The sequence below is a fragment of the Mustela erminea genome, chromosome 19, assembly GCF_009829155.1.
Source record: "Mustela erminea isolate mMusErm1 chromosome 19, mMusErm1.Pri, whole genome shotgun sequence".
NCBI classification, from domain to species: domain Eukaryota; kingdom Metazoa; phylum Chordata; class Mammalia; order Carnivora; family Mustelidae; genus Mustela; species Mustela erminea.
In genome coordinates, this window is record NC_045632.1 from 4,060,111 (window position 1) to 4,130,964 (window position 70,854).

Genomic DNA, 70,854 nt, shown 5'->3' on the forward strand with positions numbered 1-70,854 from the left:
CTTCAAGCAGGAAAAGCAAATGAAACCAAATCACACCCAAGCTATAGTCAAAGCAGTATCCCAGGGTTCTCAACCCTGTGCCCTCTGTGCACAGATTCTACACTTTTCCACAAGGCACGTAGACCCAGGGATGTCAGCTTTTGTAAACTTTTATGTCGACTTGAAAATGGGGCTTTTCTTGTGAAAGTCATTTTTCCTTTTTGTTAATAACTGTAGTTGCTTTCTAGCATATCACTATGCCAGGGATGGTAAGGAAAAAGGAAGAAACTGGTCCACAATGACATAATGAGAAGCACTGAACTTGACAACATTCAAATAGCGGAATTTTATTTATTAAAATTATGAAAAAAATACAAATAGGAAAAATATTTGCAATACATTATCATCAAGAAGGAGGTAAGGATAAATGGGTTAAAGATAAAAATGGGGCCCCTGTCTGGCTCTGGGCGGTAGAGCATGTGACTCTTGACCTCAGGGTCCTGAGTTCAAGCCCCACATGGGAGTAAAGCTTACTTAAAAAAAAAAAATGGGATTAAAAAAAACAAACCCCTTGTGAATATTCCTAAAGTCCGAGGACGTGTGAGATGTGTGAGACGTGTGAGGCGTAACTTCTAGATCAGCAGTACATGAATATTAAAACCATAGTGAAGGCTCAAACCAGCTGACTGGCAAGCATTGAAAGGTCCAACATCCTAAATGTTTCTGAAGGCCCCCAACCAGAGGAGAGCTGGGTGAACTCGGCTGGTGAAGGATGGTAGAAAGCTCTCGAAGCGTTGGTGAAGCAAACAGAGGAGGCAAGCAGAGGCTCCACCACGTGACCCCTGGGATCCCACACAGATGCCCACATGCGCCCTATATAATGCTGGCGGGACACTCACAGAGGGGGTGGGTTTGCTGTGAACATGAGAGGCCACCTCTGAGGGCAGGGGCGGGACAAAGGGAGGTGTGTTCCTGACCGTGACCCCTGTCCCCACTCACATGAGGCCATCTGCAGGCCGATCAAACCATTGTCCCCTCTGACCCTGTGGGAACTGCGGGACTCTGTGGGGACAGATTCCCCTATAAATCCAGTAACCTCCTGAGGTCCAAGTCACCGTCCTCGGCAGATCCGGACATCAAGGGGAAAGAGGGTTCCTCCAGAGGGTCTTGAGGCAAGAGGAGTGCTGTGAAATTGAGGGCCAGCACGGGACGTGGCGAGAAGTCCGAGAAGGAGTTCTGAGGCCAGGTCGGGTCCAGGGCTGGGACAAGGGCCTGGGCAGCCGGGACATGGTCCTGGGAGCCCAGCTCTGGGTCCCACCAGTTTTGGCGGAGGCTGTAGACACAGATGCTTCCTGGGAACATGGGTCTCCCAGGAGCCAGGACTGGGGCAGGATCAGGGGCAGGAACGGGGGGGGGGGGACAGGGAACAGAGGAGGGAAGGCAAAAGGGACTGGGAAGGGGTCAGGCACAGGGATAGAATCAGAGGCAGGAGTTCCAGGGCTCTGGGGTGCAGAGCGGGCTCCCCGACCTCGCCCTATGGGCAGTCCCTGAAACCTGGCGTGCCTGGCCAGATGGTTCTTGAACCACACCTGGAGGGAGGGACAGGGGGACAAGGAAGAGGTGAGAAGGGGCTTGCCTCTGTCCCAGGGGTGGGGCTACTCGGAGGACAAAAGCCCCATCTCATCAAGGAAATGCAGATCAAAACCACAATGAGATCCCACCTCACACCAGTCCGAAGGGCTCAAATGAACAAGTCAGGAAATGACAGATGCTGGGGAGGATGCAGAGAAAGGGGAACCCTCCTATACTGTTGGTGGGAATGCCACCTGGTGCAGCCACTCTGGAAAACAGTATGGAGGTTCCTCAGAAAGTTGAAAATAGAGCTACCCCACGACCCAGCAATCACACTACTGGGGATCTACCCAAAGATACAAACGTAGCCATCTGAAGGGGCACCTGCCCCCCCCCAATGTTTAAAGTAGCAATGTCCATAATAGCTAAACTATGGAAAGACCCCAGATGTCCATCGACAGATGAATGGATAAAGAAGACATGGTAGAGATCTACAGTGGAATACTGTGCAGCCATCAAAAAGGAAATCTTGCCATTTGCAGTGACCTGGATGGAACTAGTCAATCAGAGAAAGAGAAGTATCATATAATTTCACTCCTATGTGAAATTTAATTAACAAAACAGAGGAGCATGGGGAAGGGAGGAAAAAAAATAAAACAAGAGGAAATTAGAGAAGGAGACAAGCCGACGGTTGCTGGAGGGAGGTGGGGTGATGCAGTAACTGGGGGACCGGCATTAAGAAGGCATGTGATGTGATGAGCGCTGGGTGTTATAGAAGACTGCTGACTTCTACCTCGGAAACCAGTAATACCTTATATATTAATTGAATTTAAATAAATAAAAAAAAAGCTGGCCTCATACCACTGTCCTATGGCCCCAGGTCCAAATCGAGCCGCCTGGGATGTGGAGTGCAGGAAGCTACAGGGGCAGGGCGTGGGCACCCCCGCACCCCAGGGGCAGGACCTCACCGAGGCCCTGAACGCTGGTGCCTGGAGGCCCAGCCCCGCGGCTTCAGTCCGGGCGGGATCACGTTGGCGGGTTTGGACAGCACAGGGCTTGAGCTGAACTCGGGGTCCGGCCCCGCTTCTACACGGGGGCCCCTTTTTAGCTGCGTGGGAGCCTCTGGCCTCGGTCTGCTCAGCGGGCGCGGGGGAGGGCCCAGCCCCCACGAACTGCCACCTTCCCAGTAGATCTCGTGAACACTGAGGACCCAGGGGCGCGGGGGTCCTACCCGAATTTGCTGTTCGTCCAGGTGGAGCCTGGCGGCCAGGGAGAGGCGCTCCTCGCGGCTGGGGTAACGGTTCCTCGCGAAATGTTTCCTCAGCTCCCGCAGCTGCGCCTTGAGGTACACCGTGCGCTTCTTCCGGGGCCTCGGGAGCCTTTGGGGTGCTGGGGGCCCTGAGCAAAGGACCCAGGGTCAGACAAGCCCCGAAGAGAGCCCCCAGCCCGCCGCCCCTCCCCCGCCGCCGCCCCTCCCCCGCCGCCGCCTGGGCCAAGCCCGGTGAGCAGGTGGGAGGCTCCGGCCCGGGGTGGGAGCACAGCTGCGGGTGGGCGGCGGCGCGTGGACCAGACGCCCTGCGGGCTCAGGCCCAGGCTCTCCCGCTGCCGGCCTAAGTCCCTGAGCATGTCCGGGCCTCGGTGTTCCCGTCCTTGAAACGGGCCCGATTACAGGTCCCGTCTTGGGATTCCGGGGCCCGCAGCCACGGAAGGCGGGCAGGGTGGGCGTCCCAGGCTCAGGCGGGCTCCCACCCCCACCTGCCCCCCAGCTCCTCCCTCGAAGGGCCAGAGCCTCGCTCACACTTGTGAGGAGGCGACTGCGCCCTCTGCTCAGCCCACCCCCAAGAACTTAAGTCCAGCCCCAGCCCCACAGAAGTCCCCACAGCACAGTGTGGGACCCCCTTCCCGGACGGGGGGGCCTCCCCAGCCTCAGCCCCGGCTCTGGCCCCTCAGGCCGGCCCAGGCGCACCTGCGGGAGGGCCTGGCGCCATCATCCTCCGCTCTCCTCGCTCCCCAGAGGCCTGTGTGCGAGGTTCTGCCCCCAGGACCCGGGGCTTAAATCCCACCGGCCAGCAGTGCCCACCCACACCCCTCCTGAGGGTCCCGGAACTCTCCCTTACTCAGCCCCCTCGGCCCCGCCCCTGCCGGACTCGCAGGGAGTGAGTGATCCTTTCCACCCTGTGGGTGGGGGCGGGGCTGGGGGCTGGGACCTCCGAGAACCCCCAGCCTGGGTTCCACCCTCGGGGGCTCTCGCCCAGGGGAACCCCACGTTGCCCATCATGTGGGGTCCCCGTCGCAGGAAAGGGCCCCTCCAGCCAGCGCCCTGGGGTCATCCCATCCCTGCCCAGTCCTGGGAGCCCCAGTCACCGGCTTCCCTGTCCAATCTCCATCCTGTCCTGCCTGCTTGGTCCAGCAGCCTCTCTCCTTGCCCCTCAACACCACTCTCGCTTTCTGTTTCCTTCTCTAAATGGCCCCCTCTAAGAGTCCTGAACAGAGAGGAGCGCAAACACGCTGGCCCCGATGCTGGTTTGGATCTGTGCTGGTTTTCCTATGGGATGGAGGCCGCCCGGGGTGCAGGTGGACCCCCCCCTTCCTCTTAGTGAATGAGTGAACGGGCTGCTCCGTGTGCGGACTCGGGAGCTCGAGGGGAGACCAGCCCCTCGATCGACACAGACCCACATCTCGGCACCAGACGGGCTCCTCCCTGGCGCTGGGTCTGCTCAGGACTGGAGTCCGGGGAGAACACAGCTTACAAGACTCAGGGCTGGGGGAGGGCTGTTATTGTCATGAGCGGGAGATGAGGGGTAGGTAGGATGGGGGACCAGACACAAAATGAGGGAAAACAAAACGTTCTTATTGGAGGTTTGCCTGAGTGTCTCACGGGGCATTCTACCGTAAGCGGACATTCGTGCCCCTTCCTTTCTGGCAAGATTCTGGCTTAATTGGACATCTTTTTGTCCTCGGGCAGATAGGAACCCACGGGTCACCAAGTCAATGGCTCTGCTGTCCACAGGGGGCATCTAGCAATTTCCTTGGTGTAGAAGATGTGACCCGAGGCCAACTTCTCTTTCATTTTTAAAAGAAATGAAGGAGAGGTGCCTGGGTGGCTCAGTGGGTTAAGCCCCTGCCTTTGACTCAGGTCATGATCTCAGGGTTCTGGGATCCAACCCTGCATCGGGCTCTCTGCTCGGAAGGGAGCCTGCTTTCCCCACTTCTCTCTGCCTGCCTCTCTGCCTACTTGTGATCTCTCTTTGTCAAATAAATAAATAAATAAATAAATAAATAAATAAATAAAATCTTTAAAAAAATTAATAAAAGAAATGAAGGATGCCTGAGTGGCTCAGTCGGTTAAGCATCTGCCTTTGGCTCAGATCATGATCCCAGGATCCCAGGATGGAGTCCCTGCTCAGCAGGGAGAGTGCTTCTTCCTCTCCTGCTCCCCGGGGTTGTGCTCTCTCTCTCTCTCAATCTCTCTCTGTCAAATAAATAAATAAAATATTTTTAAAAATTTAAACAAGAAAATGAAATAACATTTTGCTGGTAGATTGGCACAGGCGGAGAAGAAGGATCACGCCTGTGTTGGTGGATAGGGGAATGGGGAATCTGACCTTCTCATGGTTTTGGACTGTATCACACAAAAGATCGAGTTCAAAATTAAATAAAGCATATGAACATCGTTACTGTAGGTGTAGCTCATCATTATTGTAGGTCTGGCTCCCCTGGGCTAGAGACCCCTGAGGGTGGGACCAAGGCTGTCTTGCCACTGAGGTCCCAGCCCCCAGGCCCCCTTATCACAGTGGGGAAAGGACTAATCACTCACGGTGACTCCTCCAGGGGCCGGGTGATGTGGGTGAGAGAGTGGGGGTCAACAGCGATCCCCTGCTTAGCGTTCCTTGGTGGAAAGTACCATAATCTCTTCCTCATCAGACAGGTGAAACACTTCACAAATACTCTGGGAACACAGTGGTCGTCAGGGACATAATGTCCCTGCCCTCCTAGGTTTCACTGTGTAGCAATGCATTTGTCCAACAGAGGCGTCAATGGAGGGACAAGCTCAGTTAGGCTGTGCAAATACACATGAAATACAGGAAAGTCATGGCAGCACCATTCAGAAGAGCAAAAGGGTAGAATCAAACCGAGGTGTCCGTCAACTGGTGACAGGACACAATGTGTATGTTCATACAGTGGAATATTCTTTAACTCCAGCCGTACAAGGGAGTGCTCATGTACCTTGCAGATGTCACCTGAAGGGAAAGAAGCCAGACACAAGAGATCACCTATGTACGATTCTATTTACATAAAATGTGCACGATAGAGAAATCCACGGACACGGCAGCTGGATTTGTGGTGACCAGGAGCCACAGCAGGGGAAAATGGGGACTACTTTGAGTGGTTACGGGGTTTCGATTTGAGGCGATGTCATGGTCTGTGGTTGATCGTGGTCATGGACATACAGTAAGAAAAAAGACAAAACATTGAATTGTACACCTTAAATAGGACGATTTTGTAGTATGTGGATATAGATCAATAAAAAATACATTAATGCAGTGTTTGTTATGTTGTGCGTGGGATTGTTGAAGATCCAAGGGACGGGTTACATCTAGAGCTGGGGGAGGGGAGACGGATGGGAACGTGGCTTTCTGTTGCCATTGGTGGGGTCGAGGTTGGTAACCGAGAATTTTTGGAGATTTTTGAGTTGGTGCCAGTGAGGATCTGATAAAAGAATCGAATGAGCACAGTGCCCTCTGACTCAGCGGTCTTATCATAAGAGGTTTATCCTGGGAGCTGTTTGTCTACTGTGAATAGGCACCAACACACCTATTTGAAATTTTAGGGAATGTAGTTCATTACAGGAGCTCATGTTCACCAAGAAGATGATTAAATACTATTTGGCCATCCCAGACTGTAGAAAGCTCATTAACAGCAAAAAAGGAATCAGTGATAGAACTTTTAGTAACTGTTGATGATTTGTAATGTATCTTTTATTTTGTTTTGAGTGGCGGAGGTCTGTCTTTGCAAAATAAGTGTGTCCTGAACACAGGGTCCTGGTTGGGTTTTTGCTTTTTTTGCTGTTGTTGCTGGTGTTTTTTTTTTTTTTTTAATTTTTGTTTTTGTTTTTGCCAAACAACATCTAGAATCAGATTTAGAATCTGATTCTAGAATTAGAAAGGTACAAAGTGAATGACTATTGTGTTAAATGATTGAACGAGCTGCAGTTTCCGATACCCAATAATGTCTCGGAGACACTGTTCACTTCTGAGACTTACGGATTTAATAAGCACACTCAAAAGATAAGTATACACATACACATACATATATAATATACTTAACAACAGCAGCAAAATGCCCATAATCCTTGGGTAATTACCAGGGATTAAGGAGGATGTGCATTTTCTCTCTTTTCTACCACTTATTATTAGGATTAATTATTTGTTTGATTTGCAAGCAGGAAAACAAGGACAGTTTCTGGCTTTGGGTGCTGCATGGAGCACGTGAGTGCTGGGCTGTTGGTTCTTCCGACCTGACTCCTTCCAGGGCTGGATGGAAACCAGCTGGGGGAGCAGGAGTTCCTCATTGGGCTTCCCAGATTCAGCTGGATGGGGAAGTTGTCCGTAGCCCAGAATCTACCCGCGCAAACAGAGAGGGAGGTGTGAAGGGAGTGAGTGCAAATCTGTGCTAAGAAGAAATAATTAATCCATTGATTTTTTTTTATTCAATCAGAATGGGAACAATGGCTCTCTCCCCATCAGTCAATTCCTTATCTCCTCTGCACCCCCTCCCAGGCAAGCCCTGATTTGGGTCCTCTAAGTCAGGTTGGCTCCTTTCTGCTTTCAGCCCAGGAGATGCTCACAGACCGCCAGACTGCTCCCTGCACTCCGTGCGACTGAGGCATCATTTCCCAAGTGAGAGGGGGCCCCAGGCAGGGTGGTCAAAGACAAGCAAGCAGAACTTTGAAGGCAACCTTGGAGAGATGGACAGATGGGGGCGGGGGAGTTGGCCTCTGCCTTCTAGAACCTTCTGGGCTTTCTGTGATTGCCATTTCTCCCCGTGTCTCTGGACTTTGCTCTCTCCGCTTCCTCCTTCATTTTTTTGAAGCACACCCCCCCCCCTTCATGCATTCTGTATTGGTGACTCTGCCTACTCGCTAAAATTTCTTTGTCCCCCCCAAAATGAATGCTCCCTGCCCACCCCCCCCACCGCCCCGGGGCCCTTCACAGGCACATGCAGAGTGGTGAAAAATTCGAGCAATCGACTTCATGCTGTTTCCAGCAGCCATTTCATTTCAGCTCTTACACTGTAAACAAGTGTCCTTTGGGGGAATATTGAAAGCTTTTAATATGTTTTAGTATTTTTGTGCTTTTAAAAATTGTGGTTATATAGGGGTGACTGGGTGGCTCAGTGGGTTAAAGCCTCTGCCTTCAGCTCAGGTCGTGATCCAGGGGTCTTGGGATCGAGCCCCCCCATCGGGCTCTCTACTAGGCAGGGAGCCTGCTTCCTCCCTTCTCCCTCTGCCTGCCTCTCTGCCTACTTGTGATCTCTGTCAAATAAATAAATAAAATCTTTTTTCTTTTTTTTTTTTAAGATTTTTATTTATTTATTTGACAGAGAGAGATCACAAGTAGTCAGAGAGAGAGGAAGGGAAGCAGGCTCCCTGCTGAGCAGAGACCCCCCGATGTGGGACTTGATCCCAGGACCCTGAGATCATGACCTGAGCCGAAGGCAGCGGCTTAACCCACTGAGCCACCCAGGCGCCCAAATAAATAAAATCCTTTAAAAAAATTGTGGTTATTTATATATATATAAAATACGTGATATTTGTCATTTTAACCATTCGTAAGTATACAATTTAGTGGCATTAAGTACAATCACAATATTAAAGTGGTTACAATATTGTGTAACCATCACCACTGCCCATACTTAAAAGACTTTTTCATCCTCCCCGGGGCAGAAACAAGAACTCCTCCTTCTGCCCTCCCTCCGCCCCTGGTAATGTCCAATCCATTATCCGTCCCTATGAATTTGACTAAGTAAATCATGTAAGTAGAATCGTGTGATATTTGTCCTTCTGTGTCTGGCTTATTCACTAAGCAAAATGTCCTTATTTTTAAAAATTTAAGATTTTATTTTTAAGTAATCTTTACACCCAACATGGGGGTCGAACTCACGACCCTGAGATCAAAAGCCACATCTGAGGTGCCTGGGTGGCTCAGTTGGTTGGGAGTCTGACTCTTGATCTTAGCTTGGGTCCTAATCTCAGGGTCGTGAGTTCAAGCCCCATGTTGGGTTCCTTAAAAAAAAAAAAAAAAAAAAAAAAAAAAAGTCAACTTGTATCTGAGCTTTACAGGGAGGAGCTGTGATAAGGGTCCGCATCTATTCAGGTGCGGGAAGAGTTTCAAAAATTCCCAGCCAAGTGCTAGGTATGTGGGAAGAGAAACGTAGTGCTGGTTCCCTGACCAGACAGCCGTCTGTCCCCACAAGTTCTTGATGTCTTGCCCTTCCCTGTTCAGAAGGTTCCAGAAAGAATGTGGTTCGTGAGTTCCTGGGGCAGGGGGTGTCTCTACAGAATGGTGTCATTGGGAAGAGGACCAGAACCTTCATCAGATGCTTAAAGGAACTGACTGTCCTGGGGGGCGACTTGCTGCTCTGCTCTGAAAACCCTTCCGTAGTCTAAGCGCTGTCCGTGCTGCTGTATGTGGAAGGACGGAGGGGATGCGGCGGCTGAGGGCGGTCAACTTCTGTCTCCTAAAACACACATGCCAGGAATTAATAATTCTGGCAGAGAAAATAGGGTCTCTATGGGCAGGCGAGATCTGGAAATGTAGACAGTAGCCTTAGGTTCCACGCTGACCATGAAGGTGAGAGCCAAAGATGGAGAAAACACTTTCCAGGCATGGGGAGCTCCGTGTGCGAGAGGTCTCAGACTTCGTGGGGTTTCAGAGAAGCAGAAGGAGTTTTCATTCTATCTGGACAGGCTGTCCGGCCTCCCCCCACGGCCTGTCACGTGTCCCCCCTTCCCTCCCCCAAATCTGATCTAATTCTCTCTCTGCTCTGCTGAGACCTGCCCTGCCTAAGAGGATTGGAGCATTTGCTAAATGGGGACCTGGACAGGGTCAGAGAGCCTGCTGCTGGGGAGACCCAGGGACCAGGATGGCCACAGGGGGGCGGCAGAGGAGATGGGGAGCCGGGAGGTGGACAGAGCAGGGAGAGGAGAAGAGAGAGAGGCACCTGTGGTGTTTAGGAAACTGTATTAAAAGGGTTAGGAGGAGGCCAACATTGTTGATTTTAAACATTTATCATGAACCGGTTTCCTGATCTCCTCCTATCCACTCTCCCTTCTCTGTCCTTTTGGAAGTAACAGGGGGTTCTGGGGGTATAGGTATGGAGGTCTGGGGGCATCGGACCGGGGCCCTCAGAGATGACCTGGGAATGTTCTGGAAGGCTCTGACCCGTCAGGAGTCTACGTAGAGCCCTGAGTGAGGTCTGCTTCTGACACGGGGCATCACGCAGCTTTGCGGTGTCCAAGGAAATCATCAAAAAAAAATTTTAACATAGAATTTTAAATATATTTTATTTTTTAGAAAAATACATTTTAAGTAAATTGAAAAGCATTTAAAATATTTTTTAAAATTCCTCAGTTTTAATGCCTAATACAGTAAGTTATGTCAGAGCAACTGACATAACCAGTATCTTTGGTAACTTTCGGGAGCCGGACAGGATCCAGAGGTATGTCCATCCTCCGTGAAAACCCCATTCAGACCCAGGTATGGGTTTTTGTTTTTGTTTTTAAAGATTTTATTTATTTGACACACAGAGAGAGAAAGCACAAGTAGGCAGAGAGGCAGGCAGAGAGAGAGGGGGAAGTAGGCTCCCCGCTGAGGAGAGAGTCCAACGTGGAGCCCAGGACCCCGAGATCATGACCAGAGCTGAAGGCAGACGTTTAACCCTCTGATCCATCCAGGCGCCCCAGGCACAGCTTTGATGGCAAACCGGCAAAGACCCAGATATTGTGTCTCTTCATTGTTAGCTGAGTATCTGTGGGCCAGGCACTCCTCTCTCTCAGTCTCCGTGTTCCTTCCAGGAAGGCTGGCGTTGAGAACCCTCACCTCCAGAGCCGTCCATGCCTCCAGCAGGGTCACCACCCCGATGGGTCCAGCCGTCATATCGAAACCTACCCCTGAGCTTGGTCAACATCCCCTCTGTAAAGTATGGGGACAACTCACCCCATTTCCCTGGGTTCAGGGGTCTCTGGGATTTGGAACTTCCAGGGCTAACCCAGGACAGTCCCAAGAAAACTGAGTTGGTTGGTCACGTTACCCCTACATCCCTCAAGAACCCCATCTTTGAGAACCCTGTGTGTCCCTGTGGTCCAGTTGCTACAGGGCTTGTGTCCCTAGACCTGGTGTGTTCTGTGCATTCATACATACACACACAGATAAATGTAATATGGGATGTGCCTATAATGTATAAGGTCATGCGATCTAGGATATATAATATAATACATGCAACACACATATACATGTCTGTCTATGTCTCTTTTATGTGTGAAGAGGAGTACATCTTTATAAATCTTCACAAAGTGAACACACTCAGTTAGCAACACCCAGATCAAGAAATGATTCCAACCAGGGGCGCATCACACTCTCGATGTCAGCTCAGGTCATGATCTCAGGGGCATGAGATCAAGCTCTGCACACAGCGGGGGTCTGCTTGAGATTCTTCTCTCCCTCTCCCTCTGCCTCGCCCCTTCCCAATAAATAAATCTTTAAAAATAAAGAATAAGAAATGGATACCACCAGGGCCCCCCAAAAAAGTTTTCTCGTATCTCTCCACCTGCTCCGCCTCCCCTCATCAATGACTTCAACTTGACTTCTAACCCCACAGAGCTGGGGTGCCAGATGTTAATGGTGTCAGTGGGACGATACCATAGTCTCTGAGTGTGCTTCCTGTTTGGGGCTATTGTGACAATGTGCTCTAAACGTTCTTCTGATCTTCTTCATGACATAAGCCTGTGTTCCTGTTGGGTACGGACCAAGGAATGGAAATGGCTGAGTTACATAATAGGCACACATTCACCTTTTAACGGTATGGCCACGTGGTTTCCTAGAGGGGCTGGAGTGCCTTACTCCACCAGTGCCTACCAGCCGTGTGCAAGTCAACACTTAGAATTGTCAGGCATTCATTGTAGCCATCTGGTGGGACACAGAGGTATCGCTGTGAGGTTTTCACTTCCATTTGCCTGGCGACTGATGAAACCGAGTCTTGGGTCATGCATGGATGAATAGCCAGAAGGGAAGGCTACCTTCCCTTCTGAAATGCCTAAGTCTTCTGCAACCTGGGCAAATTTCAAAGCAACGTGATGCTTCAAAATCCCAAAAGATGGGCTAAGGGGGACCACTCTCAACCCTGGGGGCCAACCCCTGGAACCCGAGGGTGGTGCTCTGGGTTCCCAATGATCAACAGCCACTGGGCCCAGCCTCCCATCTGAGCAGGTGCTCTGACAGGTGAGGCCTGGAGGCTCCTACCCACTTTGGGGGTGGTCAAGGAGATAAGCCTATTTTACAGAGGGGGAGACTGAGCCTCAGGGGTGCAGAGGAAAGTGCCCCCCCAGTCAGACAGCTGACAAGCCTGAGGACCTCCAGTCCCCACTGCTCAGACCCTGAACTGAGTGAAAGACAGGTTTTCAACCCAGACCCAAGTGACTCTGCACATCAGTTCTGGGAAGATTCCTTGAGCTCCACGGGGTTCACCCTTGCTCTGCAGACCGGAAGGCTCCCCGTCCTGTGGGAACAAGGAGCTGGGGTGGATGCCACCTTGCCCAGCACGGGACGTGGAGAAAACCTGGGTTTCAGGGACAGTTAGATCCTGAACTAACCAACTCAGCAATAACGTGATGTGCGAAGCATGCGCAGACACTGTTGGGCCCTCCCAAGTCGGACCTCACTGACTCCTGCGGAAATCCCAGGTCTTTCTCCTTTCCGTAAAACCAAACCCCACCTCTGCCCTGTGTGTGCGTGTCTCTGCTCCTTTGCCATTCACTCGGCCCTTCATCCACTCCTTTATTGAGCACCTGCTGTGTGCTGGGACTGTCCCAGACAGACAAGGTCCCAGCCCTCCTGGAGCTAACGTCCTCTGAGAGGGGCGGAGGAGAGACAAGAGGGTGGTAAGAGTTTTGCAGAAAATAAAGCCGCGAGAGTGTGCTAGGGAGCTATGAGGTGCAGGGGGAGGGACCCCCACAATCTAATTCACTCCTTCCTGCTGCAGTCCTGCGGGCCTGGGCAGTCCTTGAAGAACCCCGAGATTCTTTGCTTTTATACATCTCTCCGAGTATTTAATTATTGAACAAATGAATATTGATTTGCTCTTTACAGCCCTCCTCTTTCTCCCTTTGTCTCCGGGGCCGTCCGATCTCCCCCAGGGTCTGTCAACCCCAGCTGCCCCACAACCCTGGGCCCTGTCGGGGACTCATGACCTCCAGTCTCCTCTGGGCTACTTTCCTGCACTTGACTTGTTTGGGGACAGGAAGAGGCCGGCGGGACAGAAGGGGACTGAGGAGTTAGAAGCCAGATCGCACAGAGCTGGACACAGGGTGGGTTTTCTTCGAGTGTTGGCCGGAGTTGAGGCTTTGATCTTCCCACGCTGAGCCCAGGCCCGCGAGCTTTGCGTGGGGGGAGGGTAGGGGCGGGGCCGACGGAGGGGCGGGGCTTCCGCGTTGCGGGCGGGGCCTCCTGCTGCAACCTGCTTCTGCTTCCCCTGGGCCAGGTACCAGGTAATGAGAACAGGTTACACCGGGGATAGTGATACTTCCCTCATCCTCTTTTTTTTTTTTTTTTTTTAATTGAGGCACGATTTACGTCAATAAAATACATCCATTTTAAATGATCAGTTTGTTGCATTTGGACAAACTGGTGCTCTCATGTGCCTCTCGAGATAACACAATGTTGCATTGCCTGTAAAGTTTCTCTCAGGCCACTTCGCAGTCCGTACCCCCTCTCCACTCCGGGTTTTATCATGTTTTGGTGGGCGTGTTGTGGCATGCCGTTGTGGTTTTAATTTGTATTTCCCTGATGACAATGTCGAGAATGTGTGTGTGTGTGTGTGTGTGTCCTCATGGGCTATCAGGATATCTTTTATGAAGTGCTTCTTCCCGTGGTCTGATTACTGAGTTGAAGGAGTATTCTGGAATATTCTGTATTCTGGATGTAAGGTCTTTGCTAGCCTGTATGTTTTGCAAATGCTTCCTAACAGACTGTGCCTAGCATTTTCTTGTACCTAATGACGTTTTTTGAAGAGCAGAGTTTTCCAGGTTTGATCACCTCTAACTTATCAGTTTTCTATTTTGTGGTGATTGCTTTCTGTGGCCTGTTTAAAAGACTTTTGCCTATCCTCAGGTCAAGAAACACATTTCTCTGTTTTTATTTTTTTTAATTTATTTTCCACGCCTGGGAACATTTTACTTTCACTTTTCACGTTTAGGACTGTGATGGCTCTCAAATTAGTTTTTGTGTCTTGTGATTGAGGTTCTGTCTTCTCTTTTTTCTTATGTGGATATTGCATTGCTCAAAATGATGTCTTGAAAAGACTTCCCTGTAGACTTGCTTTGGCATTTTTGTCAAAAATCAGTTGACCACGAAGTTTTGGCCATTTTCTGAAGTGTGTATTCTGTTCCCTTAATTGATTTGCTTGTCCTTACCCGGTATCATGCTGCCTCATGTGCGGTAGCTTTGCAGCAAGTCCTGAAGTCAGGTAATAGAAGTTTCCAGTTTTTTTTTTTTTCCCCAGATTGTTTCGATAGTCTATATTCTTTATATTTTCGTAGAGATTTTTGAGTGGGGTTGTCGGTTTCTAAAAAAAAAACACTCTTTAGAGAGGTTTTGGTTGGGATTGCTGTGACTCTAATGATTAGTCTAAGAAGTATTGACAGATCTTAACAATACGGAGGTTCCCAGTCCCTGCTTTATTTCACTCTTGACTTGGGTCTCCTTGAACGTCTCCCAGCAGAGCTTTGATGTTTGCAGAGGGGCAATTAGGTGAAAGAAGAGATGACAGGATTTAGGGATGGATTGGCAGTGAGTCGTGAGGAAAAAGGGAATAGGCAAGGGTAAATGTCAAAATCTCTTCCTAGATGGCTGGGTGGGGATGAGAAGGAAAGCGACTTCTCCTGGTAGGGATCCAGCTCAGAAGAAGAAAGGCCTGAATCTGGACTCAGTTGCCCCCAGGGCCATGTGCATGACCTTCTGAGACACACCTCTGCACACCCTCCCACCCTGGGGGGGATCCCATGGGTAGATGGGTGCCCAGTCCCAGGAGGAGGTGATGTGGAGACGCTGATACTCTTCTCCCATGGGGCCGTTAGGACTCTCTCCCTGTCCCTGCTCGGCCTCCTTTCCTTCCCTACTCCGGAGGGCCAGGATGGTCTGTTAACAGCACTGGATTGTCCCATCAGTAGCCTCCTGACTGGTCACTGAGGGTCAGACAGCCCCTCCCTCTCTCCCTGTCATCCCCAACCCCACCTCCCCTGTTCAAGCTAATGAGACCAGCCCTGATTCCCCAGCCAGGCTGCTGGCCTTAATCTCCCCCCACCCCCAGCAGGGGGTTCTTGGGGGTGGAGAAAGAAAGAGCCCCTTATGGTGAGACACAATGACCCAGCCACAAGGCAGGATTACCACCATCTCTCCCATGTATGTACTGTGCGAGGTTGGGGGCACGCCCGTGTGCAGGCTCAGGTGTACGGCGAAATAGAACAGACCCAGGGAGGGTGATGGAAACAAAGACAATCGGAAGTACAGAGCAAGAGAGGCTACCAAGATAGGGAGAAAGCAGAATTGGAGGGAAAGTTGGGAGAAAGAAAACGAAAATCCTACCGTCAGATGAGGTGTTGGAGAAAAAGAGAGAGAAACAGGACTAGAACTTGGAACTTGGGGGGTTGGATAAAGAAGCCCAGAGGAATGGGGTTGGCTGGAGTTGCGGGGACAGGTGGACAGACAGGGACACAGGGACAGAGAGACCCAGAGCTGGAGGGCGAGGAAGGGGGCACACATGCAAAGGGGCAGGAGTGGCATAGCTAGAGGCCCAAGGAAGAGAGAAACTGAGGCACAGAGCTCCCAAAGACCAGTGGTGTGGAGAGAGGAAGAGAGAGAGGGAGGAGGAGAAGCTGATGTCCCACAGAGACAGTTCAGAGACCAGAGTGATAGAGTCCGAGACTCAAAGAGAGAAAAGGGGAAACTGAGGCAGAAGCCACGAACAATGGGGCCAGACAGGTTTGAATTAGTCCGCAGACAGAATGTTGGGGAGACAAAGGGTGGCCCAGGAGGGGAGGCAGAAAGCCCTGTGCCCCTTATTTTTCAAATAATCTCTCAGGAACACCCCGCACTTCTCTCCTTCCTCTTTGATGGGACGCCAAAGTGGGAGGGACACCCGTTAGACCTTCGGAAAAACTTCCCTGAAGAGTGGGGGCTCCTGGTCTCAGGCAGGAGCTGGGGCTTCCCATCCCCATCAGCCCTAATTGCCAAGATGTTGCAGGGAGGAGGGGAGGGGATTAGGCAGATGGGGGCCCCTCCCCCTCCCAGCCAATGTCACCTCCTGGCGTCCAGTCAAGTCCCCCACCAGGGGCCAGGATTACCCTCTGAGATCCAGGCCACCGCAAATGACATCACTCCCAGCCTGGGCTTAAAACCTCCCCATGTGAGGGGACCCGCTTCCTTCAGCTTCTGCTACCTGCTGACTCTGTCCAGGACCTGGGCCACCAGGAGAACCCTCTCCCATTTCTGGAAGGTGAGTGTCTGCATCTCAGCGCCCAGGCATAGGGCTGAGAGGAGGGGGTGTGCAATGTTTGCTGCAGGTTTCTCTAGGGAATGGAGGTCCCATCCTGGTGTTTGGAAGTATAGGGCACCTGTGAGCGCAGCAGGAGGGCACGAGGGTGTCTGCGTCAGGGGGGCAGCTCGGACAAGGCAAAGGAGGACCTTGAATGCGGCTGAGCTGGGGGAGTCTTGTCACGGCTGATGTGGGTCCCCCTGGGTCTGGGCTTAAAGCCTGCCTTTTACTCACTGTGTGTCCTTGGGTCATTCACATGACCTCCCTGGGTCTCAGTTTCCTTGTCTTCTAAGTGTTGACAATGAAAAGTTGCCATGAAGGGCCATGGGGAGCCTGTCACAGGCCTGGGTTGCCATGAGCCCAGGAGAGACAGCTGGCTTCCTCTTGCTTTGGGGGACTTGGGGACAGATCTGGGGGTCGAGAGCAGGGGACGCTACTCTCTGAGACTTGGTTTCTGCCTCTTGAAGCAAGGATCATAGTAGGACCTACACTGGAGGGAGTTTTATCAGGATTATTGTTCCCTGAGATCTTATTCCCGAGGCCCTCAGTGCGTCTCTGAGAAGTTGGGGGATGGTGAGGTCCCCATGGTTGTCAGCTGCCTGACTGGGGGTGGTTACCGTCCTCTGCACCCCTCAGGCTTGGTTTCCCCACCTGTAGAATGGGACCATCTCCTTGGCGACTCACAAGCTTGGGCGTGAGCCTTCAGGCCTTACCTGTCAGAGCACCTGCTCAGGTGGGAGCCTGTGAACCCCGGGAATGCCAGCCTCGGGTGCCGCACCTTGGTCCCCAGGGCAGGGAGAGTGGTGTCCCTCAGCCCACCTTTGGGACAAGGATGTATCATTGCCTTGAACTTCGCCTGGCAGGGTGATGATGGGGTTGTTGTCAGGCTGATTGGAAATTCTCAACAAAAGGTAGACATCATCTCCGTTGCCGTCTGAGCTTCCCAGGACGGGACATCCAAAGCCTGTACCGAGTGGAGCGGGGAAGTCCCGAGGCCATGACGTCGCTCGCTATCTGTCTCATCTTGTTGCCAGAGAAACATTTCAGTGGTTGTCCGACGATATTTTTGTTTATTATTCTTTGAGGACGTCTTGTCCACAAAGCACTCGTGGGTTGTCTGACGAGCCAGCAGATGCTCAGTCCTGGAGGGCACTTTCATGACCAGTTGCCTGGTCTTGGGGGAGCACCTGCCTTGCCCCACGCTCGGAGTTCCTGTCTGTAGGTGGCTCAGCCCAGCACGAGACGGCCGTGCTTTCCTGGAAAGCCCACCATGTAGCCTGGTTAGCCCCTTGCACGGTCGATGGGGAAGATGATGAGCTTGGATGTTCTCATTCCGGGCCATGCCCTTGGACCCTAGCAGGGCAGTGCTATCCATCTCCTTTTTTCTGCACCCCCCCAGAAGCTCCAATGAAGCATCCTCGCCCCCCTGGGGAAGAGGGAGAGGACAGAGGGAACCCATGCTGGGTGCTGGGAGAAGAGCCTTCCGGAGCCTCCAACCCAGGGTGGGAATCCCAGGTCCCCACTGACAGTCTGTGTGTGACCCTGGGCAAGTGACCCGGCCTGAGGCTGAAGATGTTCCCGTCTGTGAAATGGGAGCATAACAGGAATGCCGCGTCAGCCTCCCCAGGCTCTGCTGAGGACAGAGGGTGTAGAAGGGTGTCCAGCGTAGAGAAGGCTGGTGTGTGAGTTGGCCCTAGCCTTGTACCGAGTTACACTAAAACTTAGTCGCTTAGCGCATCAAACACTTCTGGTCCCATACAGTGTCTGAGGGACAGGGATCCCGGGGCGACCCCACTGGATAATGCTGGCCCAGGTCTCTTTGTGCTGCTGTATGTAGGCTGATGCTGGCCAAGGCTGAGTCCTTGGCCGGCTTGCCTGATGCTTTGGAAATGACTTTCCCCAGGGGGCTTGGTCCTATGACCTCAGTTCTTGGTCTTGGCATGTCCGCACGACCCCGGCTGCCTACCCCCAGAGCGACGCCAGCCTTGGAGGTCCCTTTGTCATTTCTGCAGTGCTGAACGGGGAGCCCATGGCAGCCCTGCTCTGTAGGAAGGGACAACACAAGGGGCTGAATCCCCGGCGTGGGGTGCGGGGGATTATTGGGGGCTTCCTAGAATGCCCACCACCTAGAATGCTTTTTGCTTTAATTGTAACCACCAGCACTGAGCTTCACCGTGACCTTCCTGGCCAGGCCCCACGTCATCTGGTTCGCTGTGCTCCAGTCACACTGGGCACCTTGGTTTCCACCTCCAAAGAGACAAAATGAGCCCAGACTCCGGGCTTTGCAGCTGCCTGCTGTTCCCTCTGCCTGGAGGTGTCTCCCCATGGGACGAGGAGCCCGTTGCTTTTTAGCCCCCAGGGTCCTCTCCTCACGGAGAGGTCTTCCCGGACCATCCGTCTAGATGAGCTGTCTTCCCCTCGCCCCAAACCCCGTCATTACGCCATTACCCCATTTCGTTTTCCCAGGAATTCGATCCCATGAGGACAGAGATGCCGTGTGCCTCATTTCTTGCTACCTCCCCATCTCCTACAGCTAGATGGAATATTAAAACTATTTCCTGGAGGGGCAGTAGGACCCCAATTTATGAGGTGAGAGGTGAGAAGGACACGCTCAAGTGAGAGGTGAGAAGGACACGCTCGTGGGAGCAGAAAGGGGGAAGGAGCTAAGGCAAAGGTCTTCTGTTTTTTACTTTTACTTATTTCTGAAATATTGGGGTGTGTGTGTGTGAGAGAGAGAGAGAGAGAGACAGAAAGAGGGAGCAAGAGAAATCCAGGTTAGCCTGTGGGATGTGGAGTTGGAGCCTGCAGGAAGAGACAGGGTTAGCTGTGACAGGGACCGGACAAGAGGCATTCGTGGCCCAGGGGAAGGCTTATGCGCACACCCAGAGAGACTGGGAACCTCCTTGAGGGTATCTTAGTGGGGGTCATAGGGAGCCCCGAAAAGGGTCTTAGGGTTTTTTGTTTTGTTTAGACTTTATTGTTGCTTTTGTTTTTGAAAAACTTATATGTCTATATGGTTACAAGGCAATCCAAATTGAAGAAACGAGGCTTGGATATAGCGCTTTCCAGAAAGCCTCACTTCTAGCGGTATCCTGTGTTCTTCCTGGCAATTTTCTGTGCATACATATGCATACACACACACACACACACACACACACACACATACACACACACTATATTATATATAATTGCTGCCTTGTTTTAAAAGTCACGGATGGTAGCCTGCTATACGCACTGTTCAGCACCGTATCTTTTCCTTTGACAATATATATGTCGCATATGTATATATCATCTAATATATATTAAATTAAATATATATTTTAAAGGATTTTATTTATTTATTTGACAGATCACAAGTAGGCAGAGAGGCAGGCAGAGAGAGGCAGGCAGGCTCTCTGCCGATCAAGGAGCAAGGAGCCCAATGCGGGGCTGGATCCCAGGACCCTGGGATCATGACCTGAGCCGAAGCAGACACTTAACTGACTGAGCACCCCAGGTGCTTCTAATTTTAACAAAATTGAAAAATCTGATTAAAAATTTATTTAAGTTATTAAATGAGGAGACCAGCTGTTTCCAAGGGAGAAGTCAAGGAATACAGGCTCATACCGTTCTTCAGGGAACGTGTGGAAAACAGAAAGGAAACTGGACAGCAGGAGAGCGAATCCTCTGTAACCCTAAGGTCATCCTTTCTGCTGGAGACAAATCCTTTGCAACCAAACTTCTTGCAAGTTACCGTTTCCCTTATCAGACTCCCCACGCTGGTCCATAGCAAATAGCAACCTGAACAGAGATCTGGTCCCTTAGAAGATGAACTAACGCTGGGGCAGGGAGGGGTTCTGTGAAACAGGCTCCCAGGATGATCTAGAAATGACACCGTGTCCCCTCTTATTGCCAAATTTGGGATCATTTCTCGTAAATATTTGCTAGAGAACTTTAAGAATCAGTTCGCTGCAGCCTTACACTTTTTAGTGACGTCATGGAATTCCCTTGAATACATGCGCCATCATCTACTTGCATCATTTACTTCCTACCTCCCCTTTGGTGGGCAAAAGGACTGCTTCCACATTTGGGCGACTGGACACGTGGGCCCTGGCAGGCTCGGCTTGGAGTCTGTGCAAATATCCGCTTGCAAGTGGGGAGGGGCGCCCCCTGCTGTTCGCTGATGACCGCAATGTCAGGGGCTCGGTTAAGGAGCTGGTACGCAGTGCATTTCCCCTCCCAGCCGCCTAAGGATGGAAATACTGTTTGCATTCTCATTTTCCCTGGAGGGGACGGAGTTGCCCTGAAGGCAAACAGCCCCGGGGAGGGGTGTATGGCGGGGAGAGGAAAGATGGTATTTCACTTTGATCAATGCTTCCAGTATATTCAGACGCCGCTCCTGATTGGACACCGGAGCGCCTGCTTCTCTGCACTCAGGCTGGGCACTGGAGCTAAAGGACCTCCTCTTTTCCTTTGCCCACCTGATCGGTCACACGTGGTCGTGGAAGATCGCCTTTCACTTGTCTGCATGCTGTTCTGCCATCCCAAGTTTGTGCGGGACGCTTCCGGTGTTTATGGGGGAAATGCCCATGTCTCTAGAAACCTCCCGGTCCCAAGCAAGGGGTCGCCCTGCTGTCCGTGATTCTCTGCGGGGCTGGACATCTTATCTGGAGCCTAGGATGGGCATTCCAGTTTCAGCTGCTGATGCGGACGGGGTTTTGGGGAAGCTTTGCCCATCTTAAGTAGAGGGCAATAGGCGGGGAAACTGAGGCACAGAGAGATACGTACTCATGGGCACACACCTAAGAAGAGTCTGAAGCAGGACTTGGACCTGAGCCTGTCGGGCACCACGTGGTACCTGGGAAGTGCCTGAGCGCCTCCTCCTATCTTGCAGGGCCGTGGACCTGGGCCGCGGTGTCCCCAAAGATCATGATGGCGTATATGAACCCGGGGCCCCACTACTCGGTCAACGCCTTGGCCTTGAGTGGTCCCAGTGTGGATCTGATGCACCAAGCTGTGTCCTATCCAAGTGAGTACCATCCTTCTCCCGATGCCACCTCCCTCCAGCTCTCGGTGACCTCTAGGTTCCCTTATCCTCCCTCAGGAAGAAGCTGGGAATTTGCCAGGGTAATATTGGAGTCACATACTGACTATATGTAGTCATTTGCAATTTGCTAAACACTTCTCCACGTCCTTTAGGGGTGCAGGAAAGTGTAGGGGCGTTCATAACAATTTAGGAAGGGTTCCTTCTACGTGGACCTGTCACTCTTCTACACTAGAAGGAGCTGAATATTCTCGATTATGTGTTTCAATTGGACATGCCTTCATGCATAAGAAATTTTAGAAAGGGTATAAAAACCGAACTCATACACCTCCTTAGAGGGCTAAAGCCAGTTCTTGGGGTGAGGCATGAGCCCCAATATGACGGGCAAAGAGGGGCCCCATTTCGCAGGGGGACAGAGTGAAGTCTACAAGGTCAGGAAGTAGGTGGGCAGATGAATGCCCAGAGAGGGCTTCTCGGCATTCCACAGGACCTCAGGACCTCCCGCCGGGGGACAAAGAGACTGGCAGGTCCAGGTCCCGTGATGGTCCTATTGTCCTGTCCCTGCTTCAGGTGCCCCGAGAAAGCAGCGGCGGGAGCGGACCACCTTCACCCGGAGCCAGCTGGAGGAGCTGGAGGCCCTGTTCGCCAAGACTCAGTACCCGGATGTGTATGCTCGCGAGGAAGTGGCTCTGAAGATCAACCTGCCTGAGTCCCGGGTTCAGGTGGGGGTGGTCCGAGCCCTGGGTGTCTTCCAGCCCTTCCTGGGACCCAGAGTGAAGAGAGGGGGAGTAGTCCTAGAGTAACACCCAAAGTCATGTATGGCCTGAATATGACCCCTCGTCCACGTTACTGCCCCTCACCCCTCCCTCCACTTTCTTTGCCAGCCACATCTGCCGATTCTTCCCCTAACACACCTGCTACGCACACACCAGCCCCAGGCCCTTTGCACTCCCTGTTCCTTCTACCTGGAGTTGCTTATTCCATCACTTTGCTCAAGTCTTTGTTTATTGACCGATCAGGTCACCGTGTCCATCAATGAGACCTAGCCGTACCCTCGCACTTACAGGTGCAATGTCCCCGGGGGCCCTACCCTGCTGATCCCTCCTCCCGCTCTGTGGGGTCTTTCCAAGTATTGATCACCTTCTAAAATACTATGCAGCGTACTTACTGTCGATGTATATAACCTGTTGCCCTTGACAAGAAGGTCCGTCCACAGAGGCATCCCCAAAGTCCTAGTTTGTGCATGGTGATTGATTATGCGGAAGGATGGATAAGTGTACATATGGGCGTACGTGTGATTGTGTGTGTGTGTGTGCATGATTACCTGCACACGTGCATGTGTGATGATACGTGTGTGCCTATGACTGTGCATGTGTGGATAATTGCAGATGTGAATGGTAGGTCGGATGGACAGACGGGGTGCCCCATAACCGACAGCAAGGTACGGTGGTGTGATTGGGCCGTGCCTCCCCCATAAACGCCATCATTCAGGGCACCGTGGGGGCTCTCCGGGCTCCCTCCCCACTCACCCACCCCATCTCCCCTTCCCCCCCCACCAGGTTTGGTTCAAGAACCGCAGAGCAAAATGCCGCCAGCAGCGCCAGCAGCAGAAGCAGCAGCCGCAGCCCCCGGGTGCACAGACCAAGGCCCGGCCTGCCAAGAGGAAGGCAGGAATGTCACCGAGATCTTCCTCGGACGTCTGTCCAGACCCCCTGGGCATCTCGGACTCCTACAGCCCCCCTCTCCCCGGCCCCTCGGGCTCCCCCACCACGGCCGTGGCCACGGTGTCCATCTGGAGCCCGGCCTCAGAGTCCCCGCTGCCTGACGCCCAGCGGGCGGGCCTGGTGGCCTCAGGGCCGCCTCTGACCTCCGCGCCCTACGCCATGACCTACGCCCCCGCCTCTGCGTTCTGCTCTTCCCCCTCAGCCTACGGGTCTCCGAGCTCCTATTTCAGCGGCCTGGATCCCTACCTTTCCCCTATGGTGCCCCAGTTGGGGGGCCCGGCTCTCAGCCCCCTTTCTGGCCCCTCCGTGGGGCCCTCCCTGGCTCAGTCCCCCACCTCCCTGTCTGGCCAGAACTATGGCACCTACAGTCCTGTGGACAGCTTGGAGTTCAAGGACCCCACAGGCACCTGGAAGTTCACCTACAACCCTATGGATTCTTTGGACTACAAGGACCAGAGTGCCTGGAAGTTTCAGATCTTGTAGAAAACCCTCTCTGGAGTCTGCGGGGTCGGGCCTCCCTCCAAAGGCAGTGGCCCCTCTGGACTCATGGGCGGAGCAGCCCACCTGCATCCCTGCCTCCCCCTGCCCCGAGGAGGGTCCTCTCGCTCTCTCGGGGGCAGTTCAGTAGGACTTAGTAACCCTCAACCCAGCTGCCGTTTTAAACCATGAGCCCCAGACTCCCGACATGGGTGCTGAGAGGGTGTCCCGGGACGGAATTAAACCACCCTTGGCGATTGATGTGGGGGGTCCTGGAGAGGTTGGCCTCGAGGTGCCCTTGAACAGACACAGGTGGGAAGGCTCAATTCCATACCTTCCGTTTGGGACGCTTGCTTAGCGTATGTCTAGAGATCCTTCTAGAAAATCCAAAGACAGTCTTTTAAGCAGCCCCATCGTGGAAGCTTAGGCCAACTGTCCAGTTCAATTAAAACAATCTACTTGGCATGTTACAGATTTCACAGGTCAGATTTTGTATGATAGGTTAGGGGGCTCTTTGATACATTTACATATATATATATATATTTTTTTTTTTCTTCTTTTTCATCTTCTTCTCTTCTTAGTTTCTTCTTAAGGACATTGCATCACTCATACATTCTTCCGGACAGTGAGAATGGGCGTATTTGGTGCGCGAACGGAAGGCAAGCTGCCTGTTTCATGTCTCCTTTGCCCCTCCTTTGGTTGGAGGATTTTCTAAAGGTGAATTTCATCCGAGCTTTGGAGGAACCGTGGTGGTTAGGACTGGGGCCGACCGTGAGCCCCAACTCTAGCTGTGGGTATTTCAAAAAGGAAGAGGAGGTGGCCAGCTTCCCAACTGTAAATGGGCAAGAGATAGGCATGGGGGGGAGAGACGTGGATTTGGAGGAAGCCTGCATTTCAAATACACAGTCTCTCTCTTAGATTCTGTTTCCTGTTCCCATTGTGGGGACTGGACCAGAGAGCCTGGCCCAAGGGAGTGCCTCTGGGGTGGGGGGAATCTTTCTTCCCATGCAGACTTGATCCTCAGCGACAGAGACAAGCACCAAGAGAATTTTAAGGAGTCAAGCATGTTGACGCTCTTGGAAGTGTGGTGGTTTGCCTTTGCTTCCTCAGTCTGAATTTTTTCTTTCATTTTCAGCCCTGGGGGAGACAGCAGCCATGGGTCTTTCCTTGGGGGCTTCACAAGGCAGCTGGAGGTAGGGCTAGAAGGTGGTGTTCTGGTACATGGTGACCCTGAGCCACCCCCACCCGCCCCAAAGAAGAGGAAAAGCTCTGATTTGTAGCCTTTGCCCATTTCTGTGGTGTCAATTCTCCCACTGTGGCTGATTTCTAGGGTCTGATCTGAGGTCAGGGACGCAGAGCCTGCCGTCTACCTTCATGGGCTGGTAGGAGATGGCTTCAGGCCCTTGGTGCAGGAAGGAAGGTCAGGAGGCCTCAGATGGGTTTTCTGGGTCCAGGCTGGGAGAGGTCCACAGGGCTCAGACCCCTGAGCCCCGTGACGGGCGTATTGAGATCACTAGAACACACAAGAATAGGTTCCTCAGCACACCCCGGGACCATCCCTCATGGGCCTGAGTCATGCAGGCTTCTGGGACATTAGACCTGGGAGTGACTCAGAGTCCAGTGTGGGGCACAAACAGACAAGGACGATGCCAGCTGGGGTGGGGGATGGGCGGTCCAGGCAGAATTTGTAGGGGTGAATCTGTTAGGAGAGTCCAGTTTCCTTTCCTGGGTCCAGCTTCTTGAACTCTGGGATGGCAGAGGTTCTACTTCCTAAAGCTGATGAGTGACAAGGGGGAAAAGGAAGCGGCCGAGAGCCCCCTCATTCTGGGTACCCTTTCTCACTTACTGGGACTCCAGGCCTCTTCCCTCCAGGCCACCCACAGAGTGACAATGATTAAAATGCTCAATCCCGCTTAAAGTCTGGGTGATTTTTTTTTTTAAATTTCTGAGGAGGGTCAGACCAGGGGAGGTAGAAAAAGGGGTCACTCCATCCCTCTCCTTCTGCCCCCACCCCCCGTCTCTGGGGAGATGGGTCTGTCCATGTGCTTTCTCTGTCTGGTCACTGTCTTTTCCTTGGTACCTCCCTAAAGCCAATTAATCAGGGACATGGGCTCCAGATGCCAGCTTCCATCTGCTGTGACATCCCTGAGTTTCCCTCTGCAAGGGGGGGGTGGTGGCCACGTATCCTGAATCAGTGGCCCATGTGAGGACACAGGCCCTCCCTGTCCGCCAGCCTCGGGTCCCTGCCATGTCCCTCTCACCTCTGCTTCTCTCTTTCTTTTCCTTCTGACTGTCCCTCAGACTCCCAGGTCCCCATTCCTCTTTGCTGGATTTGTACCTTTTCCTTTTTCTGTTTTCTCTGCTCCTTTTTCTGTTTCTCCAAATGTTAAGTCATCATTGTCTGCTTCTGTCCCTCTCAGTCCTAGAGGAGCCCCAGGTTAAGATCTGCGTGTGCGTGTGTTGTGGGGTGTGCAGAGGGGGACACAGTGTTGGTGAGGTCAGACACACTTGCTATCGGAGCCTGGGTTGGCCCCTTCTGGTCCCAGGATCCAGGTGATTCATTTCTCCCAGCTTCAGCTTCCCCTCCTGTAACACCAAGAAAACCTACCTCAAGGGAATGAAATGAGATCATTTTCTTTTCTTTCTTTTTTTTTTTTAAGATTTTATTTATTTATTTGACAGACAGAGATCACAAGTAGGCAGAGAGGCAGGCAGAGAGAGAAGAAGGGAAGCAGGCTCCCTGCTGAGCAGGGAGCCTGATTCACGGCTCGATCCCAGGACCCTGGGATCATGACCTGAGCCAAAGGCAGAGGCTTAACCCACTGAGCCACCTAGGCACCCCATGAGATCATTTTCTTAAGTACCTAGTCTTGAACCTCTGGTCCGTGGTAAGAGCCCAATAAAAGTTTATTTGTTGTAAAACACACAGCACATAAAACTGACCATTACAATCATCTTTTTTTTTTTTTTTTTTAAATAAAGATTCTATTTTTTAAGTATACTCTACACCCAATTCGGGGCTCGAACGGACCACCTCAAGATCAAAATTTTCACGCTCTACCTACTGAGGCAGTCAGGTGCCCCCATTATTATCACCTTGAAGTGTGCAGTTCAGGGCATTCGCAGAGGAAAGCAGACGCTAAAGGCCATGTATTGTAGGATTCCATTCATATGAACAGTCCGGAAGAGGCAAATCCACAGGGAGGGCAAAGCAGGGTGATTGGGTGCCAGGAGCTGGCAGGGAGGGACGGAATGGGGAGTGACTGCTTAACAGGAATGGGTTACTATTCAAGGGACAAAAAAAGTTCTGGAACTGGGTAGCGACCCATTAATTTCACCTCGAAGTATATACCCCAAAGAACTGACAACAGGTGTTCAAGCAAAAACCTGAGGGTTCCTGTTCATTGTAGCATTGTTTGCAATAGGCAAAGGACAGAAACAAGCCAGACCTCCATCAGCTATTAAATGGACACACAAAATGTGGTCAGGCCATCCAGTGGACTTTTTTTCTTTTTAAAGATTTTATTTATTTATTTGACAGAGACACACAGCGAGAGAGGGAACACAAGCAGGGGGAGTGGGAGAGGGAGAAGCAGGGGCAGGGAGCCCCATGCAGGACTCGATCCCAGGACCCTGAGATCATGACCTGAGCCGAAGGCAGATGCTTAACCGACTGAGCCACCCTGGCACCCCATCTGATGGACTCTTACTTGGCCACAAAAAAGAAGAGTTTATTTATATTTTCTTAGTAATCTTTACACCCAACATGGGGCTCGAACTCATAACCCTGAGATCAAGGGTCACATGCTTGTCCAACCGAGCCAGCCAGTCACCCCGGGTGTGTCCTAGATCTCGATTACAGTGGTGGCTCCATGGCCATATAGGATGGTTCAAACTCCTCAAACTGTACTGTTACAATGGGTAGATTTTGCAGGATATAAATTATACCTCAATACACTGGAAGGAAAAAAGAAAAACCCACAGAGCATGTACTGTTGGCCAGACACTGGAGAAAGCCAGTCCAAAGACTGCTGATTCTCAGAACAATCCAGCAGAGAGATGCTATGTGTATCAGATAAGACACTCTTACGCTCCCCATTTCACAGATGAGAAAACCGAGGCTGTGGGAGGTCAGGGGACCTGGCCAAGATCCCACCACTAGGAAGAGGTACTTGGGTTTTATATTCATCTTGCTGGGGCCCCCTGCTGGCGCTTCTCCCCTCCCCTCCGACTTGGGTCCTCCCTCCTTCTCCCTTCCTCCGAAGTCTCAAGCTCAGGTGTGCGTATGTCTCTCCCCCACTCCCATATGTCTGGGTCCTCCCCCCACTCCATGCCTCCTGCTCTCTGAGCCCCTCCCTGCTTGTCTCCTCTGTCCCCGAACAGGACTAATTTAGCAAATGCTCCAATCTTCTTACGATTGGAAGAATGGCCTCAGCAGAATGGCCGGGAATTAGCAGGGATTAGGTTCGGACACATGACCCTCCTCCCTGGGGGAGGGGCTCTGGGGAGACAGATGAGTTTTATTCATTTATTTTTTAAAAATATTTTATTTATTTATTTGAGAGAGAGAGAGAGCACTTGAGTGGCGGTGGGGGTGGGTGGCGATAGGAACAGAGGGAGAAGCAAACTCCCCACTGAGCAGGGAGCCCAGGCAGGACCCTGAGATCATGATCTGAGCCAAAGGCAGATGCTTAACCAATTGAGCCACTCAGACGCCCCTGACAAGTGAGTTTTAACTAAGTGATGCCCTCCTCCGCAGTAAATCGTGCCTAGGATATGCAGTAATAGTAAAATCACAGCCGAACACTTCATGGGGTGCTTATGACGTGCTAGGGACAGTTAGGCACTTTCCTTGAATTTCTCTTACCCCTCCCCCTATCTTCATTAGAGGCTCCCGTGGTGGGGGCCATCCCCCAGCTCCCCTATTTCATGGGCCAGGAGCGGGTGAAGAACCTTCCCAAGGCAATCGGGGTCTAGCCCCAGCCTTCCCGGTGCTTTTCAGTGTGAAGATGGAACAGAGGCTGGGCGGCGGGGAGGATGGTGTGGCTGTTGCTACGCCTTGTGGCAGTGTGACCTCGGGGATCCTGGTTTCAGCCCCTCAGAGTAGGGAGGAGATGGGGGGCAGCAGGAGGGGGTGGAACCTGGAGAGGAAAGTGTGCTCTGGGAGGGAGCCCAGAAAGAACAGTAGAGGAAGGGATTAGGTAGGGGAAAAAGCCAAGACAGATGCCAGGAGGGGACTTGCGTGCAAGGTAGGCTTTCTTCCTTAAGTAGGAGGTAGACTTCTCCAGTGAAGCATATGGGTCTGGGGTTTTCTTGTAGGAGGCAATTATGTGCTTAATTCACTTAACAGATATATCATTGTTTGTATTTTAAGATCTCTTCTTGGGTCAGTTTCAGAAAGTTGCATTTCTCAAGGAATTTGTCCATTTTTCTCTACGTTGTCAGATTTGTGGGCAAACATTTGCTCACGATCTCCTAATTTCCATTTGATTTGGCCGTAGCATTAAATGACATAGCAGATCCACATCAGAAGAAAGCCTAAAATCAACCATCTTTAACGTCTGGGTGGCTCTGTTAAGCATCTGTTTTCAGCTCAGGTCATGATACCGGGGTCCTGGGATCGAGCCCCGCATCGGCTCCCTGCTCAGTGGGAAGCCTGCTTCTCCCTCTTCACTCCCCCTGCTTATGTTCCCTCTCTTGCTGTGTCTCTGTCAAATAAATAAATAAAACCTTGGAAAAAAGAAAAGAAAAGAAGATCCAGTCTTGGTTCCTTTTGTTCTTATCTTTCTGGACCACACTTCTGGGAACTTCCAAATTCCTCTGAGACTCCCATGGATTCATGGAAGATACCCCCTTTCACAATCACTACTCTTTCTCTAGGTTTTCACTGAAAAACGTCTTCCGTTTGACCCAGAAAATGGGCTTTAGCTGTATCACCCCGGGGAACCATTAAAAAAAAAATTAAAGGGAAAATTTCACTAAGTATCCCATGAAGGAAAATGCAACAAGTTATCACATTATTGATTAATAAATCTTTAAAAAATAAAAAAATAAAAGTTTGTTATTTTTCATTAAAAATTGGATTTTGAGTTTTATCAATGGTTCTTCCTACCTATATTGGGATGATATGATCTTCTCTTTATTATATTAATGTGACAAATTACCTCCCTTGGTATTTAAGTATTAAATCTGTCTTGCGTTCCTGGAATAAACTCAACTTGGTCAGGATGTAATTATCCTTTATATGAGCGGGATTCCTTCTGATTTTGTCTAGGACTTTGATTCCATGATCTATAACTTTCCTTTATCTCAGCGTTCTTGCCAGGTTTTGGATATCAAGGCCTCATGAAACAAAATGGAAAATGTTTCCTCTCTTTCAGTTCTCTGGAAGCTTGCATAAGACTGATGTCATTTTCTTCTCAATTGTTCTATGAAATGCCTGGGCAAAACCAAATGGTCAAGGTGTGTTATTTGTATGAAAAATGTTAATTATGGATTACTCCTTTTTTAAAAAAATAATGTACTTGTGTTTTTATTTACTTATTTATTTTTCAGTAATCTCTACCCCAACCAGGGACTCGAACTCATGACCCCGAGATTAAGAGTCACACTCTCCACCACCTGAGCCAGCCAGGCACCCCTGGATTATTCTTCTTTAATAGGACTATTTGGACTTTTAATTTGTATATGTGCTTGCTTGGGTAAGTTGTGTTTAGCTTGGAGTTTGTCATCTAAATTTTCAAATTTCTAGACATACAATTATTCACAATATCCTTTTATGATCATTGACATCTTTTTTTAAAAAAAGACTTTATTTACTTATTTGACAGACAGAGATCACAAGCAGGTAGAGAGAGAGGGGGGGAAGCAGGCTCCCTGCCAAGCAGAGAGCCCGATGTGGGACTCGATCCCAAGACCCTGGGATCATGACCTGAGCTGAAGGCAGAGGTTTAACCCACTGAGCCACCCAGGCGCCCTGTGATCTTTGATATCTTAATGTAGGATTTTTCATAATGCCCTCTCTCATGTTCATTCTTTTTTTTTTTTTAAAGATTTATTTATTTATTTGACATAAAGAGACACAGCAAGAGAGTGAACACAAGCAGGGGGAGTGGGAGAGGGAGAAGCAGGCTTCCCACTGAGCAGGGAGCCCGATGCGGGACTTGATCTCAGGACACTGGGATCATGACCTGAGCCAAAGGCAGACGCTTACTGACTTAGCCAGCCACGCTTCCCTCTTACATTATGATACAGTAACAGTGATCCTAACTGGACTGTGGGGAATTTGCAGGGAGTGCCAGGAAAGATCTCCCAGCCCCTAAGTCCTGTTAACTAAACGTTAAACATTAAACATAATGTTTTCTATAGGATTCTTTTGCACATAGCCTTTATCGGATTTTTCTGGGTTCGCAGACTCTGCAGCTCCTCCGTTGTCCTCCTGATGCAGTGTTTGGATGTGGGTGAGGTCTGGAGCCCACGGCCAAGAAAGAATTCCTGAGACATCTTTGGTGCAAAAAGGTTATTTTATTAAAGCACGGGGACAGGACCCCGGCTTCCCTCCGGGTTGTGAGGGGTGACGAATTATATACTTGGGAGTTGGGGAGGCAAGGAAGAAGGGAGGTTTGCCAAAGAACTTTCCTAGGCTAAAGAGGACCTACAAGATACTGGAAGCCTTGCCCTTGTCAAGCTAAGGTTGCTTTTCCCTCTAGCAAAGCCTTAACATTGAGACAGTTGGGAGTTTCCTGGAGGAAGGTTATACTTTGCCTCAAGTATCCGTCACTGGGCTGCAGGTTAGAAGGAAATTTAATTTGAGATGCATTTCCTTTGACCTTGGTTTTCTATGTCAATGTGGAGGGTGTGGGGTGATGTTAGAGCCCCAGGAAATGGAGTCTATGGACGGTCTAGCAATAAACTAACTTCCAGGTTTTCTTGTAAATTTCTTTCACAAAGACGTTTGCAAACTGTTGGGGACTCCTGTCTTGTAGGACTATGATCTTTATAAATTAACCTTTTGTTTTTCCCTTGCCTTTCTTTAGAAAAGAAAGTGCCTGAGGAATGTCATGCAGACCCTTACTCTGCCCCCCGTGGGGTGGGTTGGCGGGGACGGGTTGTGGGGTGTCAGCTCCATCACTCCCAGCTGTGGGCAAAATCATACCCGTGTCCTCTTGCCCAGATGTCTGCACTTTCTGGGCTCTCTGGTTTGCTTCTCAATTTTGGTTCTAGAAATCTCTGTTCTCAGAACCAGTGGAGATATAGATAGGCAGAGGGGGGGATGATGGAAAGATAGTGGAGAGATGGACAGACGGGAGGAAACAGTCTTAAAAACCGGACTGGAGTTTGGAAGCTGGATATCTGGGGCACGAGGGAAGATTCTGAGGGCATGAAAGTACAAAGAATGTATGTGGAAGGGAGTGGCAAGCCACTAGGGGGTTCCGAGGAATGGAGGATGGTGTCCTGTCCACCCAGCTGGGAAGGGAGAGGATGCAGGACAGACGGACAGAGGGAGGGACTAAGGCTGGGGGTACAACCAGCTGAGACCCCAGTTAAATGATACAGCACTTAGAATAGTGCCTGACGTTTAAGAAAAATGAATTTGAATTTCTCTCTCTTTTGTTTTTGCCTTTGTTGCTCCTATCTGCCTGTCTTACCTCTTAGCACTCTCCTCTTTTCGGATAACCTCAAAGCTCTCCCAAGGTCAGGCAAGACTCTGCGGAGGCTTGCCTCTCCATCCTCCTCTTTCTGCCTGGCTGGTCTCTTGCTGCGTCTAAGAGAAGCTAAGGTCTGGGACCAAAACCAGGGGTAGGGGCCCAGGTGGAAGAGGGAGGCTTGCCAGCTCCTACAGAGCTGGTTCTCAAAGTAGGGTCCCTGGGTCCCTGATTCGTCTCTGATTCAGACCAGCTCCATCTGCATCATCTGGGAACCTGTCCGAAATGCAAATTTGGGGTTCCGCCCCCATACCCTAAGAATCAGAAACCGGAGGAGCAGGAGAAGCAGGGTAGTCTGGGTTATAACAAGCCTCCAGGGGATTCTGACGTGCACAGATTTCAAATATCCGCCGCCAGGAGGTGCTGCGGAGAGAGGCTGGCTCTCCAGGCAATCCTGATTGTGTGGTCTGTTATCAGGGGTGCAGCCCCGGCTTACACCCAGGGACCCTGCCTGCGGCGGAGGGGGTGGGGGCGGGGAGGACAAAGCTGCGGGGCCAGGGGTGGGTTCTCCCAGTGGCTGCAACAGGTGGTCTCCCGAGCAGAAACACACTGTCCCAACCGCCAAAGAGAGGGCTGTTTCCCACACAGGCTAGCACGGGAGACACCTTCCCTGCTAACCTCGGCTCCCGACCCAGCACCTCCTGGCCTTCCAGAGGTGTCCTGTTACAGCCCGACCTCTGTTTCCCGGCCCGACCTCTGTTTCCCGGCATCATCCAACCCAGAGCACAGCCTCGCTTCCTTCCTCAAAAATTGTGGTAAAATAGGGGCAGCGGAGCGGCACAGTGGGTGGAGCGTCCGATTCTTGGTTTTGGCTCAGGTCCTGATCTCAGGGTCGTGGGATGGAGCCCCCCCCACCCCCCCCATGGGGCTCCGGGCTCAGAGTCTGCTTGAGATTCTCTCCCTCGCCCTCTGCCCACCCCCATGCCCCCAGCTTGCTCTTGCTCCCTAAAATAAAATAAATAATACCTTCTTTTAAAAACTGTGGTGAAATCTACAGGATGCAAAATGTATCCTTTTTACTGTTTTAAAATGCACGAGGGGGGGTGCCTGGGTGGCTCAGTGGGTTAAGCCACTGCCTTCGGCTCAGGTCATGATCTCAGGGTCCTGGGATCGAGCCCCACATTGGGCTCTCCACTCAGCGGGGAGCCTGTTTCCCCCTCTCTCTCTGCCTGCCTCTCTGCCTACTTGTGATCTCTGTCAAATAAAAAAATAAAATCTTAAAAAAAATAAAATAAAATGCACAAGGCTGTGGTGTTATGTACTTTCACAGTGTTGTGTGACCGTCACTGCTCTGTTCCCATTAAACACTAACTCCCCATTCTGCTCCCCCCACCCCCAGCCAGCCCCTGCTAACCTGGGACTGCATTCCCAGACCCTGGAATCATGACCTGAGCCGAAGGCAGACGGTTAATGACTGAGGCCCCCAGGCATCCCCCTGACTTCAATTCAAAATCATAAAAAAATAATAAAAATCACTTTTCTTTGAACCTTCCCCTTCTCCCCCAATAAAATACAAGCCTATGTCCTGTGTGGGTCTCATCGAGATGCCCATATGTGTGAGATGTTAAACCCACATGTGCTCACCTCCTGGCGTCCTCCTGACAGCCTTGGCTCAGGGACACTGACAGCTATCACCAAGTCTGTCTTGAAAACCAGCTTATGAAACAGTCAGACTCCCCATCTCCCTGTCACTGGAGAGACGACCGGTTCCGAACTCAGGTTTGGCTGTTTGTGGCTGGAAAGCCAATACTCAAGACACAAACGTTGGTGGGAAAGGACATTGGTGCCTTTATTGAGGAGGCTGGCGATTGGGGACAATGGTGGACCCACGTCTCAAAGACCACCCTCTTCACCTGGCGGGAGCTGGAGGGCTTAAAGGGGAAGGTGTGGGATATGGTGAGGGGGTTGTGTGCAGGCAAAGCTGGTGCTCAGCACCTGACCATTTGTCCTTGCAAGGCTTCCAGATTCCCCCGATAACCTGCCAGTCCTCAAGGCTCCCAGGTGTCTCCCAGTACGGACGGGTTCAGCAGCCTAACAAGTTAAATCTGGACTCTTCCCTGCACCGGGAACCAATTACTGAGGTACCTGAGGCTGTTTTCCAGGGCTCCCCTTCTGGAAAGCCTGGTCCTTTGTGCCTCAAAGTCAGCGGGCAGCAGGATCTCAAGGAAGCAGCTAGTTAGTTCTGCTACAAACCGAGGGGTTTAGGTCACCAAGCAAGAAGCTTGAAGCAAGTTAACCCTTAACACGGGTGGGAGTGTGCTCACCATCCTACCCGCCAACCCCAGGGAGACCCTTCTTCTCAGTCTGGGCCAATCTCATCCACAAAATGGTACCTTTACATTCTTTTAAAAAGGAGAGAGGGCGGGGTGCCTGGGTGGCTCAGTGGGTTAAGCCTCTGCCTTGGGCTCTGGTCATGGTCTCAGGATCCTGGGATGGAGCCCCGAATTGGGCTCTCTGCTCCGCAGGGAACCTGCTTCCCTTCCTCTCTCTCTGCCTGCCTCTTTGCCTACTTGTGATCTCTCTCTCCCTATGTCGAACAAATAAATAAAATCTTAAAACAAAACAAAACAAGAGAAGGATCCTGCTCCTCCTTCTCCCTCTGTCTTTCTGCCTGCAGGTGCTCGCTGTCTCTCCTGCTCACTTTCTCTCTCTCTCAAATAAATGAAATCTTTCAGGAAAAAAAATGAGAGAGAAGGTGGCCTCCAGCTACATCTTCTACACCAAAGAAATTGCTAGATGCCCCCTGTGGACAGCAGAGCCATTGACTTGGTGACCCGTGGGTTCCTATCTGCCCGAGGACAAAAAGATGTCCAATTAAGCCAGAATCTTGCCAGAAAGGAAGGGGCACGAATGTCCGCTTACGGTAGAATGCCCCGTGAGACACTCAGGCAAACCTCCAATAAGAACGTTTTGTTTTCCCTCATTTTGGGTCTGATCCCCCAACCTACCTACCCCTCATCTCCCGCTCATGAAAATAACAGCCCTCCCCCAGCCCTGAGCCTTGTAAGCTGTGTTCTCCCCGGACTCCAGTCCTGAGCAGACCCAGCGCCAGGGAGGAGCCCGTCTGGTGCCGAGATGTGGGTCTGTGTCGTTCGAGGGGCTGGTCTCCCCTCGAGCTCCCGAGTCCGCACACGGAGCAGCCCGTTCACTCATTCACTAAGAGTGCATAGAGTGGGTAGTTCGCTGACCCCACATGATGGGCAACGTGGGGTTCCCCTGGGCGAGAACCCCCGAGGGTGGAGGTCCCAGCCCCCAGCCCCGCCCCCACCCACAGGGTGGAAAGGATCACTCACTCCCTGCGAGTCCGGCAGGGGCGGGGCCGAGGGGGTGAGTAAGGGAGAGTTCCGGGACCCTCAGGAGGGGTGTGGGTGGGCACCGCTGGCCGGTGGGATTTAAGCCCCGGGTCCTGGGGGCAGAACCTCGCACACAGGCCTCCGGGGAGCGAGGAGAGCGGAGGATGATGGCGCCAGGCCCTCCCGCAGGTGCGCCTGGGCCGGCCTGAGGGGCCAGAGCCGGGGCTGAGGCTGGGGAGGCCCCCCCGTCGGGGAAGGAGGTCCCACACTGTGCTGTGGGGACTTCTGTGGGGCTGGGGCTGGACTTAAGTTCTTGGGGGTGGGCTGAGCAGAGGGCGCAGTCGCCCCCTCACAAGTGTGAGCGAGGCTCTGGCCCTTCGAGGGAGGAGCTGGGGGGCAGGTGGGGGTGGGAGCCCGCCTGAGCCTGGGACGCCCACCCTGCCCGCCTTCCGTGGCTGCGGGCCCCGGAATCCCAAGACGGGACCTGTAATCGGGCCCGTTTCAAGGACGGGAACACCGAGGCCCCGACACGCGCAGGGACTAGGGCCGGCAGCGGGAGAGCCTGGGCCTGAGCCCGCAGGGCGTCTGGTCCACGCGTCGCCGCCCACCCGCAGCTGTGCTCCCACCCCGGGCCGGAGCCTCCCACCTGCTCACCCGGCTTGGCCCAGGCGGCGGCGGGGGAGGGGCGGCGGGCTGGGGGCTCTCTTCGGGGCTTGTCTGACCCTGGGTCCTTTGCTCAGGGCCCCCAGCACCCCAAAGGCTCCCGAGGCCCCGGAAGAAGCGCACGGTGTACCTCAAGGCTCAGCTGCGGGAGCTGAGGAAACATTTCGCGAGGAACCGTTACCCCAGCCGCGAGGAGCGCCTCTCCCTGGCCGCCAGGCTCCACCTGGACGAACAGCAAATTCGGGTAGGACCCCCGCGCCCCCGGGTCCTCAGTGATCACGAGATCTACTAGGAAGGTGGCAGTTCGTGGGGGCTGGGCCCTCCCCCACGCCCGCTGAGCATACTGAGGCCAGAGGCTCACGCGGCTAACAAGGGGCCCCCGTGTAGAAGCCGGAGCGGACCCCAAGTTCAGCCAAGCCCCTGTGCTGTCCAAACCCACCAACGTGATCCTGCCCGGACTGAAGCCGCGGGGCTGGGCCTCTAGGCACCAGTGTTCAAGGCCTCAGTGAAGCCCTGCCCCAGGGGTGCGGGGTGCCCACGCCCTGCCCCTGCTGCCCCCTGCACTTGACCCTGTAGCTTCCTGCACTCCACATCCCAGGGGCCTCGAATTGGACTTGGGGCCATAGGGAGCAGTGTGAGGCCTGATTTTTTCTCCTGAGCAACCCCACCCCTGGCCAGAGCCAAGCCCTTTTTCACACCTCCTCCTTGTCCCCTCTGTCCCTGCCTCCAGGTGGGCCAAGCTCCCAGGCTTCAGCGACTGCCCAAAGGGTGAGGCTGGGACCCCCTGCTGCACTGAGGGGCCATAGAGTCCCTGCATCCGTCCCTGTCCTCTTCCCTGTCCCCACCCGGGCCCCGGGCCCTGTTTGCCTCCGTTCCCAGGGATCCCAGGCGTCTCCAGTGTGGCTGGGCACAGCCCACGCGGGTCTCCCGGGCAGCAGCGTCTCTAGCTTCTGCCTGCCCAGCGGGACCCTGAGCGGGCCCCCCCGAGGCGTGTCCCTTCTACCTACACCCCTGTCCCAGCCCTGGACCCAGCCAGGCCTCAGAACCCCTTCGCCTCAGACTTCTCTCTAGACCCCGTCCTGGCCCCTGATTTCACAGCGCCCCTCTTACCCAAGACCCCTTGGAGGAACCCTCTCTCTTTCCCTTTGATGTCCAGATCCCAAGAGGGAGAGGACGCCTCCCATGCCCGCCTCCCCACCTCCCAGAGGACAAGTGACTCAGATGCTGTTACTGGATACATAGGGCAATCTGTCCCCACGGAGTCCTGCAGTTCTCACGGGGTCAGAGGGGACTAGGGGGTCCTCCGGCTTCATGCACCGCCTCCACGTGGGCGGGGACAGCGGTGGCGGGTCAGGCTGCACCCCAGATTACTCCTTCTCACTGGGACCCCCCCCCATGCCACCCGCTGAGGTGGGATATTGTGTCACTGTGGTCCCCACAGGTCATGCTGTTGTGTGCCCCACTGGTACTCAGGGGCCCCTGTGGGCATTTCTCCGGGCTCCCAGGTATCCCACGGGACCTCTGCTTCAGAGATGCTCTGAGATCTTACTAAAGTCCTCAAGCAGCCTTGTGGGGGAATTTAATCAAAATTGCATGACATCCGTCAGTGGTCTGGGGATGAACTGAATCCTTACCATACCAGCGCTCCAATCAATGGATAGTATTTATTCCTTCATTTGGTTGTTTACAAAGACTCTCCACCAGATGTTCCTATTTATCCGTAGAGGTCTTACAGACGTCTTTCTGGAGGTATAGTTGTAGTGTTTTATCTCTTATGCCTGACTTTTTAGATGACAATTGAATATTTTATTTTTCTGATCTGTTTGTCCTATATAGAGGGTTCGGCTGATATATTTACTATGTATCCAGGAACCTGGTTTGCAGCTTTTAATTCTAATGACTTAATCTGGATCTTGTTTGAGGGATTGATACTTTGAAAATTAATAGAGCTCATGGTCCTCTTGGAAAAGCTTTTTCTACTGCAGAGTCAGCTAGATTTATGCCCTTCTTTGACCTTCTTATCCACCCCCCCCCAACACTCCAGGAGAACCCCTCACCCCTTCTCTCGGCTTCTTTGTCTCCTCCCTCCCCAATTTCTGCTGCCCCCCCCCCCCCCGCCCCGTGGCCATCTTGGCCCCTGGGTCTCCCCACAGCTGTTTCTCTAACCCTGTCCTGGTCCCATTTAGCAAATACTCCAATCCTCTTAAGCTGGGAGGGCCTCAGCAGAGCAGAGAGAGAATTAGATCAGATTTGGGGGAGGGACGCTCATGTGACCATGTCTGTGGAGGGGGAAGAGGGAAGGGGAGAAATGTGTGTGTCAGGATTGGAGTAGAAGAGTGCGTGTGTGTGTGTGTGTGTGTGTGTGTGTGTGGTTCGAATGTGGAGACACTGCTGGGAAGTACCGAAAGCCGGTCCTTATCTGACAGACCCTGCTAAATGTACACACAAACCGCCCAAACCCCACCCCAGTTGTCCCTGGGAGATACCTAATTTTGCATCTATCCCAGGCGAGGGAGCTGAGATCAGGAACATCCCTGAAGCCTTCTGGGGGACGGGGGCAAGGTGGGGGGTCAGATGAGCTTCAGACTCACACCCTGGTCAGAGGGAGGGAGGCTGCTGACCCTGGGAACTGCCAGGAATGGCAAACCATGGAATGGCAAATCGACGGATTTTCTAACAGTGGAGACAGTTCTCTTTTGCCTTGACCAGCTGCACAGGACCTGAGCAGATTAAATAGCACAGATCCCTCCCTACTCACCTTTCTAATTACATTTCACCTTTTACCTAAACAGCCCCAGGCCCCCTGCCCCCTCTGAATCCAAGAAACTTTGTTATCCCCCAGGAAACTTTCCTGGGCTGCATCGGGACCATCCCAGAGGGGAAGCATCTGGACCTTCTGCTCAGCTCAGGAAGGGAGGGGAGGGAGTGGTAAATTCTTAAAGGCAGGTCTTGGGACTCCCTTATATCTGTATCCTTCAAAGCAGCAACCAGAGCAAGAATTATTCTGTTTTCCAACCTAGCTAAATAAATAAATAAATAAATAAATACGATGGCACGTGGATCACTCAATCACACGGCTAGCCAACACTGTTGATCTGGAGGGACCCATGGTGACCCCTATGATCCAGAGGGCTCCCTCTTTGGTGCAAGGTCTGCTGGCATCCATGGCATCAGTGGGTAGAGGTAAGACTCTACTGTGCACCCCAGTGTTCATGGCAGCAAGGTCCACGATAGCCAAACTGTGGAAGGAGCCAAGATGCCCTTCAACAGATGAATGGATGAAGAAGACGTGGTCCATATACACAATGGAATATTCTTCAGCCATCAGAAAGGATGAATACACAACTTTTGCATCAACATGGACAGGACTGGAGGGGATTGTGCTGAGTGAAATAAGTCAAGCCGAGAAAGTCAATTATCATATGGTTTCACTAACTTGTGGAGCATGAGGAATAGCATGGAGGACATTAGGAGAAGGAAAGGAAAAGTGAAGAGGGGTGGAGATCGGAGGGGGAGATGAACCATGAGAGACTGTGGACTCCGAGAAACAAACTGAGGGTTTCTGAGGGGAGGGGTGACCCCGGTGGTGGGTATTAAGGAGGGCATGGATTGCAGGGAGCACTGGGTGTTATACATAATGAATCATGGAACACTACATCACCCTTTTTGCTAAAATCCATCTAAAAAAAGTCAAGTGCCACAAAAAAGAAAGGTTTTTAAGGGTAGTTGTTTTTATAGTAAGCGAACACAGTATCCACCAATGATTTTGTTTGTAAAAAATTAAAGCCCCCCCCCATTTTTTTTAGTCTTTACCTAAAATTCCTCTAGATAAGTGCCTAACAGGAAATACCTCTAAACTAGTATAGCTTTAATATTGTTGTCACAGTAAACAATGTGCCTGGAGACACAGGTCAGATCAAAGATGGGGTTCCTTCATGGGACACCTGAGTGGCCCAGTGATTAAGCCACTGCCTTTGGCTCAGGCCATGATCCCGGGGTCCTGGGATCGAGTCCCACTTTGGGGGGGGGGGTCCTTGCTCAGCGGGAGGCCTGCTTCTCTCTCTGCCTCTGCCTACTTGTGTGCTCTCTCTCTCTGATGAATAAATAAATAAAAAATCTTAAATAAAAAAAAGATGGGGTTCCTTCAGGGCCTCCTTTGAGGGGACAGAGAAACCTGTTGTGATGTCTTGAGGCCACCAGGGGGCACCCACACACCGCAGCCTCTGAGCCAGGACCTTGGGCTGGATGGGAGAGAGGCTCTGCGTTTTTCCTGCGAGGAAAACAGGAAAGAGACAGAGGTAACATAATATTTGCTTCCATTCCTATAATTTAAAGCCAAAAAGCTAGAAAATACGAATTTGGCAAGGATTTTGGAACCGTGGCTGGTTCGAATTTAAATCGAAGCAATCTCCTTGGAAAGCAGTGGCCCGAAGTCACCAAATTGTATCATTCACACATTTTAGGATCAGGCAATCCCAGTCCTTGGTGTGTATCCGAAAGAAACGTGCTCCAAGACATGTACAGACAGATACAGTCGAAGGTGCATTAAGGATTATAAACCCAAGCGAGCAGCTTCCCAAATACCTATCAGGAATGAAAAGGATAAACTAAGTTTGGGGGCATTTGTGCAATGAAATAGTGTTACAGGAGCTCAAATATCAGGAGCGTAATGACCGCAAGTCAAGCGAGCGGGACATAGAATGTGACATTGAACTTATGGAGAGCATAGCACTTGCTGAGAGGCTGCCTGCTTTCCAGAGTGGCTTACGATTTTGCATTTCTCCTAGTGCTAGGGCTTGAAGTTTGTGCCCCTTTCGAATTCTTTTTTTTTTTTTAAGATTTTATTTATTTATTTGACAGAGAGAGATCACAAGTAGGCAGAGAGGCAGGCAGAGAGAGAGAGGGGGAAGCGGGCTCTCTGCTCAGCAGGGAGCCTGATGCGGGGCTCTATCCCAGGACCCCGGGATCATGACCTGAGCCGAAGGCAGAGGCTTTAACCCACTGAGCCACCCAGGCGCCCCCCCTTTCAAATTCTTATCTAGAAACCCTAATGCCCCCAGTGATGGTATTAGGAGGTGGGGGGCTTTTGGGAGCTGATTAGTTCAGGAGGGCGAATGGATTGATAATGAGTGGGCTCTTACAAGGGAGGTCTCAGAGAGCTAGCTCCCCCTCTTCTACCCTGTTCAGAGACAAGCAGAAGTCTGCCCATCCCCCCACCCCTGTCCCCTCTAGAGGGCTCTCACGGGATCATGCTGGCACCCTGATCTCAGACCTCCAGCCTCCTGCACCATGAAAAATAAACTGCTGTTGTTCTGTTGTTTATACACCGCCTTGTCTTATAACTTACAACACTCACCCAGTGTCTCAATATGGTTTCATTTTAAAAAAATATTTTATTTATTTGAGAGAGAGCATGAGAGATCACAAGTGGGAAGGAGGGGTAGAGGGAGAAGCAGACACCCCACTGAGCAAGGGCCTTGACCTGGGGCTTGATCCCAGGCCCCCCCGGGATGACGACCTGAGATGAAGGTAGACACTTAACCGACTGAGCCACCAGGCGCCCCAGAAATGACCTGTTTCTTAGTAACTGTCAGTTACGTGAAGCGTTTAGTTTGTGAAAATTCACCTGTCTCTACACACGTCACCTATGTGCTTTATAAAATATACATATTAGTGGATAAATCAAGTGTGGTATAGCCATAAAATGGAATATTACTTGGCCATAAAAAAGAAGTGAACTATGGATATGTGTGCGACAAAATGGACGAGCTTCAGAAATGTTCTTCCAGCTTTCGGTGCTGATAGCCCTCTCGCAAACATGGTAAATGTTCCTAAACCCGCCGGACTTTTCTGCAAGAAGTGTGACAAGCATTAACCCCACAAATTGACACAGTACAAGAAAGGCAAAGATTCTCTTTATGCCCAGGGAAAGTGACATTATGACAGGAAGCAGAGTGGCTATGGTGGGCAGACTAAGCTGATTTTCCGGAAAAAGGCTAACTCTATAAAGAATATTGTGCTGAGGGGCGCCTGGGTGGCTCAGTGGGTTAAAGCCTCTGCTTTCGGCTCAGGTCATAATCCCAGGGTCCTGGGATCGAGCCCCGCATCGGGCTCCCTGCTCCACAGAGGAGCCTGCTTTCCTTCCTCTCTCTCTGCCTGCCTCTCTCCCTACTTGTGATCTTTGTCTGTCAAATAAATTAAAAAAAAAAAAAGAATATTGTGCTGAGGTTTGAATGTGTTGAGCCCAATTGCAGATCTAAGAGAAGGCTGGCTACTAAGAGATGCAAACATTTTGAACTGGGAGGAGATAAGAAGAAGAAGGGCCGAGTGATCCAGTTCTAAGTTTCATAGTTTGTTATATTATGAAGACAATAAAACCTTGAAGTTATGTTCACTTCAAAAAAAAAACAAACAAACCCCCAAAACCACATTATTCTAAGTGAAAGAAGCCGGACACAAAAAGTCACGTATTGGATGATTCCACTTATATAAAACATCCAGAATGGGTCAATCCATAGTGACAGCAGAAGAAGACGAGTGGTGGCTGGGGGCTGGAGGAGAGGCGAGGGGGACTGTCTGCTTCATGGGTACAGGGTTTCCTTCTGGGGTGGTGAAAATGTTTTGGATCTCGGTAGAGGTGTTGTTTGTGCAACATCTCGACGATGTTAAGTCCCATTGAATTGTTCACATTACAATGGGCAATTCTATGTCATAAATTTCGCCTCAAAAAAATTCAAAGTGTATATACTTCAAAAAGTCCATGAACAGAAGCTTGAGTCTCTGAGAACTTACTTCACTTACCAAAGATCATACAGTTAGCCATTCAGCAGGATTTGGATCTGAAGGCAAGCTCTTCCCCACAAATGTCCCCCTGGCTCCCTACCCCACCACGGTCAGTATTGTACTGATTACCACTGAACACTAGCCATGGCTTATTTTTTTTTTCAACAAAAGGAGTCATCCACAGGTTAGAGACACCAAATCTTTATTGTCATAATAATCAGGGAAATTATATATTCTGAGAGGCAGCTGATGAGTCCTATAACTTCTGTCTCCTCAAGGACACCAAGACTCATTTAGAGACTGTGGGAGAAAAACAGAGGTTAGGATAGTATCAGTTTATCACCCTTCAAGACAGAATGATCAGTTGCCTCTCTGATGGGAGATCTGGTCTACCCAGAACTAAGTAGCATGAATAAGTAAACAGGAGAAAGAGAGATGTGTTGTAAATCAGTGGCCATAGGAAGCTTTAAGACTTTCTCTCTCCCTTTGAAGTTCAGTATGCCACTACTGATCATTTTAGTTTCTTGATTATTTAACACAAATCACAGTCTTTTATTTGAACAAATTCACTAAATTGGTTATTTTCAGTGGTAAGAAAGTTAAAAACAGGCAGTCCTGTAATGTTGACAGAGGATAAATTGGAATAACCCCAAATGTAACACAGACCCTCGCGATGTACATACCCTTTGACCTTGTGATTCCGCTCAGTTAGTCTACTAATAACTTTTAAAAAGCCAACCCTCGCACACTCACTTAAAAAGCAATGTGGAAGGTAACGATTGAAGACAAACAAGTTCTACTCTCATAGAAGAGTATATCTGTATTTTGAAATTTGGTGAAAGCATGAAGAAAAGGGAGGTAGTTCTATGAATTCAGGTGGAAAAATCACCATAATGTGTATATTTAAATGAAGATCAAGTATCAAGTTACAGAACAAAAGAAACAGTATTACTCATTCATGTTTTAAAGGACCTTGAAATTGTTATCTTTGTGTAAATGCCTAGAATAAACCCAGAAGAGCATGTCCTGAGCGGTTGGTTGGATTTTCTGCCATGGAAGAGAGTAGGAAACAGAGCAATGTGAGCGGGACAGGGAAGGGGTAACGTTTTACCCATATTCACGCGCTGCCTCAATGTTGAAGTGAGCAAGTGTTCATGCATCACTTGTGTAAATCAAAATCGGAATTAAAAAAATAAAAGGGTGCCTGGGTGGCTCAGTCAGTTAAGCCTTCAGCTCAGGTCATGATCTCCATGGGCATATTCTCCATGTCTGTTTCCAGATCCATAAAAAGGCAATTTTGGTGGGGAGAGAGGTAATGAGTGGAAAGTTCATAAGTGAGCCTATCCTAGGGGCTCATTTAATGGGAACAGCTAGTAAGTGGCTTGCACAAAGCTTCATTAAGATGATGGGATTTAACACTGAGTTTGGGTATAACCTATTCCTTTGAGCCTTGTTTCCTCATTTCTCTGTGGGCGTAAACACATGTCCGTAATCACTCCCTGAGGTCATCGTGAAGGTTGACTAAGACACTCTTTTACACTCAGTAAAAATCCTCACTGTAATTTAAGAGCACGGAGATGAGTGAGCTCTCTGTGGTCTGTCGACCAGGCTCTTCTCGTGTTTTCTTTTTAATGGAAACTAGCCTCATTTCTTCGTCCTCATAGGGTCAAGGACAGGTTGCTCAATCCAGGGTCCAGCAAGCTAGAGCCCAGAGGCCAAATTCAACGGACTGTCTGTTTTTATGACCCATGAGCTATTGGTTTTCTTATTTTTAAGTGTATTTTAGCTAAAAATGGAAGTCAAAAGGTGATTGAAACTTTGCGACCCCTGAAAATTATATGAGATTCAAATTTCAGGGTCTATAAATAAAGTTTTATTGGAACAGCCACATTCATTTGTTTTTTATTGCCTATGGCTACTTTTGTGCTACTGGGTAGAGTTGAGTATGTGAGAGACCATAAAACCTGCGAAGTCTAAAATACTTATGAATGGGCCCTTTACGGGAAATGTTTGCTGAGCCCCAATCTCATCCATTACTGAGTAATGTAAACCTCAACCTTCCCTTTTCATTAACCTAGAAAGTTCCCCACTTTAAGAGATCCCCCCAACACAACACACACACACACAGCCTTCTTAACCAGCCAACTTACCCAAAAGGAGAGCACTGCTTCCATTTCCCATCTTGGTTATAATTTTTTGTCAATGAGCACCAACTCCGATTCAAAACATAGCCATTCTTGGTGCATTCATAAAAGAGCTTTTTTCTGTAGAGGAAGGGGAAGGCACACTTGGGGGGATCTGCAGAGAAAGGAAGGAGCAGAAGCGGAAGTATGAACATGGCAAATTTTGGGATCAACCATCACTAAACTCAAAACCCGAGCTTTGTCTCCCACACCCAGCTCTTTTCAAAGTGGTCAACACAAGAGAACAGTCATTCGGACTCGGGTTTACCCAACATCAAAATCACACAGTCAGCTCCTATCAGTCGAATCTTGGATCCCTGGCATCCAAGACAGCCCATCATAGCGACGCTCACCTTTCCCCGTGCAGTACCGCCATCTGCCTTGGAATTTCTTGTCGAGTGAGCACCAGTCATAATCGCTGTGGAGGGAGATGCAGTTGTAGTACATGGAGTCGCCATACATAAATGGAAAGACACACGTACTGTTAACAAACTCTGGAAGAAAAGAAACATGCTGGTGTGGGGCAAGCTTGCAAGGGGAACTGACTTTCTAACGTCCATCCCAACGATCCGCACTACAGTCGCCCACCCGCTGCCCTGTGTCTGCATGGGGCTGGTCTCTCCAACTTGTACTCCCTGTGCGTGGCACAAAATACCCATGAGCAGAGGACCCACACTTCATTTCCTAAGCCGAAATTCTGGAGTCTTTCTCATAGTCTCCTTTCTCCCTCTCTCTCAGAAAAGTAAAACTGTTAGCTTGCCAGAATTGGCTCCCACGTATCTCGCGAAGCTATCTACTTCTCTCTGCACTTTCATCACTACCTTAGCATTGCATCTTGCCTTGACCATGACAATAACTTATTTCTGGAAGCTTCCAACCTATTTGTTCCATCCATCTCCACACTGCGGAGAGAAAGTCCATTCGCAAAGACCAGCCAGCCCCGGCCCCCAACCTTATTAACACCAAACGGCTCTTAGGATCAGAAGCAGCATTGAAATGGCTCACAATACTCTGCTCGCTCTTGGACTTGAAGCCTCACCTTGGACTTTCCTTCCTGTGTTCTCTCTGCTCACCCCTTGTTAGGTGTCCTGAGGGTGCCGCCATCTTTCTTGCCTTGGGGATTTACCGAAGATTTTCTCTGCTTGGCAGGAAAACCACACACCCTTTGCCTGTTTAACCCTCTTCTTAGGTTCAGCCTAGATGTGAATCTCCATGGAACCTTCTGGAAAATCCAGACTGCGCTAGATCCACTTGTATTGCACTCTCATACAGGTTCCCATTCCTTTTAATTATTTAATGCATAATGACTTGTTCAGAGTCTTTCTCATTTGTCAGAAATGACCCCATGTATCTTATCCAAAGCTAGACCCGATATCAACTGATAGGGACTGGCACATGATAGAGACTTAATGAATAAATATTGGTTGACCCTTCATAAGCCAGAAGTAATTTTGACCCAGATTAATTTATTGCTATATGTTGTTTATATTTGCTATATGTTATTTATATTTTCATTATATATATTATATATATGTTATAATATATATTATATATATTGCTATATGTTACTTATATTGCTATATGTTATTTAGATTTACTATTTAATATGTTATTTATTAACAATTATATTAGCACCTTTATTATGTTAATATTTAACCATGTTATTTGTCATTGTGAAATTTATCATTTAATATTTAAATCATTTAACAATTTGTATACCATTAGTAATCGTTATGCTTATGATTATTTAGTTATTATTATGTAGTTGCAGAATATAGCTTACTCTCTGCTAGACGGATTGGACATAGCAATAATGCACGCGATGATATCCCCACATCAGTCCCGTGAACTGGGTATTGTCATGAAACTCCTGCGAAGGTCAGCTTTGGTCCTCAGCATGCGATTCCTACACCCAGAGACGCTGCTGCCTGCCAACTGCCCTGAAAACAGCTTCCTTCTGACTCCAAAGCCAAGAGGGCTGAAGGGCCACATTTTCCAGGCTATATTAGTTCAACCCTCAAACAAGTAATTGGTCACTGAAGCAATTAAGAAACCAACCAATCTTTTCTGACTCAAATGTCCCTTTCCCTGGCTTGACTACCCCACAAAGTGTTCCCACCTCTGCATTTCTCTCCCGAAACCCCCAATTTCATGTGTGTAGGTTAAAACTGAGTACCAGTCATGCACAGGTGGAAATGGGCCACTTCTTTCAAGAACTGAGACCCTGAGGCAACGTTAGCTAATGTGAGCAGGTAAGAGTTCCATGACTCACTTTCTAACTTAAAAAGCAGATGCAGAAGATCATATGTAGGTTTCCATTTATATGACATGTCCACAAAAGACCAATCTCTAGAGACGGGAAGGAGACTGGTGGTTGCCTGTGCCTGGGTATGGGAATTTGGAGGCAGGTGACGGCAAATGGATACGAGAGGTCTTCTTGGGGGTGATGAACATGTTCTAGAACTGGATTGTGGTGATGTTTATACACCTCTGTAGATTTACTAAAAAATCATTGAATTGTATGCTTAAAATGGGTGAATTTTATCAATCTGGGATTTGGCTGTCATGACCAGGGAGGACCTTTACAGCCGGAAGAATAATAGAAGAGAAAAATGGTGGGAAGTGCAAGGATCTCCAAGATCATGACATTGTTTCGAGGGTGAGGCTAACATTTGAGACACTAACAAATGAAGAGATGTCTCCTTACCTAGAACCGGCGGGTGCAAATGGGTAATCAATTCTGAAAGTGAAAAGAAATGAATAAAATTTAGACCCAGCTCCTAAAATACTCCATTCCTAGACTAATGACTACTAGAGATTTTATTTTTTATATTATTATTATTATTATGATTCATTTCAGAGAGACTAAGAGAGTGGGGAGTGTCAGAGGGAGAAGCAGACCCCCTGCCAAGTGGGGAACCTAATTTGGGACTGGATCCTGGACTCCAGGATCATGACCTGAGCTGCTTAACCCACTGGGTCAAACAGGTGCCTGACTACTGACTATTAAAATACCTTGAAGTACATGTAGCCAGCTCTCTGAGGGTTGTTTTAGGTCAACTGAGGAGATGTCTCACATCCACCCAAGAAAGCCCCTTAACTTAACTCAGGTGTGAGCTCTGACTGTCCCCAAGGTCTTTCTTGGAGTAAGTTCGAGGAAGTCTAGTGTCACCCAATCATTGGTTGAAATTCCACAAGTCTGAAGGTTGGAGGAAACGTTCTAGCTTTTGCCCACATGTCAACATTTCAGGAAAACAACCTGTTTGCTCAGTGTGCCCTCGATGGTGATTTTGTTCTGTAGTGTTTCACTTCTTGGAAAATTTTGCTCTTGTATCATCCCTGAGCCCATTGTGGGGAGTAAGGTTAGACCATAAAAGCCAGGTTAGACCTTGCTAAAGACTAGAAGAGAAATACAAAGGTTTGTTACCCAATAACATTGACTAACGTCTACTGCGCTGTTGCTATGTTCCAGCTGTTCTCCTCAGTTGACCTAAAAAAGCCCTTGGAGAGCTTCTCATTTGGAGCTCTCTCTTCCTCCTCATTCCCCCCAAAGTTTACAGATGAGAAAACAGGAACAGAGAGAGTCACATGACCACCAACTGGTAGGAACCAGGTCCAAAGTCAAGACGTCTGACTTCAGAGGCTGTGTTCTGACCATGGTATTGATGCCATCTTGGAATTGCCAAGTGCAAGTGACCTGTGCAGGCAAGTGACTTACCTGTGCAATCCATGAACCTGACTTTGTCTCTGATACAACAATGTTCATTTGTAGGTTCACATGAGACTCTAACTCAGGAGCTGCTGTGTGGTACGTCTGGCACCAATGCTAGGTGATCGCAGCCCTGCTCTTCAGAAGGAAGCTAACATGTCAACGATTTTGAAGGCATGGTTAAATAAATAGTCACTGGGGTAGTTTTCTAGGTGTCCACCTTCGTATTTAGCGCCTTATGCCAATTATCTACTTAACGCTGGTTGCTTGCACAGCCCCTGAAAGATTGGGATTATTATTATATATTACATTTCTCGGTTACATATTGACAATGACCTCCATTTTGTAGGTACACAAATGGAAGTGTAGAGAGGGAAATCACTGTCAAAGCCATAAAACTGAATAGGTAGGTACTCGCGCTCCAGAAACCGAGCCTTTAAAATGATCCTGCCTCTGGGGGGCGTTGTTTCTGTCCCTGAAACCCTTCTGGGAGCTGCCACAAAGCTGAGCCCCCACTCTGGGTGCTGGTGGTGAGTTAGGATACTTTTAGCATAAAACCATGGGTGCTGAAGTTTCTGCTTTGTCTGTCGCAGTGCTCTCGGCTTGCCACAGAACCACTAATGTTCGCCCACGTCTCATCTCTGCGGTCTGTAATCCCCACAGCCTTCTCATTTTACACGTGAAAGAGCAGAGAGACACTTTCACCCAAACACTGGCCACAGTCAAAAATGCGTGCGGCCCGGGCTCCTGTCCACCTCGGTCTTCTGGTTCCAAGGAATGGGCTATTTCTTGCAGACGCCGGTTCCCCCAGAAAAGGTCCTTGCCATTCCCATCTACTGATATGGCGGAACCCCACCAGTTCCTTACAGATCATCTGTCACTGTGCTTTAGGTCACTATCACACTGCGCCTCCGGCCAAACCTGACTACTTTTTACCATTTGATAAATGGTTTTGACCCCTCCCACCGGGTCCTCCTGGTCCGCCTCCAGCTAATGATGCTGACTGAGGACCACAGATACTGACTGAGGACCTACAGTGTGTCCCCTGTGTTTTGAGAAAGGGAAAAACACAGCCGCCCGACGCCCGACACCAAAACCCTGGTCCTCCACCGCTCCCTGTGCCACAGATTACCAACCACGCCTGTGCCCTGGGTGGCTGCTGCTTCTTGACCTACTGACCAAATCTTCCTCCTCGTGCTGGCCTGCCTTCCCCCTCTGGGAGGGTTTGCCGACACCCAGACAGAATCCCTGCTCCCCCGCAGCCTTCAACGGACTCAGCCCCGGCTTCTCTGAACCAGCCCCCCAGATCTCTCAACCAGAGTCCAAACCCTGGAGCAGATTCCAGCACCCTGGGCTTCTACAGCCCGGGGTGCCCCGCGCATGCGCAGTCTCCACGGCTCCGGAGCTGGGCGGGGCTGTGGGGGGTGGGTGGGAGTGGGAACCAACGCGGACCCCTCCGGCGTGGTGCAGGCAGGGCTCTTCCAGGGTTTTAATCCTTACCCCGGCCACGGCGACCTGAGATAAAGACCACTTGCTCTCTACTGAATTGATCTGTTTTCTGGGGAGGCAATTTATACGGTTCAAACAGCAACTGAGTGATAAAAGGGAGATCGTGAAAGAGAACTTTGCAAAGCAGCACGTGTTAAGTGTCCTCTTTCTCTTATTTCTGTTTATTTTTGTTTTTAAGTTGTGGTAAGAACATTCTGCGGCAGATCTCCCTTCTTAACACAGGTTTCAGTCCGCATTACAGTCCTGCCAACAGCGGGCAGACGGTCCTCAGCCTACACCCACGGAACAGCAAGCTCCCCGGCTCCCTTCTCCCCAGCCTTGGCGTGCACCCCTCCGCACGGTGTTTCTGGGAGTCTGACAATCTCAGACACTTGATACAAGCGGAGCCCCCTCACCCTTTATTTTGCACCAGCTGTTAATGCTGTAGGTCAAAGACCCCAGTGGAATCCGGTTCCTGCCCTGCTTACCGCAACTGTTGCATCCCAGGGGGTCTCCCCTTCCTGCCGTGACCCCTGCTCCCTCCTTCACCCACCTGCTTTCAGCCCACCCACACAGACAGCCAGGGGTAGCCAGCTCACTGGACTCCTCATCACCTTCGGGCATCTGTAGACGGCCTGCCCCAGAGCCAGTGTCGCCTCTGGTTTATACTCTCGGCGTCTGCCCCTCCCACGGGAGCTGCTCTCCCGGCACAGGGCACCCGGACTGACTCCACAGCAGGCTCTCAGCGCCCTAACTCGGGGTGGGGGGTGCACAGAAGAATCAGCAACACCCCCCTGAGAATGCGCTCTAGCACGTGCTGAGAGTGGGCTCCCTGCACCGGTTCCAGCCTCCTCACCTGCACACGAGTCAAAAATGCAACTCCTTCGCCCCCCTCCAATCCCCCCCATCCCCCCAGTGCCACAATGCTTAAGTTTGGGAACTCCGGCTCCAGCTCCGTAGCTTGCTTGATCTTTCCATATCCATTTTGTACCATTTATTCACTTAATTATTGTTTTTTTTTTTAAGATTTTATTTTTCTGTTTACTTTGGAAAGAGAGAGCGAGAGCAAGGGAGCGAGGGCACGGGAGTGTAAGGGAGGAGCAGAAGGAGAGAGAGAATCTCAGACCAACTCAGCACTGAGCCTGAGCCCGGAGCCTAGCGCAGGGATCGATCTCATGACCCTGAGATCTTGACCTGAGCCGAAAACAAGAGTCAGAAGCTTAATGACTGAGCTACCCAGGGACCCCACATAAAGGACAGATGCTTACCCAGTACCCACGTGTGGGCGTGGCCCACGTTAGACCCCTCTCCCAGCCACCCCCTCCCCCTCTGGAGGGATCTGGGGAGAGCGGAAGAGGCCCGCACACTTTGCACGAGAGGCGAGGGATGGAAAGGTGAGTACGGGTAAAGGGGGCGGGGGTGTCCTGGTGGACCCCTAGGGCAATCCAAGATGAGGAACAAGACAAGCATCACCATGGCCGACTGTGGGGAAGGGAGGGCACCCACCTCACCCTTGCGCGTCCGTCTGTTTGAGCTAAGTTCTTCCCATGGTTACTTCACTCACTTGCTGCCCCTTTGTAAGCACTGGGGGACCGGCTACTGGTGAGAAATACATCTGCCTTTTCCAAACAGAGATGAGAAAATGGAACAGGAGAAACTTTGATAAAGGCACGAAGCCTGGAGAAGCTGCGTTTCCCCCACCTAGCATGTGGGGTTCGCTTTTTCCCCTTTTGCTATTTTGCTAAAAGGGATGGAGCGGAACACAGTCTCTGACCTCTCCTGCAGCTAGAGAGGTCAGCTAGTAGGTAGTCCTGGGAAGCAACAGCGCCGCTCCAGGCTGGGAGGAGTCTCACACAGCTCCATGTCCCAGTTTCCCTGGCTTGACAGCTGGGGAAACTGAGGCCAAAGTGGCAGAGCACAGGTTCACTCCAGGCAGCCAGCTGAGTGACTCTGGAGAGTTCTTTTTGTTCTCTGAGCCTGTACTCCAGATCTCTGAAATGTTGGGACTACATACATGCCATTGGAGAACCCAGTGAATATTCTTTCCCTCGCTCTCTTCTTTCCTTCCTCCCTCCCTCTCCACCCTTCCTTCCTTCCTTCCATCCTTTCCTTTTTTCTTTCTTGAGTTAATCATTTTCCATCACACCATTGTTCCCAGTCCCTAACCATGACTATTTCGGATGCTACAAACAAAATCAGTGGCAATGTGAGACCAGTTCTCCATTCCTCTTATTTAAATCAGTTAATGTTTGTGGCAGATACTGGAGTTTCTGCTGTCAGGGAAGAGACCATCTTTGGCTTTGATTTATTTCTCCCTTTCGGGGGGGCAAATTTTATTGATTTTTATTTATTTATTTTTAAAGTGTTTCTTTTCTTTTCTTTAAAAAAAAGATTTATTTATGAGAGAGAGAGAGAGAATCCTGATGTAGACTCTTCATAGAGAGTGGAACCTGATGCAGGTCTTGATCCCAGGACCTTGGGATCACGACATGAGTGGATACTGAGTTAGCCACTCAACCGATTGAGCTGCCCAGGTGCCCCATGGGCAAATTTAGAAAAATGCTCTAGGTTCTAATGATCACTTCTCCCAAAGATCATGGAAAGTTATATTCCTGAATCTTCATGAGGTCATCAGAGGTGGTGGTAAGTATGTGCAGTGTTGGTGAGGAACCTTCTGGAGGTTCACCTGGAACCACTCCCTAAAGGCATGTCCAGGACACTCTGAGCAGGATCCAGAACACCCTACCCTCTCGAAGGGCTGTCATGGTCATCAGAGGGGACCCATTATTCCTTTCTTGCTCAACTGAATCGTCATTATGTCCCAAGGCACTCAATCAACTGTGATAAAATATTTTTCAGAATCAGAGGTGGTATCTAGCCAACAATGCTTGTAGAGTTGAGATGAGAAAAAGAAAAAGGAAAGGAAAAAACCCCCAAACACTTAAGGTCCTAAACCTACCAAAGGGCAGAGGTGACCTTAGATTCTAGAGTTTTTATGTGAATCACAGGGAGACCCAAGAGAGAAATTACCCATGATTCTAGCAGAGAGAGGATTACATGGATCTCTTTCTCTTCTGAAAAAATGGCCCTGGGTTTGGACTCAGGTCTCCTTGTAAGGGCAGCTCTAGACCCAGTGGAAAATATATGGGCATTAATGTCACATAGACTAACTTTCAGCTCCTGGGTTTCCCACTTAGTAGTTGGGGACGTTAGCCACTATGTTTCAGAGCCACCCAGTCCACAGTGAGTACACTATAGACCTTTACCCTTCTCCAGACACTGTTGTGTTTGAGAGTTGAGTCATTATAGGTAAGATGCATACATCTTCCTGAAACCCCGTGTATGAATTTGCAAGGGCTGCCGTAACAACATACCCCAGACCGGGTGGTTTAGACAATAGAAATGTCTTTTCTCGGAGTTCTGGAGCCCAGAAGCCCATGGTCAAGGTGCTGGCAGATTTGATTTCTGGGTAAAGACTCTTTTTGTGACTTGTAAATGGCCCTTCCCCTGTGCTTGTATATAGAGAAAGAGATCTCTGGAGTCTCTTCTCATAAGGGCACAAGCCCTATTGGCTTAAGTCCCAGATTTATCCCCTCACTTTAACCTTTATTACCTCCCTATGGGTTCTATCCCCCAGATTCAGTCACATTGGGAATTAGGGCATCCGTGTGTACATTTGCAGGGCTGGGAACCACAATTTAGCCCATAACAGCCTGATTCAGCTGTGCAAAATGAGCTCATTGGCCGCAGCTTGTCTGAACCATGGGAAAATCTGAGATGATGGGCATCAATTGAAATTCAACGTAACAAACAAAGTTGTATCAGTTCCTAGAAAAGTTGAGTCATGGGGGGCCTGGGTGGCTCAGTTGGTTAAGCGGCTGCCTTCGGCTCAGGTCATGATCCCAGCATCCTGGGATCGAGTCCCACATCGGGCTCCTTGCTCGGCAGGGAGCCTGCTTCTCCCTCTGCCTCTGCCTGCCGTTCTGTCTGCCTGTGCTCACTCGCTCGCTCTCTCTCTCTGACAAATAAATAAATAAAATCTTAAAAAAAAAAAGAAAGAAAAGTTGAGTCATATCCATAGGCAGACAAATGATAACTTACCTTTAATCGGTAGCTCTCGTGGAGCTGAGAGTTTTCCGGACACAGCCACATCCTACTTCTGCTGATGCTCTCTCTCTAATCCAAGCACCATGATTCCCCCAGCACAGCACACAGCTCCCTGACCAGGCTCCCTGCTCGGCAGCTCTGCACCCGCTCCATTCTCGCTCCATAGTAGCTACAGCAAGGTGTGCTGCTGCTGCGATGAGTATCCCCCATGGCATCCATGAAACTTAGGGAAAAATGCCAAAGCCCTTGTTCCATCTGACCTCGGACTTTCCCCATTGCTCACCCAAACCAAGCAGCCTTCCTACTATTTCTACAGCTCCCCAAACACTGTGGGATCTCAGGCCCTGACATCGTGTGTCTGTCCCGCAGAAACACCATTCCTAGAAGACACGGGGCAGGACTTCTTCCTTCTCTTTCTTCTTCTTCTTTTTTTAGTTAAAAAAATATCATTTATTTATTTGACAGAGAGAGATCACAAGTAAGCAGAGAGGCAGGCAGAGAGAGAGAGGGAAGCAGGCTCCCTGCTGAGCAGAGAGCCCGATGCGGGGCTCGATCCCAGGACCCTGAGATCATGACCTGAGCCGAAAGCAGAGGCTTAACCCACTGAGTCACCCAGGCGCCCTTTCCTTCTCTTTCTTCAGAGCTCTGTGAGTGTTTTAGAAACCCTGTTATTTATTTATTTATTTATTTGAGAGAGAGTGAGCAAGAGAGAAAGCATGAAAGGGGCAGAGGGAAAGGGAGAAGGAGATACCCTGCAGAGCAGGGAGGCTGATGCAGGGCTTGATTCCACGACCCTGAGATAACTCTGTCTCTCTCTCTTCCCTGATGTAATCTTTTACACAGGGATTCTCTCTCCCTGGCCCAATTTCCAGCATTCACACCTGTGTTTACATGCATATCCATTTCTATGCCTGTGCGTTTGTTTCTTTATTACATTTCTCCCGTCTGGATTGCAGACTCCAGAGGCCCTTCTCCAGTTCAGTACCTTATCTCCAGTGCCCCACAGGCGGCGCATGCTCAGTAGCCATCGCTGAGTGACAGATGAGAGCGCGCCTCCCGCGGGGTCTGCCGTGAGGGTTCTAGGAAATAAAACAGTGAGGCCAGAACGCGGCCCAGGCCACACGATCATGGCAGGGTGGTCGTTGTCACACTCGGAAAGGCGTTTCTCATGTTCATGCCAGACAGAGAGTAGAGGAGAAGGATCCTCCCAGATTTCCGATTTTTTAAAATTTCCGATTTTTAAAATTAATTATTTTATTAACATATAATGTATTATTTGCCCCAGGGGTACAGGTCTGTGAATCATCAGGCATACACAACAGATTTCCGATTTTGAGGAGCAGAGAACAGATTTAAGGAAATTTGGACAAGGACGTCCAGCAAACATCTCTGGCTCGTTGCCCAAGGCAAGCAGTGCCTCCTTAGCGGGGCCAAATGGCCAATCGGTCAGCACGCCTTGATGTCCTCATGATCGCCGTGTGTGCGGAACATTGCAGGAAAAAGCATGCAGGTATGTATTTTGGACAGAAACCCTTTGGTTGGGTGGAAAATACTGTGAATCTTCAAGTCAGGTGAGTCTGGGTTTGATTCCCACCTCTGTCGCGGAGAAGACCGTCACCATTAGTCGCTATTCATGTTAGGAACACAGCTGCTCAATGTCCAGCTGCTCGATTCTGCTCCTGGCTGTTTCACTGACTAGCTATGTGACCCGAATGCTTCGTGCCTCACTTTCCTGACGTGTAAGCTGGACATGACAATTGTGTCTAATTCATAGGAGTGTTGTATTACAAGCGTTGGAATGTGCAAAGCAATTTAAACAATCCTTGGCCTAGAGTAAGGAAGGCCCACGTAAGTGTGGGGTTTCACTGTGGCTGTCACCACCCCAGTTATTACTGGAAGTAATAACAAAGTTTTTATTTTAAAATGATCATTGTACAGGGGCACCTGGGTGGCTCAGTGGGTTAAAGCCTCTGCCTACTGCTCAGGTCATGATCCCAGGGTCTTGGGATCGAGCCCCACTTCGGGCTCTCTGCTCAGCGGGGAGCCTGCTTCCTCCTCTCTCTCTCTCTGCCTGCTTCTCTGCCTACTTGTGATGTCTCTCTGTCAAATAAATAAAAATAAAATCTTTAACAAAAATAAAATAAAATGATCATTCTACAACCCAGACAAAACCTCTATCAGGTAAGCAATAGGTATGAACCCAATTTGTGGATGGAAAAACCGGGGCCCCCAAAAGTTAAGTGACTTGTCGGAAGTCTCACAGCTGGAAAAATGTGGGGTGGGTTTCACATTCGATAGAGTCTGATTCCAAAGGGCCCTAAGCTACTGTGTACCCTTTGGACAGAACCGACTAAGTTCAGGAAATCATGCTTTACTCCAAGCAGGTGGATGACCTCTGAGGAGGAACTTAATTTAAACCTGGAGCTTCACCAGCGAGGGGCTCAAGCCTGACCCCTAGTAGATTCCTCAAGAAGAACATGTGAGGGTTTGCTTTCCTTCACCCCTCCACCAATATTTATAATGCTTTGACATTTTGATGATGGCCATCCCAACATGAATAAGACGACATCTCAGTGGTTTTGACTTGAATTTCCATGGTTAGTGATGTTGAACACCTTTTTATACACCCACTGGCCATTTATATGTTTTCTTGGGAAAAACGTCGATTGGGGTCCTTTGCCCATTGGTACAGTCACTGTAGAAAACAGTATGGAGGATCTCCAAAAAGCTAAAAATTGAACTACCCTATACTTCAGCAATCTTACTTCTAGGTCTCTATCCAAAAGAAATAATGTCACCACCCTGGAGAGGTATCTGCTTTCCCATGTTCATTGCAGCTTTGCTCACAATAGCCCAAATATGGAAGCAACCCAAGTGTCCATTGATGAATGAATGGATAAAGAAAATGTACATATAATGTACATATGTATAATGAACCATTATTCAACCTTTAAAAAGGCAGTCCTGTGATCTGTGACAACATGAATTAACCCAGAGGATATTATGTGAAGCAAAACAAGTCACACACAGAAAAAAAAGTATGATCACACTTATATCTAGAATCTAAAAAAGTTGAAGTCACAGAAACAGAGGAGAAGGGCAGTGAAAATGGGGAGATGCTGGTCAAAGGGTACAATTGGAAGCCTTACTGTAAACCTAATCTGATTAAGACAGTAATCAAGACAATGCAATCAATATTAATGATGTAATAGACAAGTAGATCGATGGAACAGGATAGAATCTGGAAACAGACTCACATATATAGAGTCAGCTAATCTGGACAACGGAGCAAATGCAATTCAATTGACGCAAGGTAGTGTTTTCAAAAAATGGTGTGGGAGGGCGCCTGGGTGTCTCGGTGGGTTAAGCCCTCAGTGCCTTTGGCTCAGGTCATGATCCTAGAGTCCCAGGCTGCGAGTTCTACGGGGAGTCTGTTTCTCCCTCTGACCTTCTCCCCTCTCATGCTCTCTCTCTCTCTCTCTCTAATAAATAAATAAATAAATAAAATGATGTTGAAACACCATGTTTGCAAAACATCCGTCTGCCAAAGGATGGTATCCAGGATATATGAAGAATTCTTACAACTCAGCAATTAGAAAACAAACAACCCAGTTTAAAAAAAAAATGAGCAAAAGATCTGCACAGATACCTCACTAAAGAAGATACACAGGTGACAACGAAGCTTATGGACAAATGATCAATATCACTGGTCACTAGGGGATTGCAAGTTAAGATAATGAAATGCCATCACATCCTTATTAAGATGGTTAAAATCCAAATACCAACACCACCAATGCTGGCAAGGATGTGGGGCGGCAGGAGCTCTCCTTCATTGTTGGTGGGAATGCAAAACGGTACGACCACTTTCGGAGACTGGCGGTCTCCTACAGAACTAAACTGGCTCCTACCATATGACCCGGTATGATCCAAATGAGTTGGAAGGGCACATCCAGGGGCATCTGGGGGGCTCAGTCGGTTAAGTGTTGGAATCTTGATCTCAGCTTGGGTTTGATGTGAGGGTTGTGATTTCAAGCACCACACTGGGAGCCTACTTAAAAAACAAAACAAAACAAAACAAAAACCCCCAAACTCATGTCCACATAAGAACCTGCACATAGAGGTTTACAACAGTTTTATTCATAACTGCCAAAAACTGGGAGCAACCAAGACGTCCATCAGCAGGTCAGTGGATAAATAAACCAGTACATCCAGACAATGGGATATTTATTATTAGTGATAAAATGAAATGAACTATCCGGAGCCACATAAAAACCACTGGGGAACCTTACATGCATATCGTTCATCGGAAGAAACCATTCCTAAAACGCTGCGTACTGTGTGGTTCCAACTATAAGGTATTCTGGGAAAGACAAAGTGATGGCTACAGTGGTCCCCAGAGGAGAAATTCCACCCTAACTGGAAAGGAATCCCAGTGGATCAGAGAAAGAAGGTCACGAGCAGAGGACCTTGGAAGTGAAGAGACCTGAGTGGCTGATGGGGATGCTTTCTGTAGGACACGAAGGTAAACAGAAGGGAGAAAGCCTTTGAGGGCTGGCTGATAAAAGAAAGGGAGGGGCACACTTTAGGGCACTATAAAATAAAACAGAACCCCAAAATAGAAGAAACCACAAACCGTCCCACCATCGAGATCCCCACCTCCCCAGCAAAAAGCCATCCAGGAAAGAAACTGCCTCTCCCTGCATGGACAGCAGACGGCGCCCTTGAACTAAGAATCTTATAAACCATTAACTCCCTCTGTGGGTGAAAAGCAACAAGGTAGCGATCTCTCTCCCTCCTGGCCCGCACACCCCAGAAGCAAATGAACAAAGGGCGTGAAAGAGCCTCAAATTAATATTTGAAGATAGGAAAGACATTTTGAATTAGAAATTTGAAAAGCTAAAATGAATTTTTAAAAATAAGGGGGAAAAATGGAACAAGCTGGAAATGGAGAAAAAGAAATTAAAATGTCCAAAGTGAAAACTAAATTAAAATGTGGCCAAGGTACAGTAGATCTAAGTGCAGACTCAAGAAGGGGCATTAAGAAAAGCACTGCAGGGATGCCTGGGTAGCTCAGTGGGTTAAGCCTCTGCCTCTGGCTCAGGTCATGATACCAGCCCAGGGGTTTGGGATTGAGTCCCGCAACAGGCTCCTTCCTGCTTCCCTCTCTGCTTGCCTTTCCCTGTGCTTGTGTTCTCTCTCTGTCTCTCTCTGACAAATAAATAAATAAAATCCTAAAAAAAAAAAAAAAAAACAAACACAAAACCGAAAACCCTACAAAATCCACAAGGATGAAAACAAGATAAAAATGTAAAGGGAGTTATAGAGGGTGTGATCGAGATAAAGGAACTTATGATGTGTGTCCCTGAACAAGAACATCAAGACAAAGGGGGAAAAATAATATTTGAGACATAACCTAAGAAAATTATGCCAAGATAAAAGAAGATCAGAAGCTACCTATTAAAAGGATCCACCAGGGGGTTGTGAAGATATTTATCCAAACTGTATCACTCCCAGGACCTGGGGAAGTAATTGCAAGGTGTGTTGGTATGGCACTGAGCCAAGAGTGAAGTGAACTTAAGTGAGGACTCTTGTCTTACATTTCTGGAAACTTCCACTTGAATTACTGGACTCCAGTGGCGGTCCGAGTCCTTGAAAATTTATCTCCACTTGGAACCAGTATTCAGGAGACCCAGGAAAGTTTATGTACTTCCCTTTCTCCTGGACACTAAACACTGTACCCCATTGGGGAAGTCTCCCAAGAAGGCTGAGAGTGTATGCCTCTGGTGCCTGCTTCACAGTTGTCTGGACTCCCAATCATTCAAGGGGCATCGAGGCTGTGGACTAATTCATGCTTGGAAATCTGGTAGGAGGTTGGCTCTGGCTCTTCCATGTAACATGCATAGCAAGCTGATTTTCAACTGATTTTCTTTCTTAAAAAACCCCTATGATCCATTTATCACCACTAGATGTCTCTCTGGCCAACCATTCCCTAGGATCTGATTAGTAAGTAATTCCTGATGCCTAGAATAATAACCAAAATCACTGTGCACCTTAAGAACTAATTGCCAACACCCCCTGGCTCGGTCACAGTGCGTTCTATGGCTCTCCCGATACAAGTAAGCCCATTTCAAAGACTAAAAAGATAAGTCACCAACATTCTTTTTGGGGTTCCTGTTTCTTATGAAAGATTATGAGGAGTCTTTTGGGTCCATAAAGACAGTGCTTCCAAACTCTTTTTTAGGGGACGCCATGACCTACAGTAATAATACATTTGAAAATATGATTTGACACATATTCGTGTATTTTTTTTTATTGAATTATATTGACACACAACACTGTTTCGGGTGAGCAATGGAATGATTTGACATTACGTTCACTGTGAAATGATTACCACTGTCTGGTCACCATCTGTTACCATAAAAAGTTACAAAACATTTTTTTCCTTGGGATGAGAACTTGCAAGATTCACTCTTCCAGCAACCTTCAGATATGCATGACAACACCGCAGACTACAGTCACCATGCTTGACATCACATCCCTGGGACTTATCCATGTATATATGTGTAAATAGGCATCCGTTTCTATTTATAAAATCACCTTAAAATATTAGAAATATTATATTGGGTACACATGTTATACTTTGTGATTTCCCCTCCAATTCTGTGGCATTTTAATTATTTTTTAAATGTATTTTTTATCTTAATTTTTTAATTTTATTTTTTAAAGGATTTTACTTATTTATTTGATAGAGACACAGTGAGAGAAGGAACACACAGAGGGGGAGTGGGAGAGGGAGAAGCAGGTTTCCCACTGTGCAGGGAGCCTGATGTGGGGCTCAATCCCAGGAACCTGGGATCATGACCTGAGCCCAAGGCAGATGCTTAATGACTGAGCCACCCAGGCGCCCCAGAATGTAGGTTTTCATATCAAAACCTCATCATCCACCATCCATGACCAAAACCCCATTATTAACAGCCGGATCACCTTCAACTCATATCTCAGGAAGAAAGAAAAAAAAAAAAAGCCTTATAAGGAGGGTCCTAGCTTCTCCTTTCACAAAAGAAACTGAAGATTACTTCCCAGGAGAATGATTAGACCTTTTCATGCCCTTCCCCAAAAATCTCACCATCAGTCACAATATTTCCAAATCTTGTCTTTGTTATAATGCTGGGTCAGGGAACACCATTTTTTCCCAAAGGCGTCCCCATCTTCAGTACATTCCCGGTAGATCATATGTCTGTACCAGAAGGGAAACACGCATTTTGCAAAGTCTACAGAGGAGGGAAGCAATCAGAATAAGAAATCTTTCTATTTTGTTATTTCTTCTTTGCCATGTCTCCCATGCACACATGTCTGTGCCCCCCCCCAAACCCTTCCCCCGCATTCAGCACCGTCTGCTTGGCAATATTGGTGGGAGATTGAGGTTTTGCTAAAAGTTTGCTTTCAAGGTCATGTGTTTGAAGCTCTCATAATGTCCTTGGTGCAATGTGATTTGCATACTGTCAGAGACCTACCTGCACAGATCTCCTTTTCACAGTGTCATTGACCGTGGAGTCCCCGTACAGCGCCCTCTTGTGGATCCTATTGAACAAATATCACCCAACCTCCCTGCCGTATTCAGAGACCGGACACTCACCGTCTTCAGAGCAGTATTTCCAATAGCCTTGGTAAGTCTCATTTAGGGAACACCACTTGTGTTTCGTCTTGAGCTTGACGCAGTCATAGAATATTCCATTTTTGTAATGGAATGGAAAGAAACATTTGCCATCTGAAGAAAACAAAAATTCTTGGTCTTTCTCTGGGAGTATTACTTGGGATGTTACAAACTTACTTTTTTTCTTAATATATTATCGGTCCATTTGATCGATCTCAATTTGACATTGAGAGAGAGAGGGAGAGAGCATGAGAAGGGGAAGGTCAGAGGGACAAGCAGGCTTTCTGCTGAACAGGGAGCCCGATGTGGGACTCGATCCCAGGACCCTAGGATCATGACCTGAGCCGAAGGCAGTCGCTTAACTAACTGAGGCACCCAGGCGCCCTACAAATTGACTTTTGTCTTCCCCTGGTTGCACTGAAGTGAGAGCTGCTCCCTGGGGTCCTGTTGAATACTGAGTCACTTAACACTTTTCTCCATGGTATAAACACTCTTGATATATTTTGCTTAGCATTTGGCCCCAGTTCCAGAAAACTCTCCTAAGCTTAGAAACATAAATGTGAGACTTATCTATTGAACAATTTCCCCTCCATCTCTTTTCTTCACCTTATTACACACACACACACACACACACACACACGCACACACACAGTATATAGCCTAGTTTGTATCTATTCAGTTTTCTCCACGCGTATATGGACATAACGTGTATACGGACATTACGTATACACACCTGTACATCCCTACAACACACACACAGGTTACATACTATACATGGGCTCTCTGCACAGAGTTTTTGCTCCCTCGTAAAATGAATCATACTTTATATCCGTAACTTGTTTCTAACTTAGCTTATTACAAAAATCCTTCCCAATGTATCTTTTTCTTCCCCCCTCCTGGCCTCCATTTAAGACAGTGTTCAGAACTTTCTCTAGAATTGAACTCATCATCTTTCTCTCTCACTTATATTCTTCCTCCGTGAAGGGTATCTCTATCCACCCACCTGAGCCAAAAAAAAACTTACCCCATGTATCCTTTTAACATTTGTAGCTCTAAATCCTTTCTAATGTCAATTCATATCTGTGATACGGATTTTGCCAAATTGACTCAACATTTCCTGTATTCAGATTGTTTCCCCTCTCTGCAAAGCCGAAGCAAACTTTTCATGTATGTAAATTCTTAGGTACTGAAGCATTTATTTCTACAGAATGGCATCCCAAAAGTAAGATTCTTAGGTTAACGCACATATGAACTGTTAATGTTATTGGGTATTGCTTTCTCAAAGGACAGTAGCAATTCATGTTTCCTACCAATGTGCCCTTTTACCTGGATTTTCTTCACCCTGAAGTATTTATACAATCTTAAGGTGTATACCTTTTTATCTTTTAAAAGATTTTATTTACTTATTTGACAGGCAGAGATCACAAGTAGGCGGAGAGGCAGGCAGAGAGAGGGGAGAAAGCAGGCTCCCTGCCAAGCAGAGAGCCCAATGCGGGGCTGGATCCCAGGACCCTGAGACCATGACCTGAGCCGAAGGCAGAGGCTTTAACCCACTGAGCCACCCAGGCCCCAGGTGTATACCTTTAAAACAGATTATTCCTGTCTTGCTTTAAAATAGATGATACAAAGTAGAATGACCAGGGTCTGAAGCCAGCAATCATTAGAAAAGATTACTTATTATTACTATTTGATGCATTCTTGGCTGATATGCTATTTATATTACTATGGTTATGGTTTGTTTAAATATCTGATAATACAAGGTGTTTCTCCAACGCTTCCCCCCCCCCATAATATTCCTAATTACTATTGGACATTTTTCCCATGTGAATTTTAAAATTAGGTATTTTCTGGTTTATTGGCAGAAATTAAAGAGTAGTGCTGGTAAAGATCAGGGTGACTCTTATTTCTTGTTTTTCTTTATCTGTTTACAAATTCCTTTTATCAAATTTACAAAAAGAGAGAAAAGATTTTATCAGGAAAAAACCCACTGATCTCCCCATTTTTACAAAATTAAAAGAAAATATCCTTTAATCACAAAAGTTTTCTGATCATCTTACCTTTGACTTCTGGAAAGTGAATTATAGTTTCTGAAAAAGAAAATTGGAAGTCGATGTTTATTTCACTATTCTTATTTCTTCCAACCCAGAACATGGCATGATCTGTCATTTAGAACTCGCTTTATGTTCTTCAATATGATTTTATCATTTACTTATTTAAGTCCCGGACATTTATTTTTTTCTTTTTTTTTTTTTTAAGATTTTATTTATTTATTTATTTAACAGACAGAGATCACAAGTAAGCAGAGAGGCAGGCAGAGAGAGAGGAGGAAGCAGGCTCATCGATGAGCAGAGAGCCCGACGCGGGGCCGAGCCCGACGCGGGGCCGATCCCGGGACCCTGAGATCATGACCAGAGCTGAAGGCAGAGCCCTTAACCCACTGAGCCACCCAGGCGCCCCAGTCCTGGACATTTCTTGCTGATTTAACCCCAAAGTGTTTTTTGTCACTGACATAAAATAGAATGATTTTCTTTTCTAAGAGTGTCTACTGGGTTCTTACCAGTATAGGGAAAAACAACTGGTTGTTACATGTTTATCTTATATCTATCCACAAATCCAGATTCTCTTATTTTTTAAAAATTTCTTATTAAGTTTCATTTTAATTTTCGTATAGTTCAGATTTTCTTATTGAAGCTAGGAACATTTACTAGTTTTCCTAGGGCTTTTTGAAGTATGTAATCATACAATTATACTTCTTATTTTCTCTGCTTAATGGGTTATTTCCTTTTTGCAATATCACCTGCCTTAGGCCCCCTCCACCCCCGACAATGTTAACTAGTACTGGTCACAATCGATACATCCGTGCAGACGGAGTGTTATTTGGGTTAAGAATGTTCATTTCAGGGGCGCCTGGGTGGCTCAGTGGGTTAAAGCCTCTGCCTTCAGCTCAGGTCATGATCCCGGGATCCTGGGATCGAGTCCCGCATCGGGCTCTCTGCACGGCAGGGAGCCTGCTTCCCTTCCTCTCTCTCTGCCTGCCTCTCTGTCTACTTGTGATCTCTGTCTGTCAAATAAATAAATAAAATCTTTTTTTTTAAAAGAATGTTCATTTCAGCACAGCTGATAATAACCCCTCAGATAGAGATCAATCCAAAAATACCAATCAGTAAGGGAATTTAAAAATAAAATATTATTATTTTTTATTTGAAAGAGAGAGAGAGCAGGAGCAGGGGGAGGAGCAGAGGGAGAGGGACAAGCAGACTCTGCGCTGAGTGCGGAGCCAGAAGAGGAGCTCAGTCCCACAACACTGAGATCACAACCTGAGCTGAAATCAAGAGTCAGACGCTTGACCTCCTGAGCCCCTCAGGCGCCCCTTCAATACATAGCTTTATAATACTGCAGACATTAACAAAGAGGAACATATAAATAGATATGAAAACATTTGCACTTCATCTTTAGGTGACAAAAGGCATTTTCTATTTCATTATGTTCTATAAGACTCTGTTTTTACAAAAAAGAAAAGCCCATTATGGAGTTGTATGAGATGATACATTTGGTCACTCAAAAATATTAACAGTAAAATTGACAGTAGTATTATAATTGCTTTCTTCTTCTTTTTCCTTATCTATTCTTTTTAAAGAATTATTTATTTGAGGAGTGCCTGGGTGGCTCAGTGGGTTAAAGCCTCTGCTTCAACTCAGGTCATGATCCCAGGGTCCTGGGATTGGGTCCCTGCATTGGGCTCTCTGCTCAGCAGGGAGCCTGCTTACCTCTCTCTCTCTGCCTGCCTCTCTGCCTGCTTATGATCTCTGTCTGTCAAATAAATAAATAAATAAATAAATAATCTTTTAAAAAAGTTATTTATTTGACAGAGAGAGAGAGAGAGCACAAGCAGGGTGAGGAGCAGAGGGAGAGGGAGATGCAGGCTTCCCCCTGAGCAGGGACCCCAATGTGGGGCTTGATCCCAGGACCCTGTGGTCATAACCTAAGCCCAAGGCAGACGCCTAACTGACTGAGCCACCCAGGCCCCCCTTTCTTTAACTATTCTTAACATAGATTGTACGTTATCTTACATATGAGGACATAAAATATGATTTCTTGCCAGGAAAAGGAGCATAATATTGAACGACTTTATATTTTATTGCCAAATTTAAAAAACAACTCTAAGAGTTTTTATCAACTCACCTACAGCTGGAGGATCATCATCTGAAAGACACAATTTTATTTTTAAATTAATCTCTCCACCCAACATGGGACTTGAACTTACAACCCAGAGATCAAGAGTTACACCTTCCACCGACTAAGCCAGGCGGGTGCCCCGAAAGACACAAATTTTAGCAAATACTTATTTCACTAGATTTAACCTTTAGACTAGAATGAAATGCAAATATTTTCCTAAATTATAATCCAGTAAGGATAATATTTTGAAGGAGCTGCGTCAGAATTTCCGTGGTGCTTCCTTTCAGTAGTGTAATTGTGGGTGATTTGTAATTTTTCCTTTTGCTTTAACTGTATTTTCTGGGGCTCCATGTTATCACATGGCACCTGTTTTATTTCGGTGATAAAGGATTTCTCTCCTCACAGTAATCATTATTATTTTCTCCCCAATGAGATGGAAGACTCTTTCAAATTCGCAATCGATTTTCGCAAAGAGTAGAGAACTTACATCCACTAAAAATGGCTCCGGAATTCAAGTTTAGGAGACTCTGATGTCTTGCAAGTATTGAAATGCCAAGAAACCTCCCAGAAAGGGCTAAGGCATTTCATCATAAATGGCCTGTCCATTGCTTGCAGATCTTCAACGCTCTTCTCTGAGACTGAAAGAGACAGGATCTTGATGGCTATGTTTTTGCCTATAAATGTCGAACTGGCAACTGGTACTGAACATGAAGCACCCCCTCACCCCCCAGAGCAGGAAGCACAACGTGAAGAAGACGTTTAGAAATGACTTACTTTTTCACCCTTACAAGTAGGAAGGATTCCAGGGGGAGGACACGTTCAGAACGTAAACTGATGGTGCAGAGGTGTAGCTAAAAAAGTACACTTTCTCTTAAAAAAAAAAAATAGAGGGTGCCTGGGTGGCTCAGTGGGTTGGGCTTCTGCGTTCCGCTGGGGTCGGGTCGTGATCTCCGGGTCCTGGGATTGAGTCCTGCTTGGGGCTGTCTGCTAGGTGGGGAGCCTGCTTCCTCCTCTCTCTCTGCCTGCCTCTCTGCCTACTTGTGATCTCTGTCAAATAAATAAATAAAATCTTTTTTTTAAAAAAATTTATTTGTCAGAGAGAGAGAGAGTGAGCACAGGCAGACAGAGTGGCAGGCAGAGTCAGAGGGAGAAGCAGGCTCCCTGCGGAGCAAGGAGCCTGATGCGGGACTCGATCCCAGGACGCTGGGATCACGACCTGAGCCGACGGCAGCTGCTCAACCAACTGAGCCACCCAGGCGTCCCTAAATAAATAAAATCTTAAAAAAAAAAAAAAGAAATACACTTTCTCAGAATCTTTAGCTCCTTCATCCCCAGCTAACTGTGTGACTTTGGGTCCATGACTCGACATCTCTGTGCGTCAGATCCCTTTCTACAAAACGAGGGCCATAACTGTACCTACCTCATGGGATTGTTATGAGGAACATATTTATTACACATATCAAGTCCTCAGCATATGATTCTTTTTTTTTTTAAGGGAGAACTCTTTATTATTATTATTATTATTTTTTAAAATTTTTTCAACTTATTTATTTTCAGAAAAACAGTATTCATTATTTTTTCACCACACCTAGTGCTCCATGCAATCCGTGCCCTCTATAATACCCACCACCTGGTACCCCAACCTCCCACACCCCCACCACTTCAAACCCCTCAGATTGTTTTTCAGAGTCCATAGTCTCTCGTGATTCACCTCCCCTTCCAATTTACCCCAACTCCCTTCTCCTTTCTAACACCCCTTGTCCACCATGATATTTGTTATGCTCCACAAATAAGTGAAACCATATGATAATTGACTCTCTCTGCTTGACTTATTTCACTCAGCATAATCTCTTCCAGTCCCGTCCATGTTGCTACAAAAGTTGGGTATTCATCCTTTCTGATGGAGGCATAATACTCCATAGTGTATATGGACCACATCTTCCTTATCCATTCATCCACTGAAGGGCATCTTGGTTCTTTCCATAGTTTGGCGGCCGTGGCCATTGCTGCTATAAACATTGGGGTACAGATGGCCCTTCTTTTCACGACATCTGTATCCTTGGGGTAAACACCCAGGAGTGCAATTGCAGGGTTATAGGGAAGCTCTATTTTTATTTCTTGAGGAATCTCCACACTGTTCTCCAAAGAGGCTGCACCAACTTGCATTCCCACCAACAGTGTAAGAGGGTTCCCCTTTCTCCACATCCTCTCCAACACATGTTGTTTCCTGTTTTGCTAATTTTGGCCATTCTAACTGGTGTAAGGTGATATCTCAATGTGGTTTTAATTTGAATCTCCCTGAGGGCTAATGATGATGAACATTTTTTCATGTGTCTGATAGCCATTTGTGTATCTTGATTGGAGAAGTGTCTGTTCATATCTTCTGCCCATTTTTTGATATGATTGCCTGTTTCGTGTGGGTTGAGTTTGAGGAGTTCATTATAGATCCTGGATATCAACCTTTTGTCTGTACTGTCATTTGCAAATATCTTCTCCCATTATTATTATTTTTAAAGATTTTATTTATTTATTTGACAGGCAGAGATCACAAGTAGGCAGAAAGGCAGGCAGAGAGAGAGAGGAGGAAGCAGGCTCCCCTCTGAGCAGAGAGCCCGATGCAGGGCTCGATCCCAGGACCCTGAGACCATGACCTGAGCCAAAGACAGAGGCTTTAACCCACTGAGCCACCCAGGTGCCCTTAGCATATGATTCTGCTTCACCTTAGAAATTCTGTCTGCCATCCACAGGGGTGCAGCATAGACAATTCTTCTGAGTATGTGGGAATATTTCCATAATACAGTGAGTTAAAGGTTTTTAAAAGGAAACCTGACCTAACCATGATGGCAAAGAATTACAGAGTGCACATGCTGGGGAGGGGATATAAAACAGCATGGCTGCTCTGGAAAACAGCACGGAGGTTGCTCAAAAAAATTAAAAATAGAACTACCATGTGACCTGGCAATCCCACTTCTGGGTATTTACCCAAAAGCTTCGAAATCTGGATCTTGAAGAGCTTTCTGTATTCTCACGCTCACTGAATCCTAATAGCCAGGACGGGGGAACCACCCGAAAGTCCATCCCCGGACGGGTGGACAGTGGATCAGGAGAAGGCAGTCTCTGCGTGCCGCGGAAATTAATTAGAGAGAAATACACTCATTAAATAAATAAATAAATTGTATCCAAAGAGAAGGAACTCCTGCCGTAGGCAACAACAGGGATGGACGTGGAGGACATCAGGCTAAAGGAAAAAAGCCAGAGGCAGAAGGACAAAAACTTCACATGAGGTATCCAAAACAGACGCACTCCGTGAATGTTGTTAGCAGTTAAATCCAAACACTTATACTGTGTCTCTAATACCTGCTGGTGGTAGGTATTAATAATAATAATAATAATAATAATAATAATAACAACCTGGCATCCTCCCAGCATCCGTCGGGGAGGGGGCAGCAAGAAACATTCTCCTGTGTTGGGTGTGGGAACGCAGAGCTTGGCCCGAGGTCACGGAAGAAACTCAGGGTGGAGTCAGAGAAGCCAGGTTGGGGCTGGACATGGGAGCCCCTGCTGGAGGGAGGTGGGACAGAGGTGGCCAGGAGGCTGCTCAGCTCTGGGCCGGTGGGGTCCCGCCGGGAGCGCTGGGCTATCATTCTCCTGCCCTCCGGTCCCATCAAATGATAAAGGCTTTTGCAATGCAAGATTTGTATTTTAGCACAAGCGTTTGCTGAAATTCAGCTGTGGGCCGACGGGCAGTGTCTCCCCCAGGAGCATGAAATGGTAACAGGCAGCAGGTGAAAACTCCAGAATTTGGGGGTTCATGCTGCATGTCAGGGGCTGCCCACCCGGATGGTCCTCCTGTAAGGGACCCCACTGTCGTGTCATCCCTGAGTGCGCCCCAACAGCTTGTAACCATGGAAACGTTACCCACGCACACCGCCAGCGTCTAGTCCTAGAACGGGATCACTCAGCTGGACCCTCTGTGAAGTCTTGCCAGGTCAGTCGTATCTCCAGGCTTGCCCGAGGCATGAAGGCGGTTGGGGTCACACAGCTCATCTGTCTCCTCTCCGTCTCCTCACCCGCCAGTGGGCTCACAGGTGTAGTCACTCTTGCCACTTACTCTCTACACCATGTGCCCCCGGCGCGATCCAAGCCTCCTACCTCTTTGCTTCTAAAATGCTAAAATCCAATGCTTTCATGTTCTGTCTCCGGGATCAGAATGCCCCTTATTCTCGAAGGCATCTTACTGCCCGCAGGCCGGGTGGCTGGCCCCAGAGATGCCAATGGGGCCCTCTTCACCTCGGGGGAGCAGACACTTGTTGGGGAGACAGACAACGTGAATGAGCAACCTTTCCAAAGACTCAGAAGTGCGCTGAGCACCATGTAAGTGGAAAGACCATGCCTGGGCCCTGTGGGTCTTCATTCACTGAGACTGGGCAGCATCGAGAGAGCGTCACATGGGAAAATGTGACCTTCCTAATTCAGGAGGCCAGGCACTAAAAGTGGAGAAATTAACCAG

The 70,854-nt window shown here is 48.9% G+C and overlaps 3 protein-coding genes across 3 annotated transcripts in view; 1 reads left to right on the forward strand and 2 right to left on the reverse strand.

The window, feature by feature from the left end:
- Nucleotides 1-21,267: 21,267 nt before the first annotated feature.
- CRX (cone-rod homeobox) lies at nt 21,268-23,589 on the forward strand. The gene is made up of 3 exons (XM_032326467.1): nt 21,268-21,367; nt 21,953-22,104; nt 22,942-23,589. The coding sequence occupies exons 1-3, from the start codon at nt 21,268-21,270 to the stop codon at nt 23,587-23,589; spliced, it is 900 nt and encodes a 299-aa protein (XP_032182358.1).
- Nucleotides 23,590-43,246: 19,657 nt separating this feature from the next.
- LOC116579751 (binder of sperm protein homolog 2-like) lies at nt 43,247-45,681 on the reverse strand. The gene is made up of 3 exons (XM_032325446.1): nt 45,564-45,681; nt 45,178-45,325; nt 43,247-43,327 (listed from the first exon to the last, which is right to left on the reverse strand). Exons 1-3 carry the CDS (start codon nt 45,670-45,672, stop codon nt 43,321-43,323), a joined length of 264 nt encoding a protein of 87 aa, XP_032181337.1. The 5' UTR covers nt 45,673-45,681; the 3' UTR covers nt 43,247-43,320.
- Nucleotides 45,682-61,642: 15,961 nt separating this feature from the next.
- The window catches only part of LOC116580035 (binder of sperm protein homolog 1-like), a 10,517-nt gene continuing 1,305 nt past the window's right edge, over nt 61,643-70,854 (reverse strand). The window contains exons 2-4 of the mRNA XM_032326068.1: nt 64,226-64,255; nt 62,151-62,282; nt 61,643-61,785 (exon numbers count right to left, since the gene is read on the reverse strand). Coding sequence (XP_032181959.1) covers nt 61,643-61,785; nt 62,151-62,282; nt 64,226-64,255 — 305 coding nt within the window. The remainder of the gene's footprint in view (nt 61,786-62,150; nt 62,283-64,225; nt 64,256-70,854) is intronic.

Bases quoted from the DNA above. Each gene is read 5' to 3' on its own strand.
- CRX (XM_032326467.1), top strand. From the start codon at position 21,268: ATGATGGCGTATATGAACCCGGGGCCCCACTACTCGGTCAACGCCTTG. The intron at 21,368-21,952 runs GTGAGTACCATC...TCCCTGCTTCAG, and splicing joins CCAAGCTGTGTCCTATCCAA to GTGCCCCGAGAAAGCAGCGG. The intron at 22,105-22,941 runs GTGGGGGTGGTC...CCCCCCCACCAG, and splicing joins TGCCTGAGTCCCGGGTTCAG to GTTTGGTTCAAGAACCGCAG.
- LOC116579751 (XM_032325446.1), bottom strand. From the start codon at position 45,672: ATGTATGGCGACTCCATGTACTACAACTGCATCTCCCTCCACAGCGAT. The intron at 45,326-45,563 runs GTGAGCGTCGCT...CTTTCTCTGCAG, and splicing joins GCGGTACTGCACGGGGAAAG to ATCCCCCCAAGTGTGCCTTC.